Raw genomic sequence first — 72,089 nt, forward strand, 5'->3', positions numbered from 1 at the left:
CTCTAAATTTTAAAAATGGGGCACAGGCTGGGTGTGGTGGCACACACCTATAGTCCCAGCACTTGGGAGGCAGAGGCAGGAGGATTGCCACACATTGGGGCTATCCTGGCTACATAGTGAGTTCAGGGCCAGCCTAAACTACAGAGAGACCCTATCTCAAAAAAATTTTTTTAAAATAAAAATAAAGCCAGGCATGGTGGTGCACACTTGTAATCCCAGCACCTAGGAGGCTGAGGCAGGAGGATCACTGGAAGTTCAAGGTCAGCCTGGGCTACATAGTGAGTTCAAGGCCAGCCTGAACTATAAAGGGAGACCCTGACTCAAAAAAATAAAAATAAAAATGGGGCACTACTCCAGTATGTAGGTAATCTTTTCTGTAGCTCCACAAAGCTACAGAAATGATGAAAATAATGCTAATATGAAAATTATGCCAATATGAAAATGATTAAAATACTGCTAGGGTTTTAAATTTCTTAGAGGTTGCAGGATACCAAGTGTCCCCATAAAAGGCTCAGGTAGGGGCTGGGGATTTAGCTCAGTGGTTCTGGCGCCTGCCTCACAAGTGCAAGGTCCTGAGTATGAACCCCGGTACCAAAAAAAAAAAGTTTGGAAAAAGGAATCACCTTTAGATTAGCTCCTCCCTAAATGGGAGGGCCCCTGCTAAGTTTCTTTTAAGCACACCTGTATCTTTCAAGCTACAAGGACACACTTCTTGGATTCATCTACCAAGAATTAAACCTGTTCCTTACCCCCTGCCCAGTATCAGGAATCAAACTCAGGACCTTGCACTTACCAGGCAGGCACAGCACCACTAAGCTAAATCCCTGGCCCTCTAAACCTGTACCTTTTGAAACTTTACAAGATCCAGAAATCAAGTAGACAGAGACCTGTGATCAGTATTCCTGCAAGCCTTTGGAGGACTTGCAGATACTATTCAGAAATAGTAAGAAGGCTGATTCAAGATAAATTAGACAAGTTTACTCTGCTTAAATAACATCCTCTCACAACGCCACTAAAAAAATCACAGTCAAGGGGCAGGGATTTAGCTCGTGGTTCCGCCGCCTGCCTCAAAAGCGCAAGGACCCAAGTTCGATCCAAAAAAAAAAAAAAAATCACAGTCAAATAATTGATTTTTTTTTTTTTTCAGTACTGTAGATCAAACTCAGGACCTTGTGCTTGCCAGGCAGGCTCAGTGCCACTGAGCCAAATCCCCCACCATTGATATTTTTCTTAATCCTTACACCATTCTCCAATGGGGAAATGAATGTTTTCCTTAACTAGGCCCAGCAATATGCCCAAAACATAAACAAAGATGCATGCCCACTCAGTGCACCTGGACTACCATGGCAGTTATCTCCTATGCAGGGAGATGACTGGATAAAGGTTTATACAACAGCTACAAAGTGCAGCTACAACTTTAAACCTTGCTACCATGCCTAATGTCTTCCAATGGCCAATAAATGAGACTATTCATCAAAAGGGCCACAGGAAGAATTTTTCTCTAGCCACAATTAATAGTCAGATATGGAAAAATAGAGATCCTAATCTACCTCAGACTCCTAACTGAAACTCCCATGATTAAAGATAACCATCGATTCATCCATAAGTATTTTTAGGTCTGATATGGACATATATGGCTGACATATATTCTGAGTCAGCTCACCCAACTAGCACCCCTTTATTGGGAACAAAAACCCCCCACTTATGATAAATAGTGCAATGCCACCCAAAATATGTGATGGATTCCTATGCAGAGCTGTAATTACACTATTGTGTTAAGAGATACTGACTTTTTGGAAGGCAAGGCTAGAATTAAATGGTTAGCCCCAAACAGTACTCAGTGGCTATGTGGCACAAACCTATGACCTTGGCTGCTTCCAGGGTGGATAGGCAGATGTACATCAGGGTACCCATAGGTACAAGGGAACTGGGTTAAAACCATAAACTGACTAGCCAACCTCCCAGTCTTATGACAGCAGTGGACCAGATCAGTTTTTCCCTGGTATGATCATTTGGTTTCTATCTTTATCCCCCAAATAGGACTTGAAAATGTAATGGGGCACACTGAATCTCTTACTACCTATGCGCAAAGAGCTCTCAATGATACAGCAGAGGGAATTTCAGTACTAAATTCAGAAGTAAAAATGATGTGAAAACTATTCTACAAAACAAAATTGCCCTAGATATTCTAACAGGAGTGCAAGGTGCAGTCTGTGAGGTTATGAAAACAGAATGCTGTCTGTACATGCCTGACAGCTCTGAATGTGTCTTCGCACTGCAAGAGCTACGTTCACAGACTGGTGCAATGTCAGACTCCACCTGAAGCATTAATGACTGGCTAATATCCAGGTTTTCTGGAACAAACTGATGGAAACAAGTTCTCATTTCTGGCTATCATACTCTGCACTAGAATTCTTTTACATTGTATGATTCATTGTTGTTGTGGGCTAATATCTCACATTCTCTCTCTCTCTCTCTCTCTCTCTCTCTCTCTCTCTCTCTCTCTCTCTCTCTCTCTCTCTCTCTCAGACAAGGTCTCACTGTGTAGCCCAGGCTGGACTTGAACTCCTCCTGCCTTATCCTCACAAGTGCTGGGATTATAGCATGTGCCACCACTCCCAGCTGCCCCTGTTCTCTCTGTCAGACTGTTGAAGAGTGATATTTTACAAACAGTACAACCTGTATTCCTATGTCTACTTTAGTCTGGAGGAGACTTTTGGTCTAAATTGGCCCCATTAAGAATGTAAGCAGCAGGGCTGGAGATTTAGCTCAGTGGTTCCGGCGCCTGCCTCGAAAGTGCAAGGTCCTGAGTTTGATCCCCAATACCAAAAAAAAAAAAAAAAAGGAATGTAAGCAGCAGGATGAGAGAATCCAGAGAATATATAAATCATCTATTTTTTAAAAAGATGCCAATGCCTATGGAATGGACAAAGCACACTTCTGGAGGAGGGGTGTGGCTACTTTTTCCCAGGCTTTCCACCCCTCAAGAAAAGTATAAATGTTCCCCGTTCCAAACTATGATGCATCTTATTTCTCTGAGCACCCACACTCCACTCTTGAGTGTGTCCTAAATCTCTAATAAATCTTTCTCGTGTGCCTCTTACTGAAGCATCCTGAAAATTGTTTTTCTGTGATGGAAATCAGTGAACTGCTACAGAGGGATGGGTTAAATTCCTTTTTTCAGCTTCAGGAATCTCTCAGATCCAGCCCAGTCACAATCCCTATTCTACACTGAGCTACAGGAAAGATAACCTTCCACCCCAAATATCAAGGGGGCCATGTCTTTCAGTTTTTAGATGTCCTATCTGATTTTCAGGTCAATGAAATTACCAAAGTAAGCTCAACATGGAGGGCTGCTACCCTCCTCCGATTCTATCAAAATAATCTTATTCAGTTTTCTTTCACAAAACCTATTGGAGGCTTAATATTTAGTCACATGTTGCTCAAGTTCCAAGCACTCCTCTGTATAATAAGGATTCAAGACTAGGGGCAGAGTCAAGATTTGGGCACTTTAAGAATTCCTTTGCAAACAAATCCTAAAAATAAAGCCCTTCCAAGACCATGCCAGTATGCAGGTAACCCAAGCCATATCCTTTAAAAATTTGGCATGGTTCTCATGGAAGCTCTCTCTGGATACACAAAGGTTAGAAAACCAAAGGGTCAGGATGTTGCCGAGGGGGGTCTTCTAATCATGTCTAATCTACTATGAGAGGATTGCTCTCAGCCCATGACCAGTGACTATCTGCTTGTGTCCAGTTACGAAAACTCACTGAATGCATGTTAGTGGATATCAAAAGAAATTTCTTTTTTGGTTTTTCGAGACAGGGTCTCGTTACCTAGTTCAGGCTGGCCTTGAACTCACAATGATCCCCTCCCTCAGCCTCCCAAGTGCTGGAATTACAGGCATGCACCATCACCCCCAGCAAGCAATTTTATACTTTGGAAAAATAGAACTACACAACTCCTCCAGACACTTATGAGTCCTTTCAGTCTTTGACTGGAGCTGATATAGGAGAAATATAACTCTTGACCTATTAGATGTCAAATGTGGCAAGTTCGTGATCCCCACAACATTGAGGAATGAAGTCTTGAACCAAAGGAAAAAGTTAGAATAGTTTTATTGGAAATAAGGACAGATGAATAGGTCCTGGACTTCCAGAAGAGGTCCCTTTCCCCTTTCTTCCCTTTTTGTTTTTTCCAGAAGGGGTGTCCTTCGTCGGGGGCAATTTATACAGCAAAGTCACCATGTGGGTCAAACTACAATCAGGATTACAAGCCGCTTAGTTAATATTGATCCAATAGGAGAGATTTTTTTTTTTGGTACCAGGGATCTAACCCAGGTCCTTCTGCTTTAGAGGCAGGAGGCGGAACCACTGAGCTAAATCCCCACCCCTATTGATCCAATAGGAAAACAAATTACAGAGCAAGGGCACATGGAAAGAACAAAGGCATTTTTGGGGAGGGATGGGTTCAGGTGTTTTAGTTACCCACCTGGGCAACTGATACCTATCTGGACTTACTGAACCAGGTGGTGCTAATTCCAATATAACCTTATTTTATTGTTTATCCCTTAGGGAGGCAGGTAGGCCTGGTCATTGCATCCTTATCTTGAGGCCTGGCCTTCTTCAGGTGCACCTCCAGCTACAATTTTGATCTTTATTTTTGTGCTGACTTCCTTGACAGCCCAGTCCCTCTCTCACTGTACATTAGTTTCTATCTCACTTAGCTGGCTATAACACAAGTTACATTGGCAACGACCTTATCTGTGTGGGAAAATAAAAACAGCTCACCCATATGTTTATTAGTGGAAATAATTTCTGTTTTGAGACACGGGCACTTTTCTTCCTCTGTGGCTCTAATTTCTACTTGTATCTTCCAGCAAACTGGACAGGGACATGCAACCTTGTTTATCTGGCCCCAGATATCAACACAGGATAATAACCAATCCCAGTCAGTTCCTTTAGCCACCCAGACAGGAGCCAAGTGGGCCATAGAACTCACTCCTCTCCTAGTGGGTCTGGGCACAGCAACTGGAATAGGAGGACTAACCACTCCCCTCTCCTACTACCCAAGTTAATCTAAGGACCTGACAGCCTAGGCAAAATTGCCCAGAGCACTGTCAGCCTCCAGAATCAAACAGATTCATTGGCTCAGGTGGATGTACAAAACCATGGGGGAGACCTCCTGACTGCTGAGAAAGGGGTGTTCCATTTGTTTCTAGAAAGTGAGTGTTGTTTCTATGTCAATTAGTCTGGAAGAGTGAGAGATGCAAGGCGAAAGCAAGCTGACTGTGCTTCTATGATCTGCTACTAACTGAGTTGTGGGGACCCTGGTCAAAGATGGAAAACTGGGCATTCTGGTTACTTCATTCGATGAGGCCTTTGTTAATGTTTCTCACAGCCTTACCACTTGGACCATGCATACTTAATCTGTTAGTCAAATTTGTTTCTTCTCATTTAACAGCTATTAAACTACAGATGATGATCCAAGCCAGATGAGGTAGTACTGAAAAAATAAAAACTAAGGAGAAAGGAGACAAGAAAAATCATAATTTTTAAAACGAAAACTGCAGCTTCAGGACACAGACCCAGTTGTTTGTTTGTTTCTCTTCTCCCAGTACATCATGCCTTTTCATATGCAAATGGACCCAGTCATCCCCTTTTTATTTGAGAATGGTCTTTTTTCACCTGTCCATCTTTTCACCTCAAATTAGGCCATCACCTACAACATAAAGATCTTTATGTGTGGCCATCCTCCCCTACCCAATAGACCAAGACCAGGCCAGACCAAGACCATAGATTATCAAATTCCACAGATTCCCACCACCAAAACCACAAATAGTCCCAGTTCCAAACTATAATGCACCTCATTTCCCTGAGCACCTGCACTCCACTCTTGAGTTCAGCCTAAAATCCCTGTCTAATAAACCCTTCCCCTGCCCCTTTCTGAAGCGTCCTGAAAATTCTTTTTCTATGATGGGAGTCAGCAAACCTGCAAACTTATTCTACAAAAGGGTGAGTTAGGTTCCTCCTTTGCGTATTTCTCAGACTCAGCTCAGTGATACCAGGGACCAAAATCCACCTTTGGATCTAGTGCTCATCAACCGATCCTCAGAGGAGGGGTATGGTTCCCTTAGCCCCCAGATCGGGCAAGGTAAGAGTTCCATGGTCTCTGCATAGGGAGAGTCAAAGCCCCTACTCAGCAGAAGGACATCCCCATTCAACATCCCTTAAAGATTTGGGGGGCCAAGTCTCTCAGGAGGAAATAATGCAGATACTACGACTGGGGGCTATGGACCACTCCCCTCCAGCTGAACCTGAGCAATGCCCCACGGCAACTCTCACCTCACACCCTTGTCCTGCACTCTGCCGCAGCAGGCTGTTACTGAAAGCTCTAAACCGTTCGCCATCGCTGTCCTGGCTTATTAAATGGAGACAAAAACAAGAAAAACAGACCTTTGAGCCTATCCTGAAAAATTCCAATATTCCACAAAAAGCATGCATACCGCCCCTCTCCCTCAGCATGACCTGTAGTACCCTTTCTTCACTTAGAGGTCTTTGAAGGTTCATGCGTATGGACTGCATCTCATACATATAGCTGTAACAGTGGTTTACGTACGGGAAGGGACGTGTGAAGTAGAGGCCGGGAGTGACTCTGTGCCTTGTCAATTATGTTGTGTCACTCATGCTCTGGAACATCCCACTGGGAGGTGTCCTAGCACTGGGGCAACATTTTAAAGCCCACACCCTAAACCCTCCTTAGTGCTCTGCCTGCTGACAAGCCGGCGCACTCTGAGCGTATGTTGCCTTTATAAACTTTGATGCTGTTTCCTTACCAGCGCGCACAAGAACATAGGACCCTGTCCTAGACTCCATCACCCACGGTAACTGCCACTTCCTTTCTCCATTTTTTTTTTTTTTTTTGTATTGGTTCACCCAAGGCCTTTGCACTGAGCAACAGCCCCCAGCCCTTTCTACTTTTATTTTGAATTCAGGGTCACATTAAGCTAAGTCGCGAAATAGCGAAGGCTGGGACTGAACTTGTGATCTTCCTGCTTCAGCCTCCAAGAGTGCTGGGATAACAGGCATGTACCGAGGCCAACTAGCTAGTTCATTTTAAAATCTGCTCATCTCTTTCTCACATGAAAATGAGCCAAGCTGGGGCAGCAGCGTCAGCCTGAAGAGCCAAACGCCTGCTGGGCAGTAGGTTCTCCGCCCATTTGTGCAACAGAAGCCTAAATCCCACGGTCAGTGTCGCGAGCACCCATTCTCGCAAGGCCTGAGCAATAGACGGAACTCAAGGAGAGAGGAGCCCGGGAGGCCGCCGTCAGCGACGGGCGGGACAGCAAAGGCGGGGAGAGGTTGCTGGGCGCCCCCGGGAGGAGTCAACTCCACCCCGCAGTCACGAGTCTTGCGCTGGGAGGGGCGTGGAACTACAATCTGCAGGGTGCCGGGCGCGGCGCCACGTGATCCTGCGCCCCCGGGCGGCCGCAGTGGTAGAGAGCGCTCCCGGCCCGCCGAGAACTCGGGACCGGACGGCCCCGCCGAAGGACAGGCAGACGCTGGAGAGATCCGCTGAGGAAGAGGAGTACGACGGTCTCCCGGCCTGGGGCAAGTGCCACATACCCCGGATTCCCGGTCTCCAAGGATCCTTGCCTCAAAGTGATCAGTTAGCGTGTGAGCCAAAGGAAAGGGAGTTCAGCGATTAAATCTGATACCCCTGCCCTTTCATTTTACTAGAATTTGGTTGAGTTTCTGCTTTTTGTTGTATTTTTGTCGTTTCATTGTCTTTTTCTTCAAGTCCTGCTTGTGCAAAATTGCATCCCCCCCCTTTTTTTTTTAGAAACTTTGCCTTTTGAAAAAGAATTTTGATTTAGGTAGCATGAATTCTTTACACTAAGCGTTGTCTGTAGATATATGTATAAGATTTCAAGCGTTCCCCCTCTGGTGTCTCATTAATTATATTCTAAATTCTCAGAAAAACCTTAGACTGGAGAATATTTTAACCATTTGCTTTTTTTTTTCATAGCAATTGGCAGACTTTAATATCCAAGAAAAGTTAAGTCCATCATACACATTAAAAATATAGGAAATTTCATGCAGACATGACGCTTCCAATTCAGCCTTTATGCACCTTTTAGAATGAGAATTAGATATAAATACAGTACACTTCATAATTTTATACTGTGATTTATATGGCTTCTCTATATTATATAGATATATAGATATATATCTCACCTTGCTCACTTGATTAACATACCCTAAATCTGCACCACTTTAGAATATGAACAAACTTTTTTTTTTTGGTACCAGGGATCAAACTGCGCTTTGGAGGCAGGTGGTGGAACCACTGAGCTAAATCCCCAGCCCCTTTAACCATTTGCTCTTGTTGCAAGCAAGCTGTGAAGAATTTCAGAGTGTAGCATTGCCAAGTTTATTGTAATTCTCAGATTTTTAAAATATTGATCATTATAATTGTGATCCCTTGCTACTAGGTTTTAGCAGTTTATAAAACTAGCGAACTTTGTTGATCTAGTATATTACTCTGTGCAGAGATGAATTTTTGAAGCTATTGCTGAGCCCTAGAGGGCTTGCAGTCCAGCAAAAAAGCAAACCTACCCTGCTTGTAAATCTAGTGTGAGGTTTTTAGTCAGGATCGTGCTGTGTAGTTCAGGCTGCTCTTAAACTTGTGGAGATCCTCCTGCCTCAGCCTCTGGAGTGCTGAGATCACAGGCGTGCACCACCATGCCTGGCTTGGTATGAGGTTTTTAGTGGGGGGAGGGGGGCAACTCAGGGTGAAAAAATAATTTTCAGCATGGAGGATCAGAGAATTCTTCAGCTTTTAAGGTGAGTTTTAAAAGTTGGTCAGTGTGATGGTGTATATCTATCTATAATCCCAGAACTCTAGGAGGCTAAAGCAGGATTGGAAGTTCAGTCCAGCCTGAGCAGTTTAGCAACTTAGCAAGACACTGTCTCAAAATTTTTAAAAAAGTTTGGGGATGTAGCTGATTGTGAAGATCATGGGTCCAATTCCGAGTGCTGGAAAAATAGGCTAGACTGAAGGAATTGAAGTGGGAGATGCTCTGGAACAAAGGCAGGCAGGACAGTCCAAGGAGCAGTGAGTTTGGGCTTGTGCCTTGCAGGCCTGAAGAGCTCCTGTAGAGACAGACCATGCAGGTGGCATTTTCTAAACAAGAACAAGATGAGAAATGGCACAGTTACTGGAAGATTCACCTGGCAGCCTCTGTGGGTTGAAGGAGGAGAGGAGGATGGAGATTAGGACCATAATTCCCATATTCTCCTACAGGCCCCATATTTTGAATTTATTTAACAATTCAGAACAGTCTTTAAGTGGCAGTTAATTTGATTTCCTTCCATTAAAGGTATACAGCTGCCAGGCGTGGTGGTGCATGGAGGATCACTGAGTTTGAAGCCAGCTTGGGCTACATAGTGAGTTCAAGGCCAGGCTGAGCTACATAGCGAGATCCTGTCTCAAAACAAAAAAAGACACGTAACTGCCAATATGAGCTTTTGACCATCTTAAGAATATCAATGTTGCTATGTAGGAAATAAATGCAGCCAGGAGCACAAGAATGTAGAAGAAATGTTCCTTAGCCCAAGCAGGCTAGTACTGTTTGATTAAGGAGACTATTGATGATGATTGGAACTCTCCATACTGTCATCATTTGAACCTTCTTATGCCCTGATGGACCCCTCGGACCTTGGGTTATGACCACTGGTCTAAATAAGAGTTAACAAGGGGGTGGGTGAGGAGCATGGAAGGGGAAGTAAGAATAGCCAGGGAAGGAGAGAACAGAATCAAAATGACTTAGGTTCAGAGTAGACAAGCTGGTGAGGGCTGGGGAGAGGCATCAGCAGAGTGGAGAAGACGGGCTGGTAAGGGGCCTATAACACTTGCTCCCATCCTACACCCACCAGACAAGACTTGGAGTGCAGTGAAGATGTACTTACTGTGTACCTGGCACTGTTGTCAGTCATGTTCCGTGAATTAATTAATTTTTATTTCTCAGCAACCCTATGAAATATGTTTCCTTTTACTACCATTTACAGAAGGGTAACTGAAGCACAGAGGCATTACGTAGCAGGCCCAAGGTCACCCAGCTGATATGTTGCAGCCAGAGTGCAGACTCATGAAGTTTGATTCCAGAGCTGGTTCTCTATAATTCCTCCACAGTAAGAAACAGATAAATTGTTCAGAGGACAAGAAGGCAGATTCACTTTGGGTATCTTGAGTTAAGATGCTTGCAGGAGTACCAGACATCCTTCTGGAGTAGACCAGGCCTCCCAGGCTCATAGGCCAAGTGGCCTGGCCATTGCACTAAAGTTGGTCACATGAGACTCAAGGGTCAGAGTCTTGTCTTATGATTAGTCTTGTCTTCCCTCTGGGCCAGCTGATTGCATTTATCTTTGCAGACTTCCAACGTGAACAGGGAAATGTCAAAGAAAGCCTAATATCCTGTACATTTTGCAAGGCTCTCCTTTATTGTCCTTTGATATAGAGCAGTGGTTTTGAACTTGATTTCAGGATCAAGTCTTGAGGGACACGTCTGTTTGCAAGAAGAAGTATCATGTTGGCTTGCTACAAAAGCAGGGCATATTTTTCAAGGGTTCACCCGAAGGGATAGAGAAAAAGAATATATGGTGTTTGTATTCCAAAAATTTATTCTTCTACATGGGGAGATGAGATTAACAGTTTTATGACAAAAGCAAACAAAATGGGTAGGTTCATAGTTAAGTACTACATGGTGTGAGTCATATTTCAGTATAGTGGGAATTGGGTTTTGCAATGTATCCATATCAGAACTGTAACACATCCTTATTGATCACCTGTAGATATCACTGTATTTGTTATATGCCCACTATCTTTTATATAATTGTCACAAAATGCTGATTATCATTTATTTTCATCTTTGATTGTTAGATACTGCATATATGACTTCAACTTGGATTTGTGCCTTTTTATATCTTATAGCTCAAAAAATAATAATGTGTCTATAATTATGGAGAGGCAGAGCTGCCTGCGGAATCCAGGCTCTTACCCAGTGTGCTGTGTTCCTTCTCATTGCCTTTGCTAAGTCCTCAGCACTGACTGTGGACAGGTCCACTCTGCCTGGTGAAGGGATTAGTACGGGGTTGGCTCTACACAGGGAGCACATGTCTGGGAAGTCATCATCCAGCTACTGTCCCAACATTTCACGCACTCATGTACATAGTCCTCGTTTGTGAATGGAACAGTAGGGTCAAGCAGGGGGCTCAAAGCAGGGAAAGAAAAGACAAATCAAACACTTCCCATCCTCTCTTGGGACTTGCTGAGGTGGAGGAGAGTTGAATATGTGGTTTACATTGGTTTACTAGAATCAGGAAAACTTGGCAAAATTAGAATATGAAAGAATTGTTAGGTAAATCTGATAGGTATATAAATCATGCTGAAATCTTAGGATTTTAAGTACTAGTTGTTTTTTTTGTACAAGGGATCGAACTCGGGTCCTTGCGCTTGCGAGGCAGGCGGTGGAACCACTGAGCTAAATCCCTGGCCCCTAAGTACTAGTTTTAAGTGCTGATTTTAGGTAAGACTCTATCTTAAAAGAATAAAGCTAAGGAGAGAGAAAAATGTCCTTTTTAGCATATTTTAATTTTTCTGGCAAATTTTAAGTAATAATTTTTTATAGTATTTGACTTACTTGAGTTAAGTTGCAGTTCTTTCTTTGATCTGTTGTTATCACTGCTCTGAGGTTTAGGGCTGCCTCACTTATCTTGTAGTTAAAACTGGAGGCCTTCCAGATAGTATTTTCCTAGGTGCACCCCTCCTTGTTCTTAAAGTTTTGTCCCCAATAGAATAAAGCTCTAAAATTTCACAATGTGTGTTTGTGTTTTTGTAAGCATATTTTATGGTTCTAAAGTAAATGGACTTTGCTTGGGAGTTTGGTCATTAATTGACATTTCTTGAAGAGAGGAATGACATTTTATGTTTTCCAGACTTTCTAGCAACCTCAATGGCCTCCGGGAAGAAGAAACTTCAGGGCCTTGTTGCTGCAACCCTCACGCCAATGACTGAGAATGGGTAACTATCACTTCGGGTCACAAAGGGATCTGTTCTCACTCAACTGACAAGGACAGAAGCTCTCAATGATAACATTCTCTAAGGCTCTGCTTATCTGGAGTATTTGTGCCAAATGGCAGCTTTTGTGGCTCACTCTCTTGCACTATCCCTGACTTCTCACTCAGAGAAGGATCCTCTGTATCTGCCTTTCTCCCAGTGTCTATAGTTCCATAAAACAAATTCTTCTGGGCTTTCACATAGCCTTGGTTTTCCCAATAGGGCTAGTAAATTGGATGAGGAGAATCCCATTTTAGCACGATTTGATATCAGGCACTATCCTGGCCCCTCTAGAAAGCCAGACTTCTGCATGATTCAGCCATGCTGAACATGATAAAAATGACTTGACAAAAATGTCATACCCTGCAGAAAGTGGGAGAGTATCCACAAAATGGACCCCTTACGCATGTTTCTAATCTTATTTCAACATTGATTAAATGTTAGGACACAGAGGGGCAGAAAGGAGCAGAGGAAACTGCAGGTGACTGTTGAATAATCATTACCCACGCCTCTGGACTTGCAGATGAATACTGTGACTGTAGCCTTGCTTGTGTGATCAGGTAGTGGTCCTATGTCATAAGTGACCATGTGCTATATATAACTCCTCCTTGGATACTGCCACAAGAAGGGTATTCCTCTGCCTCCTGGATCTAAATGGTTTTGACCTGTCAGTGGCATTAAACTGCCAAAATAGTAAGAATGCTGGATTCTTCAGGCTTCTCATTTCTTCCTGTGTAAATAGTAATAGTTTACCTACATCCTAGAATTATGAACATTAAACATAAGAGTGCTTAGCGCAGGGTCAAAATGCATTTAGGTTGGTAAGTTTGAACTGTTACGGCATTAGACAAGGGGAAGAAGAAGATGAGTTTTTGGGGGTTTTTTTTGGTACCGGGGATCGAAATTGGATCCTTGCGCTTGCAAGGCAGGTGGTGAAATCACAGAGTTAAATCCCCAGCCCAAGATGAGCTATTTAAAATCTTTTAAAAGGATTTTCTTGGGCTGGGGATTTAGCTCAGTGGTGCCACTGCCTGCTTCCCAAGCGCAAGGTCCCGAGTTCGATCCCCAGAACCAAAAAAAAAAAAAAAAAAGGCTTTTCTTTTTCATGTGCTATTGCTGAATTTGTAAATCTTACCTCTTTAAAATAGGCTGGGCATGATGGCACATGGCTGTAGTCCTAGCACTTGAGAGGCTGAAGCAGGATGATCACCGCAAGTTTGAGACCAGCCTGAACTACACTGCGAGACCTTGTCTCAAAAAAAAAAAGAAAAAAAAACTGGGCTGGGGATTTAGCTCAGTGGTTCTGCTGCCTGCCTCAAAAGTGCAAGGATCCGAGTTCAATCCCTGGTACCAAAAAAAACAAGAAAGAAAGAAGACGAAATTTCTTAGACCTTTTAGTAATCTCATTTAAAGTTGGCCACATCACAATTCTTCCATAGGTCATTAGAGTACTAGACTTCTAGTTTCCATGATTCATGAAAAATCACATCCTTACTAGATCTAACTTGCTGAGATGGCATTTAGATTACTCAGCTGGTTAAAAATTGTTTTTCTATTACTTTTCTCTTTCCGCAAGTTCTGAGAAACTGTGAAATCAGCTTTTTCTCAATGCATCGATCAAACAGAGGCATGTGACTTCATGAACAGGCAGGATTTACCCCCTGCCACAGGGCAAGATCCTGTCTGTAAGTTCAGCACACTCTATCTGGTCCATGCCACTTTAACCTTTGAATAAGACCTCTCAGCCTAGAAGTGCCTCCTTAAAACAGCCTTACTTGTTCATCTGGGACACACCGAGAGTGTAAATGCATTCTTCCTCTTTGTTCTGCTGTTTTCCTGGAAACTTAGGCGTCATATATTACAAATAGCACAAAGGGCTCTGCTTTTTTAGATCTTTTTTTGCTTCCCCAAATCCTCTAATCCTGCTGCCTCTATTTCACTGTTTCCTCTTTTTTCAGTTCTCATGTTCTTTTCTAGGAGCATCACTTTCCTGAGGTATGAAATCAAAATAAGAATGTACAATTTGTAGAGGCCTTCTAAGAATTAAACAGTGTATGTCAGTGTGTAGCACATGACAGGTATGTGAGCTATGTTAGCTCCTTTCTCTCTCATCTGCTCCATCAAATATTCCTAGCCAGGTGTGGTGGCACATGTCTGTAATCCCAGCTATTCAGGAGGCTGAGGCAGGACGATTGCAAATTCAAGGCCACCCCAGGCAACTTAATGAGACTCTCTCTCAAAATAGAAATTAAGATGTAGCTCAGTGCTTCTTTAGGTCAATCCCCAGTACTGAGAAAAACAAAGTTCTTTTATTACAAAGCAGGTGGACACAGGTAGGCATTAGCCTGTTGGACTACAAAAGACCAAACTAATAAGGGACACATAGAATATAATAACTGAAAATACTGCTGGTTGATGTGCCATTGTGCAAGTGTTCCTAACATGACTTGTTAGGAAACCCCAGCCTTCATAATTCCTGAGCACATGGGCTGGGGATTCCACCACCTGCCTCGCAAGTGCGAGGTCCCGAGTTCAATCCCCAGTACCAAAAAAAAAAACAACAACATAATTCCTGAGCACAGAGTGTTTTCCTGAATCCTTTTTTCTTGTTAATTCCAAAGAATACTCACTAATGGTTCTGCTTTCTTAATATAAGTTGATGTCTCGGAATAGGGAAGTTGACAGAAAAAAATAGTAGTAAATAAATTTTAGTTAAAGTATCTGGGTCATTGATCTCCAGCTTTACCACCAAGTACCTGTGTTACCCATTAAGAGCTTTCATATTCTGTAAAGAGAGGAATCCAACCACATTGTCTCTAGGACCCATTCTGACTCTGAGAGACTGCAGTCCTCTGGCATTGTCATTAGCTATACTGTATCACCAGATAGTAAGACTGTATAAAGTACATGCAACACAGTCTGTCCTTCACCGTGCATCGCAGAGCACTTACCAGTAAACACATCTCTTGAGGGAGCACTGTGGGGTTTTTTTGTTGTTTTTTTGTTTTTTTGGTACTGGGGATCGAACTCAGGACCTTGCTCATGCAAGGCCGGCGCAGTGCCACTGAACTAAATCCCTGACTAGGGAGCATGGTTAATTCTCCTTTGTTGAAGCCTCACTACTCTGCGTGACCCATGGAGCAGGTACATGAATATCACATGAGAACTTCGCAGGAATATAGGATCTCATGCCTATCACATACTATGAAATCAGAAACTGCATCTTAATAGTGGCCCCAGATGATTCTTTACCACATTGAAGTCTGAAATGAACTGGTCTGAAGATTAACACCCAACCTCTCTGGGATGGCATGGCAAATCCTTCATAATCTGCCTTTCATTTCTATTGCTTCATTTCTGTTTCTGCAATGCCCATTCTTCCCCTCCAAAGGCAATTACCTTTATGCGTTCTGTCTCATCTGCCTTTTTCCAATACTCCATTTCCTCTCTCTATAGGAACATTTCTCTTTACCCATCAAACCACTAAAGGGCTGGAAAGAATTTCTTCCTTCCCCCTCTAGAGGCCTGAGTCTTTAAATCTGCTGAAATAAACTTACAATAGACAGACTACAAGGCTATACAAATACATTTAACATGCACTTGTGAGCAGGAGCCATACAAAATATACAATACAAAGAAGGACCAGGTGGTTGAGACTTAAATATCCTCCTCATAGTTAGGAGGCTGGAAGGGCTCCAGGCATTTCTAGAAGGGAGCAAATGATTTTCAGGAGAAATGAATGGGCCCAAAGGGTAGACAATAGTTTGAAAATGTTTTTTCCTCCCCAGAAGCTAAATGAGACCGAAGAACAGATGGTAGCTGTGACAGTGTCTAGGGTAGTGACATGCCCAGTCTTTCTTCCTGTGATGACAGTTTAATCTTCCCTGGTAAATAAAGTTTAAGGAGGGCCAGGGATTTAGCTCAGTGGTGCCACCACCTGCCTCACAAGCTCAAGGTCCCGATTTGATCCCCAGTACCAAAATAAAAAAGTTTAAGGAGGCATAAGGACAGGAAATGTGTTCCTTCTGGAGTCTAGAGGGGCTTCCCTTAAGGAAGCTTTAGAGAATGCATTCAACCCTGTGCCTGGGGAAGAAGCAGGAAGAGACCAGAAAGAAAGCCCTTGCTTCTGAGACTGTTTCTACCTAAGGGTGTTTTGTTTTGTGAGACAAGGTCTTGCTATGTAATCCAGGCTGGCCTTGAACACACTATATAGCCTAAGCTGGCCTCATATTTGCCGTGGCCTTCCTGCCTCAGCTTCCTGAGTGCTGGGATTATAGTCATGTACCATCATGCTTGGGTGCTTCTAAAACGTTTCAATTACCTTTATGCAAAATGCCAAGCATCCCAAAGTGCCGTACCTTGATCTATGGTTTTGTGACCTCCAACATAATCCTTTAGTAATTCTTCTCCATTTCCCCTAATAAAGTTTAGGGGATCTTTCCCCTGTGATCCCCCAGCACCTATAATTACCTTTTTGCACTGTATCAAAATTATTTATTTATAATAATTATTAAAATAACTTTTTATTATGTGCCTGCCTATTCCAGCAGGCTTTGCGCTGTTTGGCCTTATTCAACAGGTATTTACTGGAGCCTGGCTTATATCTTATTTATATTTATAACCTCAGCATCTAGCAAAGTTACGGTACACTTTTTGTTATTTCCTAAGTAAATATAATATAGAGATGCCATGCTGATAGTCAAGAAAAGGGGGGGGGGGGTTATGCTGATTGCACAAACCTGTATATCGTTCATCACCCTGGTTATTTTCATTGACATATTTCAGTTTAATCTTGACAACTCAACAGAGCTGTATTTATATTTTTGTAGTTGGAAAAACAGATTTTAAAGGCAAGCACCCTCTCTCCAAGACACATAGCTAGAAAGGAAGATCTTTCTCCACCCATCCCAAATACCCAGCCATCTCTTTCTCCTTACCTTTTCTCTTTCTTTCCTTTCCTTTATTCTTTTCTTCTTCTTTTTTTTTTGGTTTTGTTTTGTTTTTGTCTTTTTGTTTTTTCAGTCCTGAGAATCAAACTCAGGCCTTATACATGCTAGACAAGCACTGAGGTATACCCCCAAGACTTATCTTTTTCTACACTAAAAAAAGAGAGACTTTTGCTTTCCTTCATTGCTTCAGGAAGACATTTTTCCTTTTGGGCAAGAACACAGTTTTAGGGTAGGAAGTCTATTTTAGATTGGGCAAACTCAAGAAAAAAGTTGTGTTTCTCCCTCAACTACATATGGCTTCAACAGGAGAATTTTTACCACTCTGTGTGTGTGTGTGTGTGTCAGAGTTTCACTATGAAGTTCAAGCTGGCCTTGAACTCACTATGTAGCCCAGGCTGGCCTCGAACTCACAGTGATCCTTCTGCCTCAGCCTCCCAAGTGCTGGGATTACAGGCATGTGCCACCATGGCTGGCAATGACTTTTTTCTTTTTCCCAACGTCTCTTTTTAAAATAAACCTTTTACTCCAGTCAGAAAGTGCCTTGCTAGAGTCAGAATTGCATTCATTATTGTCTGGGTGACCAGGCACCCAGAACAGAATATTTTCAGCCTCCGATATGGAGGCTCCCTGCCCAGGAAGTTTTTGAAACATGGTCATTTTGCCAAGAGCACGCACAACTTTCATCTGATTTTGCTTGCTGACAGTTATTATAAAAGGCAAGAAAAAACGAAATGTTCAGTTTTCTGATATGCATGTTCCATCGCGCCAGTTATGTTGGTTCCGTCCCCTCAGTTAAAGGAAGACCTTTCACAAAGTGTCATGCACCAGGAAGGAACAAACAGCAGTGGGGATTTCTCTCTAAAAAGCCATTTCAGAAAAGCTCTCTTATCCTTGTGCCCAGAGAAAAGAGTAATAAAATTCTCTTGCAGTTCCACTTTGACCCACTCTGGGACTCAACTTGTGGTAAAAATAACTTGATAAGAGTTCCTTCCTTTTGTACAGTTTGGTAAACTAAATGCTAAGGGCATTAGCTAAATTATGTTCATCCATAAGGTGAAATATTATGTAGCCAGTATAGGAATACATTATCTAAAAATATGGAGACATGCCCAATTTAGAATGCTGAGTGGAAAAAAACTATAATGTGACTATATTTACATAAGAAATAATATACTGTGAAAAAAAGAAAAAATAATAGAGATCTGAAAGGCCTGAAGTGTCCTGGGGAACACCAGGGCCTCTTAATGGGCAACCACTCTTATTTCCTACCACAAAGAAGTGTAGCTCAGGTGTTGTTAGATACCCTGGCTTTTCCAACAAAGTCACTTTTTTTAGTATAAAAAATTATAACATTATGAAACTCAAACAACACATTTAGAAGTTGCCTCTTTTCAGTCTGTGGTGTCCCTAAGAATATTTAATAGTTCCAAAAAGACTATACAGGCCCGAGGACATTTTCTGGAAAATTCTGCCACTACCTAGAAATTCTACCATTGGTGCCATTCCTATAGGCATTTTATAAGAAGAAATAAACTGCTTTCTGCTTTCTTGCAGGGGGAGATAATTCATCACCCATTAGTACCCCAGTCTGAGGGAAGTTGATGGATGACGCAGCAATTTCCCCAGCAAGGTCTGATGGAATGTGGCAGGGAAAGGAAGAGGGTATAAATAGAAGCCATACTCACTAAAGCCAATAGTGTGAAGTCCACTGAAGAAAGAAAAGGAACCTTGAATTTCACGTATTAGCCAACACTTGCCTGAGGGTGCAGCCAACTTCCTAGGAAGAGAAAACAGGCTAGGGCCAAATACCTGCTCTGAAGAATGCTGGAAGGAAGGATCAGAGGGTGCTGTTCTAGCTATTCTTCCAGACCAAATTCCTTGACATCTTGCCAGCCACCCTGCCTGGCATTTATCAGTCCCTCTTCTGAACCCCCATATACTTAATTTTGACTCAGAGCTATTATATTTTCCTATTTTAATTCATTATCTACATATACACTATATCCTTTACTCAACTACCATAGTAGCAAAATTTCAAAACTTGCAGTGTGATGTAAGCTGCTGGTAAAGGCAGGAATCATTTAAGTGCCTACATCACTACTTTGCACACCCTTCATTCAGCACTTGCTCTGTGACACAGGCTAGGGAAGGGAGGGGTGATGTTATGACATTGTGGTGTGAGCCACATGGAGGGGTTTGTCTCCAGCCTTGTAACTGCAGTAAAGCACACCTTTCTCTGAGTGGCAAGCTCAGGTGCAATAGCTACCTTTTCTCTGAGCACACTGGGGAGGGATTGCCTGTGCTGTCCTTGTTTTTAGTGTCTTTGCTTTTAAAGTCAGCTTGTTTTCTAGCTCCTTATTCCTGTTCTCTTTGACAAATGACCTTTGATGTCTGTTTCCTAAATGCATCAGATTTTTTGTTTTATTTTTGTTTTTTAAAAAATATAATAAATGAGGATGAAAAAAATGTTATTAAGACTAAAATTAAATTAGGATTCTCTGGTCCTACTAACAAAAGTACAAAAGACAGCCAACTAGCACTTGGTGTTCTTGGCAGAGAAACCATGGTTCTGCCACATTAACCCAGACTTCCTGTATAGTTTCTCCTTGTATTTTCTCACTCCATTGCCCGTCCTCTCCACCTGTGCTTTGGATGGGAACAAACCATTTAATATGATGTGTTTGTGACTCGGTTTATAGATTTTTATGAATTTTTTTTTTTTTGGTACCAGGGATTGAACTTGGGAACTTGCACTTTCGAGGCAGGTGCCAGAAATACTGAGCTAAATCCCCAGCCCAGTTTATAGATTTTTAAATCAATATGAATTAAGGAAAAATGCCCCTATCACTTTAAGCATCAGATGCTTTCAAGGTCAGTGTCCCAGACTACAAAGTGCAGGTGGGTCCCAGGGAGGGCGTGTATGGCCATCTGTGGATCTGCATTTTTTTTTTTATCTGCATTTTTAAGGAACTGCATCAGATAGCAATGCTGCTTTCCTCAGACCTCACTTTGAGAAGCAAAGTGGCAGCAAAGCTCTTTTCCAGCTGTTGATCTTCAGTATGAAACTAGCAAGTTCAGATGGGCTCAAGTCTCTATTTGTTATCCCAAATGTTAAGTGCTGAAACTCTTAAATTACTGAGTGAATTTTCCTCTTATAAGCCTAACAAATGATTGTTGCCCATCAAATAGAAAATGTTAAGTTCTTATCTCACCATTGTCCCCAAGCATCACTCTTCCTAAAAAAGAGCAAAAGAGAAGTAGATAAATACTTTTAAAATACTACTTGAGATGCAGTTTAAATGTAAAACCTCTCTTGATAACTAATAGTGTTTTGCTCATTTAAGTGAGGCACACATAGCACAGGTAAGTCTGGTGGAGAAGTCACTAGATTCATAAAAATAGCAAGAAAACTGGAAGCATTATTCAGAGCAGACTAAGAATTTCACAAACTGGCCGAATGGATTTTTAATAACTACTAACAAAATAGAGCAGTTTATAGACCTAGGAATTGTTTGCATATCATCTAAATGACTAAATATGCATTCTTTCTAATTTTTTCCCCCTATCTTTTAGAGAAATCAACTTTTCAGTAATTGGTCAGTATGTGGATTATCTTGTGAAAGAACAGGGAGTGAAGAACATTTTTGGTAAGTTACCTTGAGATTTCTCTGCTTATCCGTAGTAGCTCAGTCTTTATAAGATAGATCTTACCTGGCTATTGACCAGGAAGTCATAGATTCACTGTATCATGGGTTAGGATAGACCCTGGCTAGGCTAACTAAGAGATAAGAACTTGTAGACCCACCTATTTTGTGTCTTTTTTTTTTTTTCTGGTACCGGGGATCGAACTTGGGTCCTTGCCCTTGCGCAGCAGGCAGCGAAACCACTGAGCTAAATCCCTGGCCCAGATCCACCTATTTTGATCTGCAGAGCACCTCATGATCTCATTTGGTGGTATGCCAACTGATACAGAATTGTTTTTATCTCCATTTAGAAATGAAAATTGTGGCTCAGATATACTCTTTTATTAGGTCATGGAAGTGGTAGCGTAACAGCTAAGCCTCTTAAGTAAGAACAAAATCCTCTTAGCCACTTAGGAGAGGGATTTGGTCTGTCTGTGTCTGAGCTTGCAAACTGTGAGAGGAAGAAAGACTAATGCAACACACAAAGGAACCTCAGGTCTAGCATTTATCTCTGCTCATTTCAGAGACAGGGAAAGTTGGGGGAAAAAACAGATCTTGAACAAATTGAGCTGTCTCTTGTATGGCATTCTGGGCTCTCAGCTCCTTGATGGGTTTTCATTTTTTCTTTTTTTTTTTCCAGTATTGAGGAGTGAACCCAGGATCTTCACACTGACCTACAACCCCAGCCTTCCTTTTATTTTTTATTTTGAGACAGAATCTCCCTGAGCAACTAAGTTGCCCAGGTTGGGCTTGAATTTTTGTGTGAAAAAGAGACCCAGGCCTCATGTCAAAACCTGGATCTGATTACAGAGCTACTCCGTGGCTCCCTACAACTCTAGGCCATGGTGGGGGAGACAGATCTGTACTCCTCAGAGGGGTATAGGTTTCCATAGTGAAAAGAAAAGGAGCAGGAACATTCATCCCTATGACTGGAGCGTACTTGTATCTCAAGACCCCAAAGAACAACATTGCTTTCTCCTCTCCCTTGCCTTCCCAGCTACCCCATTCCAGCCCAACGCTCAGTGCTTTGAGATTCCGAGTAGCCCTGCACTTGAGGCCTCAGTGATGTACCCTACTGCCATTGGCATTTTCCTGCCATTAGTTAGAGATGGTTGAATAGAAGAGTAAGAGGAAAGAAGATGAGTTTTGGAATCACATGATTCTGGGTTCCAGTTTAAATTATTTGGTGTTTCAGTCATGATATTTTCTTCTGTAAATAAAAATAATTTTTGCTTTGCTGGGTTGTGAGAATAAGGGAATATGTGAATGCTTGGTACAAAAAGTGCTTGTGCTTTGTGCTGCTTATGAATTATTTTTTAAAATTAGTTATCCTAGAGCACTGACACCATGTAGAGCACTGATAACAAGGTAGTTTTTGATTTATAGTATGCAGAGGAAATCCTACTTATAACCTTCTTGACCTGCCAGTACTGAAGGGGGTTGATTTTCCTGCGATGTGAGACCAGGTGTAGAACTGGATGGTGTATTTGGAGATTGGCCTAAAATGTGAGTAGTTATCTCTGATGGCAAGGCTGGATTTGTAATTATAGATCACAGTTGGCCGTCCCATTCCTCTTGACAAGGTGAAGACAGTAAAAAGACAGCCTGAAGTGAAAATGGACACATGGCATTTTTCCCACCTGTGCAGACTTGGGGCTGGAGGGGCTAAAGGCCTTGGCTGGTCCCACTGACGACTCTTTGTTTGGAACAGTGAATGGCACTACAGGAGAAGGCCTGTCCCTGAGCGTCTCTGAACGTCGCCAGGTCGCAGAGGAGTGGGTGGCGCAAGGGAGAAACAAGTGAGTGGCTCCAACAAAATGAGATACAGTATATTAAGAAAAGCTGTAATGAGTGAGGCTTTTCCCCCGTGACACAGCCTCCCTGCCTGCCCGTCAGAGTGGGCTGGAGGTCAGGTGGAGGGAAGATGAGCAGGGCTCTGGACGTCCCGCCTTCAGTGAACAGGGCCTTCCTTCCTGCCCGTCCCTCCTGTGTGGAAGGGCAGTCAGACTGCCAGGCTCATATGGCTCCATCTGGAAACTGCCTTTCATCCTTCTGCAGGGTTACCTGTCCCTGGGCTGAAGGGGTAGGCAGGGATGGTGGAGGTGACTATGGAGTGCCTGGTTCTTCCGTGTGATAGCTGATGCTCCTTCCCTCCTCAGGGAGGGTGCCTGATGCTTAGAACAGCTATCGCTTTCCTTCAGGTCTTTGCATTCATGTATATATGTGTGTGTGTGTGTATATGTATGTGTGTATATATATGATTTGGCATGTTGTTTAAGGTTCTTCCTCTTGCATACTGGGGGACCTTCTGTATTCTCTAAACTTCTATGTAGTAGCAGATTTTTGTTATAACACCCCATTCATGCTATGGTAAAATAAACGGGACAGTAGGGTTCCATGAGCACATCCAGTTCACCAAGTCTTATTTATTGTCTGTTGCACTGTTATGTGTTGGTACTCAGCAGGGCCCCAGGGACATAAAGCAAGTCTCTGCCCTCAGCCTACTTTGCATCCAATAGGGAGTCAGATCATGAAAACTACCACTCTGACCCTTCTGATAAATGTATAAGTGGGGAGAAGGGAGTGCTTGTAGTTACCTCAGGTGGAGGGAGAAGACTGGAGGTAAATCCCATGTAGGCCTAGAGCACAGGTGCTGGCCTGAAGCCCATGCCTTCCTTAGGGATCCTTACATGGCTTCTGAGCACTTTGTTTTGGGGGGTGTTTTTTTGTACCAGAGATCAAACTCAGGACCTTGCACTTTTGAGGCAGGCGCACACGCCACTGAGCCAAATCCCCAGCCCTTTCTGTTTTCGTTTTTGTTTTTTTTCTGAGTACTTTGAATACTCTGAAATTTAGTGCCAGGTTTGAGTGTATGTCCCATAAGCATTTGCAGAAGTAATCCATCAGCTTTCAGTTGTTCTGCAGTCAGATCTGGGGCCCCAAAAGATTAAAAGCCATGGGCAAAGTGGGAAAAGAAGAAGGCTAAGGATAAACATTAGAAAAACAGTAGGAATGGAAGATAGAGGTGAGAACGGGGACAAAAAGGGCTCAGAAGGGCCGGAGAGGAGAGGAATGAATCCTGTCACTGCAGGCAAGAAGGGATACAGAAAGCATCAGTGTGGCACAGTGACCCAGAGCAGGGATTGTAGAGCCACCCTGTCTTTGTAAAATAAGGGTGATACCAGTGCCTATTTTAGGTGGTTGTGGTCATGAATGGCTGTAATGCCAGCCCTCTGGGAGGCTGAGGCAGGAGAATCAAAAGTTTGAGCCCATCCTGAGCAACTTAGACACTTAGTGAGATCTCATTTCAAAAATAAAAAAGAGAGGGGGTTGTAGTTCAGTGTGAAGGCCCTGGCTTCAATTTCCAGTACCATAAGAAGAAGAAAATAAAAAGCCTGTTTTTATGTGCTTGTGTAAAAACTACAACAGTACCTAACATATAATACAAAGTGCTAGATAAGAACTTCCAACTGTTTGTAGTGGATACTGTGTTTGACATCACATTAGTTAGAATAATTATTAGATGCCATAAAAGTCAGTAGTTGGAAGACTGAGGAGACCAACCACTCCATTTGACACAAGGAAGTCATCCTTGACCTGAGGGAGAGTTACTGCAAAGTTACTGGTAAGTTACTGTGGAGAAGCCAGACTGCATGAGCTGCAGACAGGCAGCAGGGGCCAAGAGGATTACTTAGCCTCACAGACAGCCCTCTTGTGAAGGGAAGGAGAGATGGAGTAGTAGATTAGGAAGGAGCAGGCATCTTTTCAAGTGAGCGAGTCTTGAGCATATTTGTGCACTGAAAGAACTCTGCCTTGGGAGAAGATGTTAAAGATACAGAAAAGAGCGGTGTCTCTATACCTTTGGGGGAAGGTGTCAGAGGTGTGACTGAAAGAAAGAAAAGTAGCTGTAGACATAGCTGAGAAGTGCAGGAGAGTATGGACCCCTTGAGGTGCAGCTGAGTATGGACCCCTTGGGGTGCAGCTGTGCACAGAGTGGAGAGGAGGAAAGGCGAGGGAGCCCATGTGTGAAAACGTCCTTATTTATGGTATCTGAGAAGCCAGGATGTCTGCCCAGTATAATTTATTGGGTGGAATTTTGAGCTTGACTGGAACATTCAAGGCTTGGAGCAGCCACTGTGAGAATGGGAAAGGGAACTAAGAAGTGGCCACATTGGCCAGGAGGCTTGGGAAGCCTCCTCCTGCACAGGAAGTCACTGGGAAGTTTGTGTTGCAGCCCAAGGCAGCCTTCCCTGGTTGTGTCTGGCATGCTGGGAAGAGCAGAGGAGCAAGTGGGTGACAGCTTAGCAGCACCAGGACAAAGAGATTGTGAGCGGTTAAAGGAGGCCGCACAGTAAAGCTGCCGATGACAGTAAAATAGGCCGTCAGCCTTCCTTTCTCCACTCAGAAGTCTTCTGTTGGCCTTTGAAAATGGAAACCTGCTTATGTTGCTTCCCAGCTAGGCCTCATTTACCTAAGACACAGTAAACTAAGAGTCACTGGAGAACCCAGTGCCTGGGCATGAATGGGAATGCGGTGTCTCTGTCGCAGGAGAGCAGTTTGAGGCATGCAGAGCCCCTCAGAAGCCTAGCTGGTATGGCTGGACTTGTGGCTGAGCTCTGTTAGTCTGCTGTTTCAGGACTAAGTGTGGCTACTCCCCCCAGCCACATGGAGCACCTCACAGATGGACACTGAGGACTCGGAGCAAAACATCCTGAGGGAAAAATTCTGAGGAATTAAAAGATAGGAAACAGCTTGTGTGTGTGTGTGTGTGTGTGTGTGTGTGTGTGTGTGTGTGTGTGTGTGGTGGTGCTGCTGAGAATTAAACCCAGAGCCTCACATGCTAGGCAAGTGCTATAGCACTGAGCTACGTCGCCAACCCAAGAAACAGCTTTTATAGTGAATCCATCTGTCATATGACTAGTTCCTGGTTCTCCTCTTTGAGGAGCCTATTCTACTAAAAGTATCTCAGCATTTTACCTATTGTCAATGTTCACGACACCATCAAATCCAAGGCTAAAACAATGCTTGATCAATATAAGTACTCAAGTATTGATTAATCAGTTATTAATTTTCAAAATTCTGCTGTTTGGTTGAGCCTTAAATTTTATTCTCTGGACTTTTTTTTTAGTGCTCAAGATTCCTGTTTTTACTATTTTAATAGCTTTTGATGGCTCCATTCTTTTTTGTGTTTTGTTTTATTTGTGGTACTGGGGAGTAAACCCAGGACCTTCACACTGAGCTATATCCCCATCCCTTCTTTCTGAGTTGCTAGGTTCCCCAGGCCAGACTAAAACTCAGGATCCTTGGGATCTTCGGGCCTTTGTTTCCTAGAGTACTTTTTTTTTTTTTTTTTTTGTACCAGGGATTGAACTCGGGTCCTTGCGCTTGTGCATCAGGTGGCGAAACCACTGAGCTAAATCCCCGGCCCTATTTCCTAGAGTATTAACAGCAGTTACATTAGTTATGTTTGATGTTGACAGACATTTCCCCTTCCTCTACCCCTCATTGTTGCATTGTTGCATCCTCTTAGTTCAAAGTTACTGCTTTGGGGTGCTGTGTTGCCATGGATGTTGGTAAATACAGCTTTAGATTCCTCTTCCAGCCAACCCAGGGGAACATTCCTGTGGCACAGTGAGGCCTTGCGGAAGGGCCATGAGGAAGAGAAGCTGTGAGATCAGAGCTACTGTCTAGTAAAGTAACAGCTTGTAGTTGCGCTTTCCTTTGCGCATGTGAAGGGAACACAAGGAATTAGCTCCCCTTAGTCCTCAATACACTAAGAGATTGAGGTCAGCCTTCCCTTTTTCCACTCGAGGATTTCTCTTTTCCTTTGTCGTTTAACTCATTTCTTTTGTTGTTGGTGGTGGTGGTGTTTTGTTTTGTTTGTGATACCAGGGACTGAACCGAGGACCTTGTGCCTGCCAGGCAGGCATGGTGCCACTGAGCTACACCCTCGGCCCCGTTTGCCTTGTTTTTTCACTTCTTTTTTTGCCCTTTGGCTTTTTTGAAACAGGGTCTTCACTATATAGTTTAGGCTGGCCTAGAACTCACAGTGATCTTCCTAGTGCTGGGAGCCGGGACTACAGGCGTGCGCCACCTCGCCCATCCTCACTTCTTTTCAATAAGAATCAAAAGACTCTTTTTTTCTTTCCTCCTTGTAAAAACAATAGAAAACATTTCAAAGGGAGAACTGAATGATTCTTGACTTTTTGAGTAAAGATATAGTTAAATTTATGTCACCAATTTAGTCCCAGTGTTGAACTAATTTTTAGTTTTAGTTTTTCAATTTCTTATTTATTTTAGTCTTGAATTTCTTAAGCCTCATTTTTCTTATCTGTAAAATGGCCACCCACGACTATCCTCTCTATCTCGTAGTTTATTGTGCCAATTATGTATAGAAAAGCAACTTGAAAATCTATATTGCCTTGGAGAAGATATAAAAAGCTATTCTGCTCTTGTTAGAACCAGCTCTCAGGCGTGCATTCAGAATCCCTCATGGGCTAGAAGCTGAGCACACGTGCGCCTTTCTGCCTGCCTGGAGAGCCTGTGTTGCTTGTGTCAAGCCCTTCACCCATACTTCTAACTCCTATCCTTTCCTTGACATGAAGTTTTGGATTGAAAGAATTCTGTCTCCAGGTGTTGAGAGAAGTGTGGGTAAATTTGGATAGCAGATTCTGTCCTGATAGAATTGCCTTGCTGTGGTTGTTTTGTATTTTTGTTTGCTTGTTTACAGTGCTGGAGATTGAACCAGGACCTTGTGAATGCAGGCAAGTGCACTGTCACTGAGCTACACTCCCAGTCCTTTTTGCTTTATTTTGAGACGAGGTCTTGTTACTGTGCCCAGGCTGGCTTCAAACTTGTGATCTTCTTGTCTCAGCCTCCCCAATAGCTAGGATTAAAGGCATGTGCCATCATGCCCGTGGTCATTTTAAAAAAATTTTACCATTGTCATTTTTTAAAACTTTTTTATTAAGACATGTTTTCAGTACATAATGCTGCAGTCTTGATGTACAAAAATTCTCTTTCTACTTACACTTGAGTAAGTGGCATAAAATTTACTGCCAGGATACAAAAAAATTAACATTTTCTGAGTTCTTCTGATCAGGTAGTCACAATTAACAGCAGTAGCAAATGAGGTGGGAAGAAAAAGGCAATTTAAAATAACTTGGAGTGATGGCCAGTTTACTCACTAAATGAGGACAGAGTATTTTCATATGCTTTTGCTGATTTTGTCAGCACTAAATTAATAGCTCTCTATCTTTTTGGGGTTTTGGGGGGTTGTTTTTTGTTTTTTGAGACAGGGTCTTGCTAAGTCATTAAATTGCCCAGCTGTGGCTTGAAATGCGATCCTCCTGCCTCAGCCTCCCAAAGTGCTGGGATTATAGGAAAGCACCACCACACCCAGTGGTAATACTTTTACTACTTTTTTGTTTTATTGTGATTTTTGGTGTTATTAAATATTTTTCATTTTTCAAAAAAAGATCACAATAAGATTAATTTATAATGGATCACTGTAGAACGGTCTTGAGATTGAGATTAATGAAGTATTAACTAATGCAAAAACCAACCTAAACATGGACAGTGCGGCCAAAACTTCAAGGAACCTGTCAGTGTTTTTTCTTTTGTAGGTTGGACCAGGTGGTGATCCATGTAGGAGCATTGAGCTTGAAGGAGTCACAAGAACTGGTATGTGTGCAGATCCATCTGGGAGAAGCCATAAAGACCCTCCGCTTTTAGCCGAAATTAGTATTAGCACAATATTTGGCATGAAGTGATGCTCTGCTGGAAGAGGGGAGGTGTGGGGCCTCAGGAAGCCACCAGCTAAGGAGGCAAGGAGCCGTAGAGGCTGGGGTCCCTGGCGACACAACAGTACACCAGGAGACCGAGGGACCTTCCCCCGAAGAAACTAAGGATGAATGTGAGTGTAGCTAAATGTGCAGGCTAAGAGCAGATCTTGAGCCAACTTCAGTTTTCTCTGTGATGTGGAAGGCAAGGCCATCGGCTGGACAAAAAGGAGATGGGAAATAGGGTAATGGATGGAAGAGTGGTGGTAGCCAAATTGCTGTTTTGGAGAATGGGGAGAAATCTAAAACACAGAAGGATTGTCTATTGGTGGTTAAAAACTAACCTACTGTCAGTTATAAATCTGTCATACCACCACTATTTACATAGTGGTGGAAATTTTTCTCGGTACATTCTTCAACTAGAAGATAGGAACAAGAATGCAGACAGGGATTGCTGTAGGTTTAGGGATTAACACATTAGGGAGAACAGAAGATAAGAGAGGAAGGAGTTAAAGTTGTTGGCAGAAAAGCAGATGATGGTGGTTTTGAGGCCTGAGTGAATTGGAAAAGAAAGCACAAAAATACTTAAAATTGTTTATCATAAGGCCCAGCACTTGAACTACTACAAAGTAACCATGTTTTCAGGACTTAGATATTCTAACTGGAAAAATTACAATAACTTGATCTAGCCCAATATCTTCTTGATGAATTTTCATTATTTATCCTATTATTTGGATTTAGAAGTGAGATGCATAATATATACTTGGAAAATCGCAGTTTGGTGTCCTTAGAAAAACCACAAGGGAAGACATATTTCTATACTGATGAGGCTGGAATCAGAACTTGGAGACTTTATTTCCTCAGCCTTGATTTGCTCTTTTTTTTTTTTTTTTTTTTTTTTTTTTGGTACTGGGGATCAAACTCGGGTCCTTGCACTTGCGCAGCAGGTGGCAAAACCACTGAGCTAAATCCCTGGCCCTTGATTTGCTCTTTTAACTACAGTAGCATGGTGTAAACAATTTCTCTTTTCAATTGCTTTCTTTTCTGATATGTGATATGTATTTTAAAGTATTGTCATGTCAAGATATGAAAAATCCTGTCATCCACTGGGTTGGCTTAGAGATAATTTTCTGGTGTAGGGATAATCTCCTGGAATTGGGACAAGTCTTCCTGAGGAGGAAATAATACTGGTGTCTGCTTGTCCATAGTTCTCCACTAGATGATGCTTGAATAGGCACTGCTCTCTACCCTCTCTGGGGTATTTTCTTTTCCCTTGCTTTCAGCTAATGTTGTTCTTCTATTCTTTTCCTAAACAGAATACTAAACAAGTGATTTAAATACATCACATTTTGATTCTGTGTTACTGAAAGTATACAGGTATAACTAATGTCCTGATTGGTCTTTGAATTATATCCCAAACTTCAACTTCTCTCTCTCTCTCTTTTTTTTTTTTTTGGTACTGGGGATCAAACTCGGGACCTTGCGCTTGCAAGGCAGGTGGCAGAACCACTGAGCTAAATCCCTGGCCCTTTTTTCTTTTTTAGACAAGGTCTCGCTGTGTAGTTCAGGCTGGCCTTGAACTGGCAGTAATCATCCTGCCTCAGCCTCCCGAGTTCTGGGTTACAGGCTTGTGCCACTATGCCCAGCTCTAATTTACTTCTACAGAAAGTTAATCATATCTATTAGATACAGATATTACAAGTCAAAGTCTCACCAGAAGGCCCCTTTCCCCAGGTGGTGAAGCAGGTTTGGAAGCAGTCAACAAGTATCTGCTGAGGCCCTGTTGTGTGCCCAGCTCTGTGACTGACTTGGACACAAGGGTGAAGATCTGAGCCCCACTCTCAGGGCACTCACACTCTAGTTGGAGGACAGTCACCACATACAGCTGTCCTACAGTGTGATACAGGTTTAGGTGCTCTACTTGAGATAGATTAAAAATATTATGAGTGAGGGCCAGGCATTTAGCTCAGTGGTGCTGCTGCCTGCCTCGCAAGCAACCGCAGGGTCCCAGGTTCGATCCCCAGTACCAAAAAAAAAAATATTATGGGTGCACAGCAAGAGGAAATACTAATTTTTTTCTAAGAGAATCTGAGAAAACATCAGAACCATGGTGCAGTGTATCTGTTGTGATGTGTTTAATCTTTTCTTAGCTTTTCTCAGCCACCTTCCCAACCTGCCACTAGATAAGAAAGGTAATATCATCCAGTAGGCTGAGCAGTAGAAGAGAAATTATACCTGGAAGAATCTCTACTCAATTATAACTTAGGAAGGTTTTTTGCACTGACAGACTCCAAAGAAGTATTAAGATTAAGTGCATGGCTTTTCTCCACTAGGGATCTCTATTTTGCAGCCTGTGATTTTCCTGGCAATGACATCGTCATTAATTAGCCCTATTTTTCCACTCTAGTGGTACTCTGATATCTAAGCTGCAGATGACTATAATAAATCACTTAATATAGTATGTTCTTCTTGTAAAGGCCCAACATGCAGCAGAAATAGGAGCTGATGGCATTGCTGTCATTGCACCTTTCTTTTTCAAGCCATGGAACAAAGGTAAATAGATGGGTCTAAATGTACAGTGCCTCACATTATCTACTTCTTGCTTCCATTCAGAGTGATTATATTTAATACATGAAGTCATACAGGCTGGAAGTTGCAATGTATAGTGGTTCTGTAGAATATTTTTCCCCCTAGATCCATAATAGAGATTGCTTTAATTATTTTGCCAGTAATCTGATTGGATCATCTATTGAGCCCCATTTGGTAGGTGCTATCCAGTCAATTATATACATATCAGAATCACATGCCAAAGCATGGAACTATTTTTCTCAAAAGAGTGGAGTGTACAAGAATAGCATTTTGAAACTACATGTTCTATTGAGAGTTGATGAATAATGATGAAGTTGAAAAGAGATTTAGCAAAACTGTTCTTTGTCTTCCAATACATCAGAACTTTCTCCTCCAATTCCTTCTCCATGGAAACTATTTATGTATCCAAGTATACCAAGACTTTTTAATCTTTATTGATTAGCAATAAAAGAAACATAAAGCTTAAAAGGATAAAAATAGATGTCATTTCTATGCATGATTAAATAAATCTATATCTAAATATATAATAGTTCAAAATCATGATGAAATATCACCTATTGTTAGTTGATACAAAGTTGTTGATGTTGATAAGTAACTTAAATATTGCTAATTTGAGAATTTAGAATGAATATTTTTAAAGTTTTTTCATGTGGTTTTGCACATTTTTATATAAGCAGAATTTCTAAAAGGCAAAATAATGAATTATAGTAATTTTATCTGAAATATTTATCACAAAGTCAGTACAGTATTGAGAAACAGTACATAAAATTCTCTTTCCTACTGTTCATTTGCATCCAGAGTTTAAGCAGTTCTGCTTGATTATTCATCATCTGCAGTAATTTGCTTTTGGAGCTCATCTGGGAGGATGCAGGGAGTCACTCTTCCTCAGTAAAGAGTAGTAGGCTCTGGTCTGTCTGGTCCTCTCCTAGAGGTGAGGAGCACCAAACTGGTTGAATTTTTTTTTTTTTATGTACTGGGGATCAAACTTGGGTCCTTGAGCTTGCGCAATAGGCGGCGAAACCACTGAGCTAAATCCCCGGCCCACTATGGTTGAATTTTTGTAAAACGTGCCATCAGTCTTATAATTTCTTTCTTGAAGCAGATGTTGTTTATACTTTTGTTATAATTTTCTCGGTAACAACTGTATTATTTTGATTCTTTGTGCAGTCTCTGCTACATGTAGCCCTCTACATTAAGAGGACAGGAGTCCTTGGGCGGGGGGTTTAGCTCAGTGGTTCCAGCACCTGCCTCGCAAGCACAAAGTCCCAAGTTCAATCCCCAGCACCAAATAAATAAATAAATAAATAAGAGGACAGGAGTCCTATCTGTCTAATTTCTGATTTTTATAAAAGCATGAGATGGGGCCAGGGATTTAGCTCAGTGGCACCGCGCCTGCCTCACAAGCACAAGGTCCTGAGTTTGATCTCCAGTACCAAAAAAAAAAAAAAAAAAGCACGATGTGATTGTCTCTTACAATATGGAGAAGTTTGCACCAACTTTTTACTCTTTTGGAGGAGTAGGCTGGCTAAGGATTGAATCCAGGCCCTTGGACATGCTGAGTATATGTTCTACCATTGAGCTACACCCCCAGCCTTGATTTTTTTAAAGATAGTTTAGTATGATAGGAAAATAATCATCATATTTTGGCCTTTCCACAGAAAGGAAAATAAAACCTTAAGTGAAATAATTGAAAAGGCGTTGCAGTAGTGATAGCAAGAATGGTGAAGAGTAGTCAAGAATTTTCTGCTTTCAAGGCAAATGGTTGCATTTCATCAGATAATACATTTTTTTTACCAAGGAAAGCCACTGTTTTACACTTGTTCACAACCATGATTTTTCCTCCTGTTCTTTCAGATGTCCTGATTAATTTTCTAAGGGAAGTGGCTGCTGCTGCCCCTACATTGCCATTTTATTATTATCACATTCCCGCTTTGACAGGGGTGAAAAGTAAGTAATGCTTCTCTTGATCTTTCCTCCTGACTCCCCACATCTTATCCTCTTTCACTAAGAAACCCCCATTCCACCCACCCTATCCTATAAGTGCACAACTTGATGAGACAGTTCCAGTTGCTCCAAAATATCCCAGCCCTTACCAGCCATTTATATCACCTTATGGTTGAAGTTCTTAAGTACAAAAGAAGGGTTGACCTCCAGGCACTTAGAGCACACACTCGGTTACTCCATCATGCAGCCCTCTTATTCTTCTCTGAGAAGAATCACAAGCCTGTTGAGGCAGGACAGTGTCTACCTTGTACCTGCTGTATTCTCAGTGCCCAGCCCATTGGAAGGTACTCTGGTCTTTTCTGACTTTTCTTCTAGATTTTCTTTTAATATTACTATACTTCTCCAGTGAGATGATTTTTTTACAGTTAGGTGAAATATCTTAGGTTTTTTTGTTTGTTTTTGTTTTTGTTTTTTGAGACCCTTGAGACAGTGTCTCACTGTTAGTTTAGGCTGACCTTAAATCACTATATATCCCAGGCCTGCCTGGAACTCATGGCAATCCTCCTGCCTCAGCCTCCCGAGTGCTGGGTTACAGGCATGCACAACCATGCCCAGCTCTTAGATTATTTTTTAAAACCCATTATTTTCTACATTCTATAAAAGAAAAAATGGAGACTGCTTTGTAAATATTCTGAGGAAAAACAAAGTTTTTCATACTCCTTATTCTCACACCATTCAACGCAAATCACTTCACATCTGGTCACCAGAATGAAATACTCGTATGTGTTGGGTTTTCTCCCTACCAACAACCATTTCTCCATTGGACACTAACTGGGTGTCCAGTAACTCAGTTCTCTTCTGACACTGTCGAACTCAAAATAGCATCAACCCCACAGGTTAAGGGCTCAGTACCAGGAGACCGTCCCCACTTCAAACACCAGTCTCCAGACCCTCCTTATGATCTGTGCTTCTGACTAATTAGCAGTAAGTCAGTATTCCCACAACCCTCTCCTCAGGTTTGATTAATTTGCTAGAGCAGCTCATAGAACTCAGGGAAACACCTTGCCTATTATTATCCATGCACTACAAAGAATACAGATGAGAGGACCGGGGATTTAGCTCAGTGGTTCCTCCGCCTGCCTTGCAAGGTCAAGGACCCGAGTTCGATGCCCGGTACCAAAAAAAAAAAAAAGAATACACATAAGGAGATACATAGGGAAAGAAACGTGGAAAGGGGTAGGGAGCTTCCTTATCTTCTCTGGGTTTACCACCCTTCAGAAGTCTCCATGTGTTCAGCAACCCAGAAATTCTCTAAACTCTGTCCTTTGGGGTTTTATAAAAGCTTTATTATATAGGCATGACTGATTACATTATTGGCTATTGGTGATCAATTCAACCTTGAGACCCTCTCCTCTCTCCGGATGTTGGGGGTTAGGACTGAATGTTCCAACCCTCTAATCACATGGTTAGTTCCTAACAACCAGCCCCCATCCAGGAGCCCACCAGAAGTCACCTCGTTATATCAAAAGATGCTTCTGTCAGGCTGGGTGTGGTGGCAACACCTGTAATCCCAGCACTTAGCAAGGTGAGGCAGGAGGATCGCCATGAATTCAAGGCTAGCTTGGGCTACATAGTGAGTTTAAGCCGGGCCTGAATTACAAAACGAGACCCCATCTTTAAATAAATAAATAAATAAATAAATAACAATCGAAAAAACCCAAGATGGTTTTGTCACCCAGAACATTCTGAAGGATTTAAAAATTGTCAGGTGTGCCTATTACTTAAGAAATTCCAAAGGTCTTAGGAGCACTGCTTCAGAAACCAGGGTCAAAAACCTAGTATCAAAGTGGTGGTGAACCTACATACAGTCAGTATGTGTACCCCATTAGGCTGTTATCATCGAAGACTCTAAAAGGTTCGCCATCACTGAAATATCAAAACAAAAGATTCTCCTAGCTCCCCCACCTACAAGGATTTTGGGAGCAGTATCGCAGGAAGTGGCAGGAGAAACCAAATATACATTTACCCACTATCACAGTATCCAGCTAGTGTCCTCAAGGAATGGAAATTTTAGGACTGTAATTTAACAGGTACACAGGAACCATTTGGCAGGGGCAAGCGATTATGCCATCTGCTGTCAGTTCTGGCTAACAACAGCCCAAGCATCTCAGTGCTGATGTGGGACCTATGAGATATTATTTGATATTCTCTGCTGCTATGTGGACTAATGGGGCATTTATATTTTGAACAGTTCGTGCTGAGGAGTTGTTGGATGGGATTCAGGATAAGATCCCTACCTTCCAAGGTCTGAAATTCAGTGACACAGACCTCTTAGACTTCGGGCAATGTGTTGATCAGAATCACCAGCGACAGTTTGCTTTGCTCTTTGGGGTGGATGAGGTAAGTCAACCACTGGCATATCCCAGCAGGGCAGTTTCTCTCCAAAGCAATTCATGTAGCATCTCTTCACTTGCTTTTTCATGAAAGTCAATATATTCTGTCTGTTTCTCATTAGCAACTACTGAGTGGTCTGGTGATGGGAGCAACTGGAGCAGTAGGCAGGTAAGCATGGCCCATTTTCCCTAGGATTATAAATTTAAAGTTTCTCATAAAGGCACTCATCACCAGAATAGTTACACTTCTTGCATGTCCATCCTTTCCAATAGAAGTTACCTTGTGTTCCCATACTTGTTTAGTGAAAGGGAATTAAGTAGGGCTTAATTGTGTGTTAGAAACGCAGGCATCTTATGTGAGTACAAGCATCCATTGCAGTTAGATGTGGAACTTGAGCAAAGACATCCACGGTGCATATAACTTAGTAGAATCAGCCTGAGCTCTGTAGACCCTGGTGACCATCGTTGATGTCAGAAACTTGATTACAAATAACATTAGCTGGTCATGGTGGCACATACCTGTAATCCCAGCACTTAGAAGGCTGAGGCAGGAGGATCACTATGAGTTTGCTGCATGTTTGGGGCCAGCCTCAGCTACATAGTGAGATCCTATCTCAAAAAAAAAAAAATTGATTCCAGATAACAGAAATCCATTCAAACTAGATTATGTAAAAGAAAGTAAGTTTTATTTTATTATAAAATATTGGGAAATTAGCTGAGCATGGTGGCACAGTCCTATAATCCCAGCTAATGGGATTGCACACTGAGCCTAGTTTAGACAATTTAGAGACTTAATGAGGTCTTGCCTCAAAACAATAAACAAATTAAAAAAGGGTTGGTGATGTAGGTCAGTGTAAAGGCCCTGGGTTCAATCCCCAGTACCAGAGAAAAAAATCTAAATCAATAACTTCTTTTTCAGTGCTGGGGATTGAACCTAGGGCCATGCCACTCATGCTGTGCCACTTAGCCACATGCCCAGTGCTATTTTAATTTTGAGACAAGCTCTTGCCAAGTTGCCTGGCCTGACTTTGAACTTGTGATTCTCTTGCCTCAGCCTCCCTTATAGCTAGGATTATATGCATGGGCCTTGGCGGTCTTTTTTTGAGCAAAGTAGAAACTAGGCCACTTTCCAGGGATTTGAGAAGATGATTATGTCAAGTCGCTGGTATATGATAAGCACTTAATAAATAGTCCTTAATTTTATTATTATACTATTAGTCACTTAGAAACCTTAAGGCAAGGAATTTAGATAATTTGTTGGGATTTGGCACTTACAGTGCTCCATGCACCTGGTTTCTCAGCACAGTGCTTTTAGGACTCAACTCAGATGCTACAATTTGTCAACAGTTCTCAAACTGCACTTCTGTGTGAGCCCTGGGCCAAGTATTGGCTTCAGTAATAAACCTCCCAGGGCTGGGGATTTAGCTCAGTGGTTCTGCCACCTGCCTCGTAATCGCAAGGTCCTGAGTTCGATTCCTGGTACCAAATCCACCAACTAAATATCTCTCTCTTTTTTGAGGAGTGCGGTACTGGGGATCAAACTCAGGACCTAGCACTAGTGAGGCAGGCACAGCACCACTGAGCTAAATCCCTGGCCCACCTCATCTTTTTTTAAATCTTTTTTTCCATTTTCTTTTTCTTACCCCTTTGGTATTCTCTGCCTTCCTTGTTGCACTGTTTCATGTGACTGGAGATTTATAATTGAAGACAGCCCATGTTAATTACTTTTCTCTCATTGCTGAAACAAAATATCCAATACCCAAAGTTAGAAGGGAAGGGGTTTCTTTGGCTCACAGTTCGTAGAGGTTTCAGTCCACAGTTGGCTGGCTCCAAGGCAGGGATGGCAAACAGACATTGCGAGGACAAACAACATGGCATGCACGAGGTAGCAAAGGCAACAACAGGGTTTGACAGCATCTTCTGCCCCTTTTATTCAGACTACTGGGATTGGGGTGGGGTCAAACTACACTCACATGTAGTGGTTTAGTAATCGCATGCCCTTAACACAGTAGCACACATTCCAGATTCAACTACCTCTGAAAAAGAAAGTCCCAGTCCCACCTCATCAGCATGAGGCTTTGGGGGGACCTCTAAACACAAGCTGTAACACAGCCTGATCCCCTATAGATAGGACCTGAAAATAGAAATATAGAATACATGGGAAATTGTTTTCCTTTTTAAACAACAAAAGTATAAAGATCTTGACCTTTCTCATTGAGTTATTGAACTTGTAATATATATTTGCTCTTGTCTTGCCAGTACTTATAACTACCTGGGAAAAAAGACAAACCAGATGTTGGAAGCCTTTGAACAGAAGGACTTCTCTTCAGCCCTGAACTATCAGGTAAACTTTTTCTTCCCTTTACATAAATCACAGCCTTTTTTCTCCCCTACTTTAAGAGACTTGTCGTCCTTATCTGCATTCCTGCCACATCTGCCCTCATTAAAATGGTCTCACTGCCCCCTTGCTTTACTTTTTTTTTCTGTTTTTTACTTTTTCTGCCTTAAAACTGAATTTATTCCCCATTGTCTGTGTCCCCTATGTGTCTGATCAAGACAGGCCTCACAGGAATGACTCCTGTGACTATAAAATAGCAGTCATAAGTTTCTGGGAAAATGACCACACATGGCCATCACTTTGAGGATGTCACACTTGAGTCATCAGAGAGTATGAGGGAGCTTTGAAGCTGAGAACCTAAAACAAGGAAGGCTTAATCCAAAGTCAGGGCAGATCAATCCTGTCCACCCTGGAAATGTGCTGAGAATGGCAAGCATCACTGGGCAGGAAACAAGAGCCTCATGGGAGATCCAAAGGTAGACTTGGCTTTGAAACAGGAAGAGAAAGGCAGCTGACCTGATGTGTTACAGAGAAGATCCAGAGGCAGTCATGGCTGCTGGGAATGCTACACAGAAAACAGCCTGGCTCTTCAGGGAAAGAAGAGCATCACTGAAGGGTAGAGTCAGTTTCAGTATAGGTAGCTGGAGAGTAACTGGGTGTGATGCACACACCTGGAATCCCAGCACTTGGGAAGCTGAGGCAGAACTGTGACAAATTCAGACTTAGCCTGAACTACGTGAGACCTTGTCTCAAAGAAAACCAAAAAATATCTGGAGAATGTGTGTACTTCAGAGAAATGGAACGAAGAGAAAGGAAATAGGGTAGACAGTAGAGGAAGACCATTGGGGTCTCAGAGGCATGGGGATTTTCAGGAGAGTGTAAGTGCTGGGAAAGTAAGTGGGAATGGAAGGGCATAAACAAAATCAGAGCAAGTGGTAGTTCCTAAGAAAACTCAGATGAGGGGTCTATTTAAATGGGACGGGCCATGATCAAGGGAACCAGAGATGATAGAGTAGAAGTACAAAGGTTCCTGGGAGCTGGAGGGAGTAACCTGTTGCTCTGACTTCCAGACAACCTGAGGAAGCAGAGCCCAGGACGGGAGTGGTTTTCCTACTCTTAGGCCTCAAAGCTGAGCCAGCAGAAATCTGCATCTTCCTTATGTTTAAATATTTCCTTTTGTCCAACCTCAGACCAAATGAAGCTCAGGAGCACAATAGGAGGCTCTGTCACCTAAACTAAACATTAACAAACGTTGTTTTCTTTTTTCCAGTACCAGGGATCAAACTCAAGACTTTGCGCTTGTCAGGCAGGCACAGTGCCAGTGAGCTAATCCCTGGCCCCAAAACTTTGTTTTAAATTAGAAAAACAGCCAGATATTGATGGTGCACACTTACAATTCCAAAACCCTGGGAGGAGGAAACAGGAAGATGGCAATTTCGAGCCCAGCCTGGGAAACTTAGACCTTGTGTCAAAATTTTTAAAAATTTTTAAAAGAGGGCAGAGAATGGGGATATAGCTCAGTGTACCACAAAACAACAACAACAACAACAACAACAAAATTAAGATAACAAGTCTGGATTATATAAGTACTACCTTCTCTTTGCAAACATTATTTTTGTTTTTCTTGGTGGTGGTGGTGGTGGTTTGTTTTTTCCTAAAAGTTGTTTCTGGAAATTCCAACCTGTTCTGAGGTGAAGGACAGGTCAATCACAGATGAGTAAACTGAAGTAGCTGTGATGCTAACCTTCCCCTTAGGTTTCACAGGCTGATTCAGTTTCCATCTTTGTTCTCTTTTGTCTCTACTCAAATCATCTCATTCAGAATAGTGTTGGTAAGGAATTCAGTTTACCACATTCTCTGCCTTCTTACAGAAGGCAAGTGTGACAGGGACTCATTTACTCAGAGGCCAGGGGCTACATTGGCATATGGATAATTTTATGCCAGGGCCATAATTTCAGTAAAGCCAGTTACCACCTTCCAGACCATTCAATCAAGTGCAGGCAGACAGGTAAAAAGTTAGGGCTCTGCTTATCCTCATTCATTCTCATGGATTTGAATGCCATCTATTACATTTACATGACTAAAATGACACATGTACAAACTTATTCCTTACAGTTGTATTTATAACAGCAAAAACCAGAGACAGCCCAAATATCCATCCATAAGGCAATGCTTAAATACATTATCCCCAAGTTATGCCATGAAATTATATAGGTCCCTTAAAAAGAATTAACATCTATATTCTGCTCTGGAAAGACCTATGTGATCTGTTCAATGGAAAAAAGCAGGAAAGTACAGGATAGTAAATGTAATGTGCTATAGATTGTAGGGGGAGAGCATGTATTTGTGTTTATAAGGTTTTGAATATTAAGATTGTGTGTGTGTGTGTGTGTGTGTGTGTGTGGTACTGAGGATCGAACTCAGGACCTTGTGCTTGCCAGGCAGGCGCAGTGCTATTGAGCTAAATCCCCACCAAGATTATATTTTTTGTTGAATTTTATTTCAAGTAAACAGCTAATGAAAACAGAATAAATATATTACACATTTTGATAAATACTTTTCAACATAAAAGTAAAATGTTATTGAAAATGTATCTCTTAAAGAGATAGCTGGGAGTTCTTTTTACCAATTTGTTCATGAATATATGGATAACTATTACTACCAGGATTATTTAAGGTTCAGCTGTGTTTTTAAAATAAGTGCTTCAAAACCCTGTTCATACAAAATAGTACACGTGAACAGAAGAATTTTTGTTACAGCGATGTCACTCAATTCTTTGAACAATTTCGAGTCATAAGTAAAAATTAAAATGCTTAGTTGTGAATGATTTTCACCTAACAACCTGGAGCACAATGTTGGAAGCAAAGAAGTGAAAACCCTCTGACTTTCAAGAGCACTTGTTATGCACTAGTTAGAGGGAACACTCTACACTGCTTGTCAGTATCAATACTGTGTCCTGGTGTGTGTGGTATAGGGTGGTCCCCTCCCTACCCTGTGCTGGTAATGGAACCCAGAGCCTCAGGAATGCTAGGCAAGCACTGTACCACTGAGCTACACCCACCCCACTTCTCAGCACTAACATTTCAATTAGTTCCTTTATTTGGTGCTCCAGGAATATCCTAAGGGGATAATAAAGGTCTGTCTTTATTTTTTCAAAATCAGGACAGGACTTTAAAAGGAAAAACAGAAAAGGGCAACCTGCATCTCCATGATGTTGATCAGTTTTAGAAAACAGCTCTTCTGGAGGTTGATCTAGAAGTTGATTATCATAAACCTGAGCCTTGGCCAAGTGCCCCTCAGGTATCTTGGAAGGTACCTCAGAAGTATGAGTAGTCCAGTTTGAAAACCACTGCACGAGAAGCTCAGTTTCCCTCTGTGAGCTGAATAGATAAGGGGTGCACTCCCACTTTCCTCACTAGGGCGTCTACCATTGGAGCTTCTTTCTCTGCATGGGCCAGTTTTGTAAAAGCCTGTGTGCATGGAAAAAGCCTACCTAATCCCGGATGGATCTCAACCATCCTTACTTGGCTGACCCACCACACACACACTCAGAAAATGTAGATGTGCAGACTTTAGAGTTTCTGCAATTTGACTTCTAAAGGTCTTAAATTCTTTTCACAGTTCAGCAATATTAACTATAGATTTGTTTGTTCCTTTCTAGTTTTGTATCCAGCGATTTATCAACTTTGTGGTCAAGCTAGGTAAGCACCACATCTCTTCCTGCTCTGTCTGCTGCTGCCAAGTGTAAAGGAAATGGAATTTCATCACTTTCTCTGAGAGTTTAACAAGAACACTTTCTGCTCCTCTGTTGCAAGCAGAGTTTTGTTTCCAATGCTAACCTTCAGGCCCAACCATATAAAATGGTGAAGGAAACCTGCTTGATAGTCTTTTGTCAGTCTTGAACCAATCTCTCTTCCATGTTATGTTGTTCTCCACCATAAACACATCCCATTTGCTATTCTTTTTCTCTTCCTTCCTTCACATGCCTCTGTTCATTAAAATTCTACTGCTGAACTTGGAAGTTGGTAATCTGAATATAGATCTTACTCTGCCAAATGACTGACAGCTCTTCCAAGAGTATCTGAAATTGAAAAAGAGTTCATTAGCGCAAGTAAGCTTAAGTGGAGGGAAATTTAGATAATATAGCAAAGTAAAATTGGGGATATACAGTGAATTTGAGTGGAGAAACTGCTCCAGAATCTTACTTCAGAACAAATGACAATATTCATTCCCCTTCTGCAAGAGATTGGCCCTTGGGCCAGCCAGACCCAGGTCAAGTCCAGCTGAAGTTCAATGTACTCTTAGCAAATGTCTCTCCTCCCACTCAGAGCCTTTCTACTTTGTCCTAGCGACATCTCCCTCTCCAGACATAAATTCCAGATTGCGCCCTCATTCCCACAGGACTCTCTGCTTGCTCCCTTAGTCTTTCCAAAACAATGTTGCCATTTGTTTTTCCACTTTTATCATTTTTGCCATATTTCAGTGCCACCATTGCAGCATGTCCTAAGCATGCTTTTCACAAGATTATGGGTGTGATGTGATAGTTATATGCTTCTAAAGTACATTAAAATAGATACTGAAATACTAAAATCTTAAAAGAACTTAGTTTGCCTTTGTACCACATAAGATCACCTTGCTTACCAGCAGTGATGCTGCAACAGTTTTGTAAAACATGACTCTAAGATAATACCTGAAAGAATTTACTGTTGTCAGATTGCTGGTAGGTGTGGTGGCGGGGAACATTGCTCAGTTTATACTATAACTTAGTTAATTTAATAAAAGAAAGTTGCCAAGCATGGTGGTGCACACCTGTAATCCAATTGTTTTAGAGGCTAAGGCAGGAGGATTGCAAGGTTTGAGGCCAGCCTGGGCAACTTAGTGAGACCCTGTCTCAAAATTTTTAAAAGTGAAAAGTGATGGGGATATAACTAAGTAAGAGAGCTTGCCGTCCATGTGCAAAGCTCTGGGTCAGTCCCCAAAGCAAGGAAGGAAGGAAGTTAGGAAGTTAGTTGTTATTATCTTGAATCCAATAGCAGCTAAGAAAAAAAGTCACAGATACTTTAAAAGATGGGACTTTAGGATTGTGATAGGTAATTTCTACTTATATTTTCTGCATATTAATAATGTACTTGCTAACCCATGAGTGGTGGCCCACACTGGTAATCCCAGCACTCAGAGGCTGAGGCAGGAGGATCGCAGTGAGTTGGAAGCCAGCCCAGGCTATATATATATATAGTGAGTTTGAGACCAGCCTGAAATACATAGCAAGACACTGTCTCAAAAAAAAAAAGTACTTGCTTTTTTATCTGCTTCAGACTGAGCTTTATCTTTCATCTTTCAGAAAAACGTCTCTGCTATTTTTTTTTAATTCTTTTTTTTGGGAGGGGGTGTTTTGGGTTTGGTTTTTTTTGTACCAGGGATCGAACTGGGATCCTTGAGCTTGCACAGCAGGCGGAGAAACCACTGAGCTAAATCCCGACCCCTGGGCTGGGGGGGGGGGGGGTTTGGAGACAGGGCCTCACTGTGCAGTTCAGGATGGCCTTGAACTCACTGTGTAGTCCTGGCTGGCCTGGAACTTGTAGCACTCTTCCTGCCTCAGCCTCCTCCCAAGTGCTGGGATTACAGGCGTGCACCACCACACCTGGCCAAGTCTCTGCTATTTTTCTGTGAATATTGTTTTAACTGCATTCAAGTCTCTCATTCTGAAAACCTATTAGAGCCAGGTATTGTGATGCACACCTGTCATCCCACCACTTGGGAGGCTGAGGCAGGAGGATCACCGGAAGTTAGAGGCCAGCCAGGGCTACATAGTGAGTTCAAAGCAAGCCTGAACTACGTAGCAAGACCTTGTCTCAAAAAAAAAAAAAAAAAAAAAGAAAAGAAAAGAAAACCTACTAGATAGGCTGGGGATTTAGCTCAGGGGCACCTCTCCTGCCTTGAAAGCGCAAGGTCCTAAGTTCGATCCCCAGTACCAAAAAAAAAAAATTAAAGTAAACAAGCTACACTCACCTGACTTGAAGTCATAAATGTAGATTGGAAGGCAAAAATAGATTTCAGAATCACTAAGTCTTTAGCTATGTTTTCCACTGTTTAATTTCCCTCAATATACAGTATTTTTCCATTTCCAATATTTCTTTTTGGCTTTTTTCTCAAATCTACATGTTCTTTATCCATGTGCTCTTCTTTTAGCCTATGGTTCATATTCTCTCCTTTATCTCTGCGAAGTCTCTTTCAGAATTTTTTTTTCCACTACCAGGGATCGAACTCAGGACCTTTTGCTTGCCAGACAGGCACAGGTGCCACTGAGCTACATCCTTGGCCCCTGTTTGAGAATTTTCTGTTATCTCTTTTTGGATCTGAATTTTGTCATTTGTGCATTTGGGAGCTCTTATACTCCCTTTCCTCATGTACTTTGTAATTTCTAGCTCTAAGCTCACCTGCAGAGACTGTTGTTTTCTAGATAATCCACTGTAAAGTACTCTAGGTTGTAAGTTGCCTCATCAAGTAGTTTCAGTTTGCCACTGCTAGGACATTATCACCAGTTCTAACCAGTCGTCAAGTGAATTTCTTAGTTTGATACCTATACCAAGTTTGGAATGCAAATTTAGATCCATTATTCACCTGTGGCACAGGGCTGGGATTTCTTTCTATGCAGCCCAGGTTGCCCTTGAACTTGAAGCGATCCTCCTGCCTCAGCCTCCCAAGTGCTAGGATTACAGGGATGTGCGATCACACCTGGCTCTGGGATTTCTTCCTTGAACTTTTCCTTCCACAGCCCTGGCAGGAATCAAGCTTCCTTGCTGTGCTATCCCCAGGCCAGTGGGTGGTATTGTAGTTGCTGTTTTTCTATTGCTTTTCATGTTATAAAGCACAGGGAGTTTAATTCCATGCACAGGCTCAAAGCTTCATCTTCCATTCCTGTGCCAGCTTTATAACTTTAGCGCTAAATTGCAGCAGTGAGTCAGTGATAAGTCACCTAAACAGTGCATTTCTCAGGGACCATTTAAATAAGCTTAAAATAAATTTTGTCCCAGCAAGAAATAGTTATGTGCCTAAATCAGATTGTCCTTAAGGGCTATTTGGCTTCCACTCCTCATCTCCCAACTTCTTTATTCCTGACACTTTTCTTTGGTTCCTCTTTTTGGTTTTTATTTGTTTTTTTTCTGTTGAACTCAGGACTTTGAGCTTGCCAGGCAGATACAGCACCACTGAGCTACATCCCCAGCCTTCTCTTTTTTGGGTTTTAAGGTTGACTTTGAGTCTCTCTTTTACTTTATAGTTTGTCAATATGTTAACATTTTCCAACATATCTATGTGTTTCAAGGAGGAAGAGGAATTTCCTATGTCTTATTAATCTGTCATATTTACTATAAATGTTCCCTTCTTTTATTTTTACCTCATCCTAGGATGATCATCACTGTTAGCATATGAGCTCTTCTTTGGGATGTTTGTAGTAAAGTAGACAGTACCAGATACATGTCCTCATTTATGTTTTCTCTTTAGGTTTTGGAGTGTCACAGACCAAAGCCATCATGACTCTGGTGTCTGGAATTCCAATGGGCCCACCCCGGCTTCCACTGCAGAAAGCTACCAGGGAGTTTACTGATAGTGCTGAAGCTAAGCTCAAGAGCCTGGAATTCCTCTTTCACTGATTTAAACGATGGAAACTTGGGATCCTGTAGTTAGCACCTCTATAAATCAGGGTGTATACATTGAAAATTACTATGCGTTGAATAACACATTCTTTCCTCAGGGACTTTTTAGATGAATTTGAACTAAACTTTCTCCTAGCAAATGAAAACTTACATCAAGTATTTAAGTATCTTAACTATGAGCCTAAAATTTCTTACTTTGTGAAGGAGCAAAAAATCTAAAAGGAAGACCAAGGATTTAGCTCAGTGGCACCGCACCTGCCTTGCAAGCCCAAGTCCTGAGTTTGATCCCCAGTACCACAAAAAAAAAAAAAAAAAAAAAGAAAGAAAGAAATCTAAAAGTCATGGACCTTACGCTTTTATTTCACAAAATTTTTATGGAGAAATTTGTTTATATGAATGAAATGGAATCATGGGGAAAATCATAATTGATTAATTCCATCTGACTTTCAGAACTCCCATTATCTTCATTTCTGGTTATTAATCTTATTTTAAGGTTTCCTAACTTTAAACCACTATAATGTACTGTCATTTTAATAAATATTCATGTGGAATCCAGGAATACTCAACTGTTGCTTTTGTTTTGTTTTGAGACAAGGTCTCGCTGTGTAGTTCAGGCTGCCTCCATCTCGCAGCAATCCTTCTGCTTTAGGCTCCTGAGTGCTGGGGTTACGGGCATGCGCCACCGTGCCCAGTTCAAGGCCTCTTCTTAAAAAGACACTAATTCTGTCTTGAGGACTCCACTCTTAGGACTTCACCTAAATCCAATTATGCCCCAAAAGTCCCACCTCTAAATACCATCACACTGGGGATTAGGGTTTACTATAAGAATTTACAAGGAGGAGGGGTCTGAACACAAATATTCAGTCCGTAGCAGAAGATAGCTAATAGACGGTAGTTGAAATCATGTGAAGAGTAAGATTGTCTAGGTAGAGTGTTCAGTATATGGAGTGCTGGGAACAGAACCTGGCCTGACTGGCATTTCTGGCAGATACAAAGGAAGAGAAATTGCATAGCATTCAGAGATGGAGTGATGAGAGATAGTTGTGCTCAGTGACCATTTGCTTTGAAGTCTCCTCCTTGGAGGACAATGTAAAGCCGGGGGAAAAATAGGCAGTGGGCAAAGGTCATAACCCCGGAAGGCCTACAGCGTTCCCCTAACCTCTTGTGAAGGCCCCTTTGTAGTGTGGAAAGTCTCAGAAACAGCAATTGAATTCTACAGAAGGTGGCATCTCCCATCCCTTTCTCCATCCCAGACTCATCTCAGGATTCATGCTGCAGTACTGCTCAGAAACAGCATGATTCAGGGCCAGGGATTTAGCTCAGTGATATCTCTCCTGCCTCGCAAGCGCAAGGTCCTGACTTTGATCCCCAGTACCCCCAAAAAAGAAACAGCACGACTCACTGAGGGGTTTCCCAGGCTGAAGAACAGGAACCCAGAAGTGGAAGACTAGCATCCATTCCACCCCTTTTAAGGAAAAGCTCAGTAGGGCCTCATGGCACACACCTGTAGTCCCAGCATTCTGGGAGATTGAGACAGAAAGATCATAATTTCAAGCCCAGCCTGGTAGCAACTTTACAGGACCCTGTCAAAAAATAAAGAACAGGGCTGGGGATTTAGCTCAGTGGTGCCACCGCCTGCCTCACAAGGTCTTGAATTCAATCCTCGGTACCAAAAAAAAGAACATAAAAAGAGGCTGAGGGGCCAGGGATAGCTCAGTGGTTCCACTGTCTGCCTCACAAGCGCAAGGACCTGAGTTCAAGCCCCAGTACCAAAAGGGGGGGGGGCTGAGAACATAGAGTGTGAAAGCTCCAGGTTCCACCTCCAGTTCCACCAAAAAAAAAAAAAAAAAAGCAACAGGAGGAAGAGGGTGGGGACACTCAAACCAGAACAACTGAGGCACCTGCTCAGACTCACACAGCCTGAACGGGAAAAAGAAACTATAGGCCAGACCAAGGCCACTGACAAGATAGGGAATGGGGGAGCCGGGGACTTGGCTCAGTGGTTTTGTCACCTGCTGCGCAAGTGCAAGGACCCAAGTTCGATCCCCGGCACACACACACACACACAAAAGATAGGAAATGGTAATGACTACCTCTGAAGAGGATGGAGGAGGAGCCCCAAATCTGTAGCATTTGCTGCTCCCCTGGAATCACAGCCTATGCCCCCTCTTCTAATCCATGCACACTGCTCAAATCTTTTTCAACCTTCCAACAGGAAAACCGCCATTTGCTCTCCAGTTAATGGGCCATAACCAGGTGCTTCAGACACTTTAAACTTAGTATCATAAAATTTGTTAAGAGCAAACGGGACCACAACCCTTTTAATATTTTGCCATTCTCAAGAATGTGACCTGCAGAACTGTGAGATAATAACTGTTGTATTAAGCCACTAAGTTTGTACTAACTTGTTATGTAGAAATAGAAAACTAAAAAAGCCATGTTGAAACTGTTTTGTGGAAATACATCTTTTTTTTGGTGTTTTAGGTCTTTAAGGTTTATCTCAGTCTTTTATGTTCATTCCAATCATAATCAGACAACTCCACTATTACTAGCCCTCATTATGGATGACAGAAATACTACAGGGCTGAAGTCACATTTTAATATGGTTACTAAATATTCCTTTCATATAATCTCAATTTTGTAAGCAATATATACATATATAGCAATTCCAAGGGCTGTGGCTTTCCCACATTGCAAAGAAACAAAAAGAGGAAAGAGAGGAAAAAAAGAAAATGAACAAAATTGAGGGAGTTTCACTGTGGAAATCAGTATGGAGATACCTCAAAGAATTAGGCTTAGAGGTCCCCTTCAACCCAGGTATCCCCCTGCTGGGTATCTTCCCAAAAGAATTAAAAGAATCATACCACAGTGATATATGTGCACCCATGTTTATAGCAGCACAGCTTGTAATAGCAAAAGCTTGGAAACAGCCCAAGTGCCCATCAACTGGAAACTGGATAAAGAAGATGTGGTTTTTTTATAAAGTGGAGTACTACTCAGCCATAAAGAATGAGAAACTAGAGACATTTATAGCTAAATGGACGCATACTGAGGCCATCCTCTAAAGTGAAATAAATAGGACACATGTGTAAATACCAAAGTTTCTCTAGTGTGAGAAATTTAAAGTGTAAATAAGGATACACACAGATGAAATTGCCTAATGACATATTTCTCAGATTGTGTTTCCATCGTGTGTCATATGACTGTATCGAAATTTAAATTAGGGAGAAGTTTTGCTTATGTGAAGTCTGTTAGGAGTTTTTTTCCAGATCATTATTTGTTCAGTGTTGGTTTTGGGGATCTTTCTGAAACAAATCACATCCTCTGGTGTCTTGTTGGTGCTTGAGATGCTTTTTTAAGTTATATGGAAAAATGTTTAAGTGCTTTTCAGTTTTGTTTTGGTTGAGTTCTACTGTATTTGAATAGTATTGTAGTTTTTTTTCCCTTACATTGTTCTTCTTTGAATGGTTTTAATTTTTGTATGAGTGTGTGTTTGATAATAAAGTTTTTTTTAAAAAACTGAGGGGTTCCAAAGACTTTCCCAAGAATATTCATAATAGTTCTCTTTATATTAGTCAAAACTAGAAACAGCCCAAGTAGCTATCAACAGAATTGTAGAGAACATGAAAGAGAACGCTGTTCAGCAATTTAAAAAGTACTGCTATATCTCACAACATGGATTAATCTTAAAAGTACTATATTGACACGTTGGGGATTTAACTCAGTGGTTCTGCCGCCTGCCTCACAAGCACAAGGTCCCGAGTTCGATCTCCGGTACCAAAAAAAGTACAATGTTGAATGAAATAAACTAGACACAAAATAGTGCATACTGATTCCACTCATATAGTGTTCAGGAGTTTGAGTGGGCACAAGTGAAACCAATGCCATCCTTCTCAAGACAATCACAGGTCACTTAAATCCTAGTTCCTACGGCATTCATATTTCAATCCCCAGGCCTCCACCCTTGCTTATTTGAGGAGTAGAGTTAAGTGACAGACCAAAATATTCTCCTCCACTTCTCAGCATCTGTTTTCAAACATAGCTGCTCGTTACAACAATCCTGTCCTCTTGGCCAGAAACTGCCTCAGCCTGTTGGCTTGCCAGGAGTAACAAATAACATGAGGCTTTGTGGGCTCCTCCCAAACCCTTCCAGTCAGGCAACAGGGTAAATCTAATGTATATCTTTATATCTGTTATTTTCCATCAAACTCAGGAACTAAGTCAACTCTTCCATAAGTTAGTGTGCAATGTTAAGTAGCCCACTTGGAACAGACCTTTTGATCATTACAAATGGCCCACAGCATCAATTTCAAATTCTTGGGAAAAGTTTCCTACAGTTTAAAATTTAATTTTTTTTGTGATCCAGGGCTTCATAAATGCTAGGTAAGTGCTCCATCTACCACTGAGCTAATATCCTCTACCCCTATTTTTTTTTAATTGGACTGAAAGAAAATCCCTATCCTGCTCTGTGCTGTTTTGCTAACCTAACTGTCTTCTACTGAGAACATGTAATGGTTTTACTGAGATCTATCCATTTTCCATACTTCTTGAGCATGTTTTAAGGCTTCCTCTGCAAACAAATAAAGGAAAATCTTAGTGCTAGTTCACAGGGGCAACTTTTCAGGGTAATCTTACTTACAGAATATAATCCCCTGGGGACTCTTGAGTCTCAGGAGCAAAACCTAAATTAAGAAGCAACTCAATAACAAGATTCTCCTTAATCCTTAAGAGTATAAAGACCCACTTCAAAAAATTTACTCTTAATATCTTGACACTTTTATTGTGTGCTGTTTTAAACATTTGCAATCCAGTTGTGCCAGTTGAGTTTCCCTTATCATTAATGATTATCAGGCACATGCTACTTTCAGTACCCTATAGGTACAAAAGAAATAATACTTTAATTTCTCTTTCCTTAAGCATTTTACTCGTTTTCTCCCTTTGCAGTGCTATGGATCAAGCTAGGGCTTTGTACATGTTAGGCAAGCACTTTACCACTGAACTGCATCCTCAGCTTTGATTTTAAGAGTAACTGAGCCAGGCATGACAGAGCACATCTATAATCCCAGCACTCAGGAGGCTGAGGCAGGTGGATTATAATGTGTTCAAGGTCAGACTGGGCTACATAGTGGGTTCAGGGCCAGCCTGAACTACGTAACAGTGAGACTGTTTGGAAAAAAAAAAAGGAAAGAAAAAGTAACTGAGTTTTGGCCAGGCATGATATATAGCACGTTCATAATCCTAATACAGGGAGAAAATATAACACCCAACCTACTAGATGTCAGATACACCAAGTTTGTGTCCCCTGAAATCAAACAATGAATTCTAAGGAACAATGGAGGCCAAGAGTAAGAAAGGTCAATTAAGAGTAAGAAAGGTCTATTGAGAGACAAGAGGTGACCCAAAAGTGGGTTGCTGTAGGGAACAGGAAAAGGGAACATTACTAGAACCTCCGCCTTAAGGTCTAGTCTCCTTCCAGCCACGGCAGCACAAGGCGAATTACAGGAAAGGTAGAAAAATGAGACTTTGAGAAGAAGCTGAGTTTTGCATCTGATCAGTGCTGCTCTGGGCGGCAAAGACAAAAGCCCCCAGTTTACCGCACCTTTTTTTAGTACATCTGGAGAAACAAATGTAACAAATGACTTGCAGAGAGTTCAGTACATCCTGCGTAAACAAGATGTAACAATCCAAGAACAATGAGGAACTGAGTAGATGTTTGTTCCTCCCAGGATGTTTTCAGCTCCCGGGATGTTTCTTATCCTGGAGAATCACAGCATCACCGGATCATTGAGGTCTCAGTTGTGACCGGAGGCCAAAAGGGAATTATGTCTCAGAATTCCACAGCTGGGTTTTAGGTAGGAGAATTAGGCTAACCAAATGATTTTACCCTAAAATTATGTAGCATTGCTCCCGACAGGTTGCCACCAAGGCTACTTCTCTAAGAATGTTTTATAGAGCAAAATCATGAGCTGAGTACAACATAGATCAAACTATAATCAACCAGTAAGATTACAAGTACAACTGCTTAGCTAATATTGATCCAATTTGGAAGCAGGTCACGTACCAAGGGTACAAGGAAAGAACACAGGCATTTTGGGGAAAGGGTGGGTCCAGATGCTCTGGTCACCTACCTGGGTGACTGATATTTATCTGGACTTTACTGGACTAGGTGATGCCAATTACAATACAGCTCCCTCGAGGAGGCAGATAGGTCTGGTCATTACATCTTCATTTTGAGACCTGGTCTTTGACAGATGCACCTCAAGCCACAATTCTGATGTCTTTATTTTTCTGCTGACTTCCTTGAGATCCCAGTCCCTTTCTGTTTATTAATTTCTATCTAATTTATCTCCCTATAATAATCCCAGCCCTCTGAGAGGCAGGAGGATTGCAAGTTCAAGCCCATTCTGGGTGACTTACCAAGATCCTGTCTCAAAAAAGAAAAAAAAAAAAAGGGCTGAGGATTTAGCTCAGCGGCACCATGCCTGCCTTGCAAGTACAAGGTCCTGGTTCAATCCCCCCACCCCACCCCCCCAAAAAAGACAACAAATGTAGCTCGGTACAAAGGCTCTTGGTTTAATCCCCGATACTGGGGCTGGGGAGGGGATGTAAAAGGAGTAACTAAATTTTAAAGAAATTGATCACCCTGAGCTAGAAGGGTTAAGAACAATGTGAGGAAATGAAAACATAATATGGTGAAAGACAGGGATAGATAGGTATAATGGACACAGATGATTGACTGATCTGGATTCTCTGGAACAACTCTAACTTGAAATATTTTCTTCTGTTGCCTTTTTTGTTGTTGTTGCTGGGGTTGGGGGGGGGGGACAGAATCTTGCTATGTAGTTCAGGCTGTCCTTGAACTCACTATGTAGCCCAGGCTAGCTTCAAACTCTGTAATCCTTCTGCCTCAGCCACCTGAGAGCTGGGATTACAGGCATGCCACCATGCCCAGCTATTGTTACTTTGATGGAGTGAAAAATCTCCATGAAAGTGACATTCAGAGAGCCTTTCAAAATGGAGTTCAGAGCTCATGAAGGAAATAAGTGTTGGTATTGGAATTTAGGGCAAAAGCCCTAGCTCTGGGGATCCCAACAAACTAGGCTTGACCATAGATCCCTTAAGACAAATCAAAGAGAAAAGCAGTGATGAAAAGGAGGAAGAGAAATTTATGCAACCTGGCCATGTTGGGAAGTAGAGAAAGTGAGTTTCCAGATCTGTCTTCAAGGGGCTGACTGAAGCTTGGGGTTTATGGAAAAGGGGAACAAAAGTGAGGGCTGTAGTTGTTAATCCTGGTGTATTTGGGGTATGGTTGGGTTGTATCTCAGGACTAATTCTGTAAAGTTCTGGGGGAGCCATCATCACATAAGGAAGGCAAGTTCCTTCCTATCATGAGATCAAAGCTCCTGCTTAGGGGAGCAGCCTCGGTTTCTGTGCTGGGGTAAATGCTTCCATGTGGGGCGAGACCTAATTGTGGGTGGGGTGGTCTGCAAGGCTATGCTTTTCCTGGAAGCTGAGATGACTGCTGATTTTGAACCATGGAGACTTCTAGGCATCACACCAGAGGGTCTGGAAGTGGACACGTAAGAGCTGGAAATTGGGTGTTCCTGTAAATCTTAAAAATGAGTTATTCTTTTTTTTTTCCAGCACCAGGGTAGTCAAACTCAGGACCTTGCACTTGCCAGGCAGGCGCAGGACCACTGAGCTACATCCCTGGCCCGAAAGTTAGTTACTCTTACGTTGGTGTCCTTAGCCTTGAAGGGGGATGAGACAGACTAGGTAAATTTAAATCCATTAAACCTTGTATTGTAGATGCTTCTTATGTGATTAACCTGCCTACCCAAGAGATGAGTAGGGATCTGATCCATAGTTTTAAGGTAATATATGAGACAGATACAAAAAAGGCAGAAGCCTGGCAGAAGTCAGGTGTGGTAGCACTAGGGAGGTTGATGCAGAGCCAGCCTGAGCTATTTAGTGAGTTCAAGGCCCACCTGAGCTACATACCATCTATCTCAAAAAATAAAAAACAAACAAAAATAGATGAAGGCAGAGATGCCAAGTTTCATTCTGCTTTTAGTTACCCACTGCGCATGTGCAGGCCCAGTGTCTAAGTCCTTGTTACAGATTTACACACATCTCAATCTGCTGCCTGGAAATGTGAGCTTTTGGTCATCTTGACCCTTCCACTACAGACATCTGAAACTTGAGATATATGCCAAGAGGTCATCAAACTCTTAGTTTATGTACATTTTACTAAGTATACAATATTTTTCTTTATCTTCTATTGTTCACCAAGCCCCTGTCACGTAGCTCTTATTCTTTTTCAACATTTAACAGAAGTTTGCTACAAATGAAGTGTAACAGATAGCTAAGGTAGGTAGAGACTGACAGACAGAACGGGACCAGGTCCAAGGTAGAGTCAGAAAAGAGATGAGCCAAACTAGGTCTGTGGTCAAGGTTTGAGTTGACAGAAGCTACGCCCCAAGATGGACACATGATGGGTAGACCTGTGAGCTTCCCCAGAGATAACAGCTCAAAGTTTTACTCTGACTAGCCCCATTTGGTCCAATAAGCCTGAACCATATAACAAACACATAGAAACAAGGTCATAAACATGTAGATAGATGACAGGAACACTTTGAGCCTCATTCCTACCCCTTCCAGAAATGCCTCTGTTCTTTTCCTTGTTTTGTGCTCTTGCTACGTATCTTATTTTTCTATTAAACCAATATTAGCTAATAACTGTATATACTTGCAATCCTATAGGTTGACTGTAGTTTGACACCTGGTAACTTGTGATGCGATTTTACTGTATAAAAAAACCCCTAGACAAAGAGCCTCAGTGACAAACCCACTTTCAGGACCCCTTCTATCTCCCAGGAGCTTTTTTTCTTATGGTACGGGGATTGAACTCAGGACCCTGCACTTGTAAGGCAGGTACAGCACCACTGAGCTTAATCCCCTGCCCTCAAGAGCTTTCTTTTAATAAAACATATCTTACTCTTAACTTCCTTTGTTCTCAACTCCATTCTTCACTGTCCTGGGACACGAACTCAACACATCTAATGGGTTGGGAATTACTTCCTTCTAACAGAAGTTTTGCTGCTTTGTAATAAACCAAAATTGCTTAATTATATATGCGCCCACTTACTCTACTTCCTTCAGAACACTCATTCAGTGTTATTTGTAATTTTTTTTTTTTTTTTTGGTACCAGGGATCAAACTCAGGACCTTGAGCTTGCAAGGCAGGTGGCAGAACCACTGAGCTAAATCCCCAGTCATTCAGTGTTATTTGAACTGGTGTTTCACCCAGGTGTGCTAGTGCATGCCTGTAATTTTAGCACTTCCTGAATTCTCCTGAGGAAGGAGAATTGTCACGAGTTTGAGGACAACCTGGGCTGCCTAGTGATTTCAAGTTCAGTCTGGAATACACAGTAAGACCTGTCTCAAAAAATAAAAAATTAAAAAATAAAGAATCAGTGTTTCCTGAATTACAATTCCTTTTTTTTTGGTACCAGGGATCGAACTCAAGACCTTGTGCTTTTCAGGCAGGCGGTGGAAGCACTGAGCTAAATCCCGGGCCTTACAATTCCTAAAATAATGGGATGGTTAGTGTTCAAACTTTAATAGTGAGTATTATAGTACCAAGAATACAAATTATTCCAAAGACTTTGAAGACAAAGGAATATCCAATTTAAGCAACAATTAAAAAACACTTGCAGGTTTTATTCATCCATTGAACTAGTATTTACTGAGATCTTAAAATGTCCCAGGCACTACAGTTGAAATAGGAAAAATATAACTTCCAACCTGCTAGATGTCAGATGTGCTAAGTTTGAGTGCTCTGAATATCAAAGAATTATTAAGAGAAAGCTTTTGAAAGGGGTTGCCACTGAGGCCATTTGTCAGGGGTAATTTATATAACAAAATCTCGATGCAGGTACAACTTGGGTCAAACTACAATCAACCAGGCCAGGGATAGCTCAGTGGCACCGCACCTGCCTGGCAGGCACAAGGTCCTGAGTTCGGTCCCCAGAACCAAATAAAGAGAAAGAAAGAGAGAGAGAGAGAGAGGCAGACAGGCAGACTACAATCAACCTATAGGACTACTGATATAGCCACTTAGCTAATATTGATCCAATAGGGAAATGAGTCATATAGCAAGCAAGAGTACATGGAAAGAGCAAAGGCATTCTTGGAAGGGAGGGGAGTATGGGTCCAGATGTTCTGGTTACCCACCTATATATCTGATGCTTATCTGGGCCTGCTGGACCAAGTGGTGCTTATTACAGTATAATCTCAAACTGCTGTTTATCTTGCCGGCCTGGCTATTAGGTCTCCATCCTGAGGCCTAGTTCTCTTCAGATTTGCCTCCAGCCACAATTCTGATGTCTCTATTTTTTTGTATTGACTTCCTTGAGGGGCCAATCCTTCTCTAACTGTATATCAATTTCCTTCTAACTTAGCTGCCTATATTTGTCCCTCTGAAGAGGTATCCCTAACTGCAATTAGGGAATGGCGGGTGAAGATTCAATGTAGCTGCTTCAAGATGAGAAGGGTCAGCGTAGCGGAGACTGCAGTCAGGGGTTTTCTCCAGAGAGCTAATATTAGGGGCCATGGATATAAATCAAATTGGAGTTTAGCAATTATGAACTCTCTTCAGAAGGTCAATCTAGTGGATCCTGGTAAAAGATGTCTGACACATTTATCATTGGTTTCATTTGTATGATCGTTTGGAGTTTGACAGACTCGGGTGAGAATAAACAAAATTTTACCAAGAGATTAAGCATGCATGGCTAAAGCATAAGCACCAGAATGCAAAGACAGATTGGGAAAAGGGGCCATATCCAGGCACTGTTCATAAAAGATTGGAATAGGGATTGTAATTAGCTGGGTCCTAGATCTGTCTGCTCATGGAGATTATCTATAAGTCTGATATTTCTTTTATTGCTTTATCTTTTTCCATCTGATGTGAATTATTTATCTAAACACCACAAGTTTCATTTATTAGTGCACAATTCTCTCTGGTTTTAGCTGTAAGAAGACTGAGAGTTCTCTGGTTTGTTTTGTTTTTAGTTGTTTGGGGTTTGGGGGACCAGTTGGTTTTTGGGTTTTTTTGTGACAGGGTCTTGCTAGACAGTTCGGTCTGTCTTTGAACTTGCTATGTAGCCCAGGCTGGCTTTGAACTCATCACAATCCTCCTGCCTCAGCCTCCCAAGTGCTGGGATTACAGCCATGTGCCACTATGTCCAGCCTCTGTGGTTTTCAAGGCAGTTTTAGCTAAGAAATTTAAAAGACTCTTCTGAGCTTTTATAGCTGCCACTGTAGCTTTTAACTGCATTGAACCATAATAGTGATCAGCTACAAGTGTAGTTAGTAACTACCAGCTGAGGTCAGTGTAGGGATTAGAGCTCCCTTTGTATATCTAGCCTATATTACTAGTATTCCTTTATATATCTTTTGGTTAAACTTTTTTTTTGGTATTGGGGATCAAACTCTGGTCTTTATGCAAGGTTAAATTTTTTGCTGGGTGTTAGGCTCTTCAGGAGTTACTTTTGGGACCATGTACAAAGCCTCTTAGCTCCTTTGTCAGTGTCAGCTGTCAGGATGGGTCATAGTGTGCTTGACCGTATGGCTTTCTATAGAAGCATAGGAGACATTTCTCCCTCTGGTGACCCTCCTTTTTAGCATACTGTACATTGGTTGACTCCTGTCTTCTAACAATCTCCCTGCTCAGGAGGTTGGGTAACTCTCCAGAGTTATAGGATCCTGTAGAAAGGTTCCCTCATGTTCTGGGTCCTTGTTGACCTTGGAGGACTGGTGCTAAAATATTGGCTGACCTCTTAGCCCAGTTATTTTTCTTAGTTTTGGTTTCCAAACCTCAGTTTTTGAGATCCCAAGAGATTAGTTAAACTAGTATTGTGGTAGAAGCAATAGGTTTAACTATCACACTCCTATTTGGATATCAAGAACTTTGAAATGTATACTATGACAGAAAACTGTTATTTCTTTACCAATCATGGTTGTCTTAGAATTTGAGTCCCTGTAAAATGTTCTTTTTTTTTTTTTTTTGGTACTGGTGATCGAACTCTGGTCTTTACAAGGCAGGCACAAAACCACTAAATCCCTGGCCCTCCCTGTAGAATGTTAAGAGATAACAATTATAAAATTTTACAGAGAAACTTTATAATCAAGGGCAACATAGCATTTTAGCATGTTAACCATCATGACATTACTATACTGGAAGCATTAGGTTTTGTTATTATTTTTGAAATACATTTAAATCTCTATTTTAGTATAAAAAATTTTAGTCAGTTACCTTTATTTTATTTATTTATTTATTTATTTATTTTGGTAGTGGGGATCGAACTTGGGACCTTGAGCTGGTGAGGCAGGCGGTGGAACCAGTGAGCTAAATCCCCTGCCCCAGTTACCTTTATTTAATCACAAGATATTAAATAACATAAAGAAACCTTTACCTAAATTTGTTATCTTTTAATAGAGTTCAATTTGAGTAAAATGTACTTATAGATGTACTTCATAGATTATTAATGTCCCAGCTTTCATTTTTGCCTCAACTGCATAGTGTTTAAGTATCTCTGAGTGTTATAACATAATTACATAACAATCACATAAGCATAAGCCTTGAGAAAGTATTCGCACTATATGCCTAGCTGTTTCATGTTGGATTGGCATGCACATTCCATCAGGAATAGCTGGAACACAAGTAAGGAAAAGCCAGTAGCTTGAGCCTGAAAAGCTGGAACATAAGTAAGGGAAACCCAGTCACTTGAGCCTGAAAAAGTTTATTGTCATAAACAATTTTAGCTGGAAGTCACCAATGTAGTAGGATGTTTTGTAGTTTTGCATCTTTGAAGGCCTGTATACTTGTTTTTTGTTTCGTTTTTTGGTACCAGGGATTGAACTCAGGAACTTGTGCTTGCAAAGCAGGCAGTGGAACCACTGAGCTAAATTCCCGACCCAAGGCCTGTATACTTGGAAAACACATGCATCATTTAATATACTATGAGTTTAGTAATAATTAATATCACAGCTGTATATAAATCTTTATATTTAGTTTTTACTCTCTTACCACTAAAAGGCAAGTTTTACATGTTATAACTATACTGACAAGAATTAAGGACATCTTTAGAGCTCTTATAAATCTAGGAAACAGAGTTAATGACTGCAAATAGACTTATTACCCAATATACAAGTGTATTTCATTTATACAATAACAAAATGCTGTTTGATTAAAGCCAATAGATGTATGGAACTGATCCCCCCCGCCCCCCGTCCAGTTTATTGGCCAGTTGTGGCAGAGACCTAAGTCCTGGTCTGTAAAGTTTTAGGGCCCTGATTGAGATAATGTCCAGCTGAGTTGACTCCAACTAAATTCTTTTTCCTAAATTATAGACTCCCTCACTGACCTGGTAGATTACTGGTTAATTTGATAGACAAAATTTAAACTATAGGTTAGTTATTAAGGTAGCTGAAGTAGAATAAGTAATCCGTTCCTTTAAGATTCACCTTTCCTGTAACTCTTATTGTTTAAAGTGATGCCTAATTGAAACTTTGACCTGTAACCTAACTGTAGATAACATTTAACCTGGAGAAAAGCAAAGTAGAAATGTTTGAGTAGTTTACAATGTATGTGTTTTAGGCGCCATCTGTTTGTTATATGTTTGTGACTATAACCGTTAACAGGAACTAGTTGTAAAACAGAAACAGAAATTTTACTAAGACCACCAGAAATGAAGTAATGGCTAAAAGAAGATATAAAAGGAAATGTTAAAGCAAAGGGCGGTGTGGACATTGATCAGATGAGTTTCTGGTGGTCCCCCTCGCTAGCGATTAAAGGCTTTTTTTTTTTTAACCCAAATTCTGTGTCTCCATACATTCTTTCCACAATTCCAGAACATTTGGTTCCCTGACCAGGAATCAGGAAAGAAGTGGCCCTTTAGTCCGATCCCTGGTACCAAAAAAAAAAAAAAAAAAAAGAATTGGCCCTTTTGGGCATCAGCCTGAACTCCACCGGAGGGAGAGGCTCTCTGTCTCTTAGAGAGGAAAGGCGCACCCCTGGGACTAATTTCCTAGGCTCCCCAACAGGACACAGAGACCCACTCACCAGTGGCAGATCGCCCGAACTGGAGAATGGAAGATGACAGAAGGAGGACTGCTGCTGTTGGTGTCTCCTCTCTTTCCTTGGCTGGGTGAGAAGTCCTGGGAGAACACCCCCTAGTCATTAACTTTTGGTTTCGTTTTTATTTTATTTGGTGCTCTGTAACTTTGGGCAAATACAGCACAGGGGCCTGATCGCCCCTTGTGCTTTGCCATTTAGGAAGATAGCTCCTCCCATTAGTTTTGGTTCACTTTGTGAACTTTGGGCAAAAATAGTGCAGGGGCCCAATCACCCCTTGTGCTTTGCCATTTGGGGAGGTAGCTCCTTCCATTCATTTTAGTTACAGTTAGGGGCGTCACCGGGAGGGAATGTGATAACTTCTGAATAAATGTGTGAGTGAAAGGGTTCTGGATTGGAGAGTGAGTGGAACTAGCTGCTGAACAAGACAAAGGGAGGAGATGCTTGCACTGCTTAAGGAGTCCTCCCTGAGTCCTGGAATTTGTGTGTGGTCTGTCATGGAACTTGTGTGGTCATGTTTAACAAAGGCATAATGGTGAGCTTAAGCGACACCTCACCTTAGCCTGAACAGACCTTAAAGTGACCGAGAGGCCAGCAGCCAGGCAGGCGAGAGAGTGATCCCCCACCTTTGTTTGTCTTGCGTCTCCGTACAAGGGTACCCACACACACCAACACTCTGATCGGCCAATCATGGGGACAGAGACATCTCATCCTATTTGGAATGCATGCTTAAGAAATTTTTTTTAAAAAAGGTTTTACTGAAAATTATGGTATTAAGATGAAACCCCCAAAACTTAGAGCCTTTTATGAGTTAGAATGGCCCATGCTTTGCCCAGCTTGGCCAGCTGAGAGATCCCTAGATGAGGGTCTCATTTGGTCTGTCTGGCTAACAGTCACCACTCCTGGATGGGAACATCCAGAACAATTTTCTCTATATTGATTTATGTCTCAAATGTGCCACAGAATGCCTCCTTGGCTTCATATGTGCGCCCTGGAAGAAAAAACAGTATCCTGGTCCTCCATCAGAAAGAGGACAATGCTGGAAAGAAACCTGTCCTTTCAGATCCGGAAGGAGAGAATTTTGACCTTCACCCTCCTTTTGTGTTGCTAAATTTCACAGGTGTGGAGGAGGTGGGGAAAAAAGCATGAGAACTGCTTGACTTTAGTGCACCAGAAGGTGTATGCTGTGGTCAGACTCAGAGAGGATTGAATAGGGCTTGAACTCAAGTTGGAAAAAAGAACTGAAAAGAGAAAATAAGTAATGGATTAAAAACAGCTAAGAAAGCTCTGAAGGGCATAAAACAAAGCCAGAGATAGTAAGAAATTTTATAAGAGAAATCAAGTTACAAATTTTAGCTAATTGATAAATGTATCTGTTTCAGTTTGAATTGATGTTTAATTGGTGTGCTTAAAATATTTCTTGTACACTGAAAATTCTTCAATTGTAATTATAGGGTTAACTTGCTCTTTTCCAAACTTTGTTGATAAAAACAAAAAACAAAAAACCTCAAGGTCACTATGGTTCTATTGGCAGCCAACCAAATTTAAAGTGTAACAATCTGAGAACAAAAAAAGGGACACTTTGGGCCAGGGATTTAGCTCAGTGGTTTTGCTGCCTGCTGCACAAGCACAAGGATCCAAGTTCGATCCCCCGTACCAAAAAAAACCACAACAATTTGGCCCGGGGATTTAGCTCAGTGGTTCCACTGCCTGCCACACAAGCACAAGGTCCTGAGTTCAATCCCTGGTACCAAAAAAAAAAAAAGGGACACTTTAAAATTTTAATAGCTAAAGACAAGTTTGTGACAAAAGGTCTATAGTGAGATAAAAAATATTAAAAAGTTGTAAGTAAAAGAGATGCAATTTTGATATAAGAAATTTTCTATGTTTATCTTATTAGAAAGAAAAAATATACAAGACCAGAAGGTTTAGGTATGTCAAAAGATGTGCGAATAATATTTATCAAGAAAATATGTATGTTTGTTGGTTTCAAGTTTGTTATGAAAAGTTTAAATATGTTTACATTGGTTGTCATCAAAGGGTTAAATTCTAAGTATGTTACTAATATGTGTACATTGGTCATCTTTAAAGAGTTTAAGAGCCAACAGGTTACAGTATGACCTCCTCCTTTATAGTGAGTTAGAAAAAACTGTTGGGAAAAGGCACAAATATGTCAGACCAAGATGCGGTATTTGAGATTTGACTTAAAAAAGGACAAAAGGAGGCTAGGTCCAGAGAAAAAAATCATTTATTCTCTGCCAAGACCCCTCCAAAACACTTCAATTATTTGATTCCATCTTTGCTACCCATTGCCCTAATTGGGAGGACTGTAAAGAACTTTGTAGAACTTTGTTAACCCCTAAAGAAATGCAGAGACTTTTAGGGGAAATTAAAAAGATTAATGCCACTAGAATGCCAGGTGATATGCAGAATCCAGACGCTTGGCATGAACAGCAATTCCCAGTAAATGTGCAGCCCGATTGGGATCCCAATACCCAAGCAGGGAGGAAAACTTGAGAAATTATCGGACAGTCGTTTTAGCAGGAATGCAGTCTGGAAGTAAAAGACCTACTAATATGATTAAAGTGTCAGAGACCCAGCAGGAGCCAAATGAGAGCCCTGAGAAATTTTATGAGCCGCTTTGTGAGGTCTACAGAATGTACACACCATTTGACCCAGCAGTTCCAGAAAACCATCAGCTAATTAATACAACTTTTGTAACCCAGTCAGCACCAGACGTTAGAAGGAAAATCCAAAGGCAGGAGACTTGGGAAGACATGAATATAACGCAATTGTTGCAATTAGCTAGGAAAATATATGTGAATAGAGAGACAGTGAAAGAGAGAGCCAGGAAGGAAGATGAGTGGGATCAGAGGAGAGCTCCTTATATAGCTATGGGAGCCAAGGAAGAGAAGGAACAAAAGTAGAAGGAAGACAGAAGAAAGGTTTTCGGTGTGAGGATTTAGAGTTTGACCAGTGTGCATATTGCAGAGAAAGGACATTATTAAGAGTAAGTATCCAAGGCTCAAGGAAAAGAAAAAGCAGGACTCGAAGGAAAGGAAGGATACTGGCACATCATTGCCTGTGATGAAAGACAGTGACTGACACAGACTGGGCTCAATGCAACTAGTCCCCCATGAGCCCAACGTCGATATATAGATAGGGGCCAAAATACGTCCTTAATGGTGGAGAGTGGCGCAGAACCTTCAGTAGTAACAGCTCCAGTTGCCCCTCTGAGCGGAGAGCGCATCCAAGTGATTAATGCCACTGGAATTTCAGAAAAGCGCCAGTTGTGCTATGAAAGGACATGTGAAATTGGAGGACATAAAGTGAAACATGAATTCTTGTATATGCCAGAATGGCCTATCCTCTTACTAGGAAGAGTTTGTTATCTAAATTGGGAGCTACAATAACTTTCACCCAACGAGGAAATGCATCTCTGCATTTAGACCCAGGAAGAGATCTCATCATGATGGTAACAACTAAAAGAGAGGATGAATGGCAGTGTTACAATGTGGATGATGTTTGCCAGGCTCCACAAGAGTTAAAAACTATGTTCCCTGGAGTATGGGCAGAAGAATTGCCCCCAGGCTTTGCTAAGAATCATCCACCCATAGCTATAAAATTAAAAGACAATTCGGCCCCCATTGCTGTAAAACAATACTCGATGTCCAGGCAAGCCTGAATTGGAATTAAACTCCATATCATGAGATTAAAGGAATTCGGACTTATTGGAGAATGTAAGTCACCTTGGAACACCCCTTTGCTGCTTGTTCAGAAACCCGATGGGGACAATAGGCCAGTGCAATATCTACAGGCTGTAAATGACAGAACAGTAACGCTGCACCCAGTGGTCCCTAACCCCTATGCTTTGTTGAGTCTGATACCTCCAGAAACAGCATGGTTGACTTGTTTGGATTTAAAAGATGCCTTCTTTTGCCTTCCCATCGCTTCCCTCAGTCAACCCATCTTTGCATTTGAATGGGAGGACCCAAGTGATGGAAAAAAAACTCAGTTTACTTGGACTAGATTGCCACAGGGATTTAAAAACTCACCTATGCTTTTTGGGGAAGCCTTAGCCAAGGACTTGCTTACCTTCCCCACGGAACAATATAGCTGCATCCTATTGCAACATGTAGATGACTTGCAATTATGTAGCCCAACCTAAGAGCAACGCTGGGAAGGCACCAAAAAAGTTGTTAGTGCACTTACAAGAAAACTGGATATAAGGTATCATGGAAGAAAGCCCAGATTTGTGTATAGCATGTTAAATATTTAGGATTTCAAATAACACAGCACATGTGTTGCCCAGGAAATGAAAGGTTATTAGTGCCATCCCTGAACCCCAAACAAAGAAGCAGGTGAGAGAGTTTCTTGGGGCAGCAGGCTTCTGTAGAATTTGGATTCCAGGTTTTGCAGAAATCTCTAAACTCCTTTATGAAGCACTAAAGGGACAGGAGGAGAATCATCTGCATTGGACTGTAAAACAAAGAGAAGCTTTTAAGAAATTAACATTGATTTTGACAGATGCCCCAGCCCTAGGCATACCAGATGTAAAATGGTCTTTTACTCTATATGTGACTGAGAAAAATCATATGGCCCTTGGATTGTTGACCCAAGAAGTAGCCCCATGGAATCAACCAGTGGCATATTTGTCTAAGAATTTAGATCCAGTAGCAAAACGATGGCTTTCTTGTCTTTGGGCCTTAGCAGCTTCAGTTCTGTTGATCCAAGAAGCAGACAGGCTGACTTTAGGTCAGGAACTGACTGACCAGGTTCCACACACGGTCCTAGAACTGAACACAAGGGAGCATCATTGGCTCTCAAATAATCGGGTTACTCAGTATCAAGCCCTTCTGTGTGAGAACCCCCACTTACGATTTATTCCTGTAAAAACTTTAAATCCTGTTACCTTCTCCCCCCCCCCCATTAACTTTATTGGTACATTTTAGGTATAAAATACAGTTACATTCATCATTGGGATCTTGTACCATTACATGAGTCTCTTGGTTCTTATTTTTTTTCCCCTTCCCTTGCCCTCCCTTCACCCCCTCCACCCTTCCCTATTTGCAAAGACCTTGTTTCCATTTTTTTTCCTCCTCTCATATTTTTTCCTTTCCCTCTTTCCCCTTCCCCTACTCCTCCCAATTCCCCTGCTCTTTTAGGCCTTTTCTTCCTGTTACACAATATCAGTTATACATTTTTTTAAATTACAATATTAAGATCTAGGAGACATTACCACAGATTTTACAGAATTTAAAAGGATATAGAAAGCATATTTCAAAAATCTTTTTTGAAATAAATTTGACAACTTCTAAGAAGTACCTTGGAAGACAAATTAATGAAACTAAATCTGGAGGAAATACAAAATTTGAATAGCACCTATTAAAGAAAGTATATTCCTAGCTTGAAAACCTACCTATATGACAACAGCAGGCTCATAAACATTTTAACTGATAAATTATATCAAACATTTAAAGCAGAAAAAAGAAGGAGCACTTCTCCCCTCATTGTAGGAAATCAACATTGTGCTAGTCCTAAAACTGGATAAAGATAATAGAAGAAAAAAGTATGACCATAGATAGAAATTTGTTTAACAAAACAAACTATTAGAAGTCAGGTCTGGTAGTATGTAGAAAGTGGTTTTATTATAGGGATGGCAGTGTTGGTTCAGCATTGGAAGATCCACCCTCAAAAGTCATCATTTTAACAGAGGAAAGGAGAAAGCCATATGATCCTGTCACTAGTTGGAGAAAGAGTATTGAACTAAATTCCACAGCTGTTCATGGCAAAAGCTATCAGGAGACTAGAAGTAGAACAGAACCTTCTCAACAGATCAAAGACATGTACTCCATACTTCCAACAAAAACTCTTTCTATGAATGGAGACAATACAATGCTTTCTCCCTAAAGTGGGGAACAAGGGCATATATGCCTACTCTTCATCTGTCCATGAGACTTTGAAACATAGGTCTAAACCAAAATAATCTGGCAATAAAATGACAGAACTAGGATAGGATTGGCACAGCAGAAGCAAAATCTTTATATGTAGATGAAATGATCATCTACAGAGAAAATACTAAGAAATCTTTATGAGCCTCTAGAACTTGTACTTGAATTTAGCAGAATTAGAAAACACAAGGTATATATAAAAATTCAGGTCTGTGTATACTTGCTATAAATGAAGAACTGGATATTGAAATTTAAAAGTTATGTAGCAGTACAAAGGACCCAGAAAAGCCAAAAACAAAAACAAAAACAGTGTTGGAAGACGTTTAGCACCCAATTTTAAGACTTCTTCTAAAGCTACAGTAATCAAGGCATTGTTGGTGTAAGGAAAGACATATAGATCATTTGAATAAAACAGAGAATCTAGAACTAGAACCACACATATATGGTCCACTGAGTTTTGAAAGATTATTTAACATTAGCATTTTATAGAATATAAACTCTATTCAAGAGCTGAGGAAGAGATAGTGTCTTCAGCAAATGGCACTAGAACACCTGATATCCATATATAAAAAATTAACCTCAACCCTTTCTTTCCATACATGAAAATAACTTGAAAGGATCTATGAACCTAAATAAGAAAGCCTAAAAGTATAAAACTTTAAGAAGAAATTATAAGGGAAAATATTTATGAATTCAGGGTAGGCAAGAACTACCTAGGATACAAAAAACATGATATATAAAAGAAAAAAATTGATAAATGAGATTCCATCAAAATTTAGAACTTTAAATGACATCGTTAAAATGAAAAGTAGTCCTTAAACAGACCACATTTACAATGCATATAACCTATGACCAGAATATGTGAAGAATTCTTAGAGCTCATTAATAGACAACCCAATTAAAAAGTAGACATAAGAAGATGATAAATAGCCAGTACAGCACAAGGAAAGGTATGCAACTCGAGAATCAGAAAAATACTAATAAGTACAATAATAAGATTGAATTATACACTCATTAGGGAGATGAAGTCAAAAGTTTTAAAAGCCTTGTCATGACCTTTTCTTTTTGTTGGATTCTCCCCCTTTGCGTTTAATTTGTCACGCCCAATGGATTCATTCTGCTGGGTTTCCTGGGGTTGTGATTCTCATTGTCTTTTCCTAGGGTATTGTCTAAAATCATTTGGAGTGCCGGTTTGGTTTTCATGAAGTTCCCGAGGTGCTCTTTATCATGAAAGTATCTTATTTCTCCATCAATTTTGAAAGATAGTTTTGCAGGGTACGTTAATCTGGGTTTGAGGCTATTTTCCTTTAGGGCTTGAAATACATCACTCCAAGCTCTTCTTGCCTTGAGGGTTTGCATTGAGAAGTCTGCTGTGATTCTGATGGGCTTTCCTTTGTATGTGATTTGTTTCTTTTCTCTCACTGCTTGTAGAATTTTATTCTTCTGTTGGATTTCTGGAATCCTAACAATTATATGCCTATGTGTAGATTTTTTTTTGATCAAGGCTAGCTGGAGTCCTATATGCCTCACTTATCTGTATGTTAAGTTCTTTCCCCCTCCTTGGGAAGTTTTCTGCCATCACTTCTTTTTTTAATATATATATATTAAATTCTTTTATTGATACATTGCAGGTATGCAACACAATTACATTTCTCATTGGGAATTGTACCTTTACATAATGCATCTTGGTTCTTATTTTTTTCTGCCATCACTTCTGTGAACAGTTTTTTTATGTCATCTGCACTCTCTCCTCTTTCTTCATTGACTCCAATCAGTCTTATGTTATTCTTCTTTGCATCGTCTAGCAGCTGCTGGATTGATTTCTCATGTTCCCTTACAATTTTAAAGCAATTTTTCTTTTCCTCCTCACTAATTGCAATCTTATCTTCTATATGTGAAATTCTATCCTCACATTTTTTCATTCTTCTGTGCAGACTTTCGATGGAGTTTTTCATCTCTTGGAAATCTGTTTGTATCTGTTTTATGGATTCCATTTGTTTCCTATGTTGGGATTCCATCATGTTCCTCAGATCCTCTATTTTTTTATCTGTGTCTTCTCTAGATTTATTGTCATGTCTTGCACCTTGAGCACAATCTTTGCTGTTATCTGAGTAATTATTTCTGATTTCATTTTTCCCAGATCCTCTTTTGTTGCCAGTTCAGAGAGTCCAGGTGGTTGAATATCAGAGTGTTCCATCTTGTTTCCCTTTGGGGATGCTGTAGGTGACCTGGAAGTCTGTTTTTGAGTCTTGTTTATGTGTCTTCTCATTTCCATGGGGGGAGGGGTGCTTCTGGCACCCACGCGGCTCACCTTCTCTACCCTAGGAGCTTGGGATGGTGGCAGGGAGCTTCCTTCCAGGTCCTGGGACCAGCTCACCTTCTTGGCCCTAGGAGCCTGGAATGGCAGTGGGGGAGTTTCCTTCCAGGTGCTGGGACCAGCTGAGCTTCACTACCCTAGGAGCCTGGGATGGAGGTGGGGAGCTTCCTTCTGGGTGCTGGGACCAGCTGAACTTCACTGCCCTAGGAGCCTGGGATGGAGGCGGGGAGTCTCCTTTTGGATGCTGGGACCGGCTCACCTTCTTGGCCCTAGGAGCCTGGGATGGCAGAGGGGGAGCTTCCTTCCGGGTGCTGGGACTGGCCTCCTGCTACCTTCTTGCCCACAGAAACAGGCCATCCCAATCATGAGTGCTTGAGTGTCACCCATGAGCTCTTTTCCAGCTGCCCTGACCTGCAAATGGCACCCTTGTCCGATGCTGACCTCGTTCTGTTCACAGATGGGAGCAGCTTCATGGAAGATGGGGTTCGTCATTCTGGATATGCAGTAACCACAAAAGATGGGGTGATCCTAGCTGGGGCCCTTTGCTTTTGGCTGGTCGGTACAATGGGCTAGGTTCTGGGCACTCATACAGGCACTCCGATGGGCAAAGGGTAAAAAGGTAAATCATATATACAGACTCTTAACATGCATTTGCTCCATGGCATGATTCATCGAGAGCAAGGTCTTCTCACAGCAGAAGGGAAGCAAATCAAGAATAGACAGAAAATTGTACAGTTGCTAGAGATGGTGTGGGAACCTAGCAAAGTTACAGTAATACATTGTTCAAGACATCAGAGAGGCAAAGACTTCATTGCACAAGGTAACAATAAAGCTGACGCTGAAAGCCAAGAGACAGTGCACTCAAAGCCCTGCTCTCACTACTCCAGAGGCTGGTGAGTCAACGCATGGCTGAAGACTGGGCGCGCCGGGAAAGGCAGCATGGACTCTTGTGCTATACCAGATCACCACTGCTCTGAGTTTCTTTGTTTTCAAACTGTGGGTGTTTAAGACTAGTGATAAACATTTTGTAACTTTTAAAATGGTAAAATGGGAACCAGAGAGTTACCCATTCACTGTATTCTTTGATGCTTGCCCAAGAGAACATTAAAATCAGGAACAAGACAAGGATGTCCCTATTACCACTCTTGTTCAATATAGTTCTGGAAACATTAGCCATGGCAATTAGACAAGAGAAAGAAATAAAAGGAAGCAAGATAGGTAATGAAGAAGTCAAATTGTCATTATTTGCAGATGACATGATACTCTATACAGAAGACCCCAAGAACTCCACCAAAAGTCTTCTAGACTTAATAACCAAATTCAGTCAAGTAGCTGGTTACAAGGTCAACACACAAAAATCAATAGCTTTCCTCTACACCAATGACAGACTCACTGAGAGAGAAATAGGGCAAATAACTCCTTTCACAATAGCATCCAAGAAACTGAAATACCTAGGAATCAACCTAATGAAAGAAATCAAAGACCTCTTCTCTGAAAAGTATAGCACTCTGAAAAGAGAGAGTGAAGATGATATCAGAAAATGGACAGACATCCCCTGCTCCTGGGTGGGAAGGATGAATATAGAGAAAATGGCCATACTTCCAAAAGTGCTATATAGATTCAATGCAATTCCACTTGAGATCCCAGCAGCATACTTCATGGACCTTGAGAAAACAATCCAAAAATTCATTTGGAATAAGAAGAGACCCAGAATAGCAAAAGCAATTCTAGGTAACAGAGACATGGCAGGGGGTATCACAATCCCCAACTTGCAACTCTACTACAAAGCTACTGTGATAAAAACAGCATGGTACTGGCAAAGAAACAGACCTGAGGACCAATGGAACAGATTAGAAGATGCAGAAACAACGCCAGACACACTCAGCCACTTTGTCTTCAACAAAGGAGCCAAACACCCTCATTGGAGGAAAGATAGCCTCTTTCATAAATGGTGCTGGAAAAACTGGCTTTCAACTTGCCAAAGATTAAAACTAGACCTATATCTCTCACCATGCACTAAATTAAAATAAAAATGGATCGTAGATCTAAATAACACTGAACCAGCTGGAACAGAGGTTAGGTGGAACTCTGCAAGACATTGGTGTGGGAAAAGATTTTATGAACAAAACCTCAGTTGCCCATGAACTAGCACAAACAATCAACAAGTGGGATCTCTTCTTATTAAAAGGCTTCTGCACAGCAAGAGAAACCACCAGGAGTGTGAAGAGACAACCCACAATGTGGGAAAAAATCTTCACCTGCTCTTCCTCAGACAAACGTCTACTATCTAGAATCTATAAAGAACTTAAAAAGATCAGACCTCCCAAATTGAAAGACCCAATCCAAAAATGGGCATCTGAAATGAACAGACATTTCTCCCACAAAGAAGTAGAAATAGCAAATAAATACATGAAAAAAATGTTCAACATCACTGGTCATTCAAGAGATGCAAATGAAAACAATGCTGAGATTCCACTTCACTCCAAAAAGAATGGCTGCTATCATGAAATCAACCAATAACAAGTGCTGGCAGGGCTGTGGGGAAAGAGGAACACTGCTCCACTGCTGGTGGGAGTGTAGACTGGTGCAACCACTGTGGAAATCAGGATGGAGATACCTCAAAGAACTAGGACTGGAAGTCCCATTTGACCCCACTATTCCACTGCTGGGTATCTTCCCTAAAGAATTAAAAGAATCATACCACAGTGATATATGTGTGCCCATGTTCATAGCAGCACAGTTTGTGATAGCTAAAACTTGGAAACAGCCCAAATGCCCATCAACTGGAGACTGGATAAAGAAAATGTGTTTTTTTTTATAAAATGGAGTACTACTCAGCCATAAAAAATGAGAAATTAGAGACATTTATAGCTAAGTGTATGCACATTGACGTGATACTCTTAAGTGAAATAAATAGGCCACACATGAATAAATACCAAATAGTTTCTCTGCTGTGAGAAACTGAAAGTGTAAATAAGGACTAAATGTATAATAGGTCATGTGAAATAGGAAGAAAAAGGGCAAAGGGGAAGGAAGTGGTACGGGTAGAGGAAAGGATAGAAGGGAATGGGATTAATATGAGAAAATGGAAAAATAGGAACAAAATCTTTGTAAATAGGGAGGACTGGAGGGGTTGAAGGGAGGGCTGGGCAAGGGTGAAAAATAAGAACCAAGAGAGATTATGTAAAGGTGCAAATTTCCAATGATGAATGTTATTATATTGTATACCTAAAGTGTACCAATGCTTAGAATGAATAATCGATAATGCAAAATAGGAAGAAAAGGTCCAAAAGGGTAGGGGTGGTGGGAGGGGCAGGGGAAAGGAAAGAAGGGAAAGGAAAAATGATGAGAAATGGAAAAAATGGAAATAAAGTCTTTGTAAATAGGGAAGGGTGGAGGGCGTGAAGGGAGGGCTAGGAATGGGGAAAAAAATAAGAACCAAGATGCATTATGTAAAGGTACAATTCTCAATGAGAAATGTAATTGTGTTGTATACCTATAATGTACCAATAAAAGAATTTAATTTTAAAAAAACCCTATATTTTATACTATTTTGGTTATCTAAAAACCTGGATGGAAATATGTACCAACTCTAAAGATATCTTTCCTCCTTTTTTTTTTTTTTGGTACTGGGGATCGAACTCGGGTCCTTGTGCTTGCAAGGCAGGCAGCGGAACCACTGAGCTAAATCCCCAGCCCAAGATATCTTTATTCTTACCAACTGATTTGAATTAGTCTATTGTTAATAAGCCTATCGTTAAATAAGCCTATGTGAACCACAAACATTTGAGCTAATATCTGGAGTGTCTATCTATAAGCCAACTTATGTAGAACTATTGGAGGGTAATATAAACTTGAAAGTTAACATGCATCTTAACCTAAATCACATATAATCTTTATGTTATCAGAATTTAAGCCTTTTATTTATAAGTCCTATATGAGCCTCAAGCCTATCCTGAAAACCAGTACAAATGATTTTTCATGGAAATCCCAGAGTCAGAAAAAAAGAAAAAGAAACTGTTGAGCTTAAAAAATATTTTCTTAAATGAAGCAGCTGAAGGTGTTTTAACCAGTTATTAACACAGATTAAACAGGCAGATGGAGAAACATGGAAGAACATGCAAAACAATTGTTTTTATGAGGTGTTTTGTTTTTGCGGTACAGGGTATCGAACTCAGGACCTTGCATTTGCAAGGCTGGCGCAGTGCCACTGAGCTAAATTCCCAGCCCCAAAC

General features: G+C 41.4%; 1 protein-coding gene across 1 annotated transcript; it reads left to right on the forward strand.

Annotated features, from left to right (window-relative positions):
* Positions 1-7,291: 7,291 nt before the first annotated feature.
* On the forward strand, positions 7,292-46,004 carry Npl (N-acetylneuraminate pyruvate lyase). The gene is given in 13 exon segments (XM_087194416.1): positions 7,292-7,676; positions 11,997-12,081; positions 20,640-20,713; positions 22,461-22,548; positions 28,375-28,432; positions 31,008-31,083; positions 32,974-33,066; positions 35,315-35,463; positions 35,579-35,625; positions 37,716-37,800; positions 41,456-41,495; positions 45,298-45,433; positions 45,435-46,004. Coding segments are annotated over 12 exon segments (960 nt in total). The 5' UTR covers positions 7,292-7,676; positions 11,997-12,013; the 3' UTR covers positions 45,481-46,004.
* Positions 46,005-72,089: the final 26,085 nt, after the last annotated feature.

The sequence above is a fragment of the Heterocephalus glaber genome, unplaced genomic scaffold (genome assembly GCF_053883595.1).
Source record: "Heterocephalus glaber isolate CG9 unplaced genomic scaffold, H.glaber_assembly_v1.0 deba00001600, whole genome shotgun sequence".
In the NCBI taxonomy this organism is placed as follows: Eukaryota; Metazoa; Chordata; class Mammalia; order Rodentia; family Bathyergidae; genus Heterocephalus; species Heterocephalus glaber.